Raw genomic sequence first — 72089 nt, 5'->3', positions numbered from 1 at the left:
GAGGATATGGGAATATTAGATAGACTTAAGATTGTAAAAGTCTCCTCTTGGTTAGAGAAAGGGAGACATTCCATTAAGGAAAGTATTTACATCATTGAACCAACTGGAAAACAAGGTGACTTTTAAAATATATGCTTCAGCCAGCAAACCTTTTGTGGGATAGCACAACATATGGCACAACTTTCCAAAGAAGACCACCTGCTAGCCAACAAAATATCTCCAAACTTTGTTCCAGCTCCTCTAGAGCTGTTGGGAGGATGGTGCAATGTTCCAAAGTCTGTCCTGATGATTGGCAAATCATGTCAGTATTGTGAGCCTTTGTTTCCCTGTCTGTATAATGGAGTCATTATTCTCTAGGATCTCTTCCAGGTCTATGATCATAGACTTAAAGTTGAAAGGACCTTAGAGATTATCTAGTCTAACCCTTTCATTTTACAGGTGAGGAAACTGAGCCCAGAGAAGTGAAGCAACTCACCTAAGTTCACCCAGGGAGTAAATGACTGGACCAGTATTCCAACTCAAGTGTTCTGACTTTGATTATACTACTTTTCCAATGTGCCCTGCTACTAATGAATCCCATTATCCATCTTATTATCCCATGAACATGCATTGATTCATTTAACAAATGTTTGTCATGTATCTACTATTCACAAGACTCTATGCCAGTTGCTGTCAGGGAAACAGAGATAAATAAGGAACCATAATAAATTATACCATTGCATCATGGTCCCTGGCCTCATGGATCTCAAGGAGAGATAGGGCACATCTCTCCTTGAGAAATAAGAGCCAGTCTGGAACCTATTCACATAGCAAAAGTGCCATGTTGAAGACTGGTTGGGATACTAGCCTTGGTGTTAATATAATAATAATAATTTGCATTTATCTAGCATAATAATGTCTGTAAAGTGCGTTATTTCATTTAAGCCTAATAACAAGGCCTATTATTCCAGGGAGCCTAGACCTTTGATGTCATCATTGGAGAGAGATCTCAGAAATTCCCTCCATTTATTCAGATCAACTGTATTACAACTTATAGTCTTACTGGAGCAAACCATAGACGCTACATCTGGAAGGGACCTCAGAGGCCATATGATCTGGGTTGTTCATTTGATAGATGAGGAAAATGAGGCACATGTTACTTGCTGAAGGTTACAATAGGTAGTAATTGTCAGAGGAGGGATTTGAACCCAAGTTCTCTCATTCCTAAGCAAGTGCTCATTCCACTCTATTAACCTATCTCCTCAAGTCATATTGCTGGTGTGTGTCAGAGGCAGGACTTGAACCTGGGTCATCCTGACTCCATAGCCAGCTCCCTATCTCTTATATCAGCACATCCCCCTATTTTACAGAGGATTCACTCCCTGGACTTCTTCTCCACGGACTACCCATCTCTTTGCCAGTTCCCTTCTCACACTGGAGAAACTTCTGCCCTGAGATCCTATGCTCTTGTTTGGAGACTCCCTACCTGGGCCTCCATGAAAGGAGAGGTTCCACCCACACTCACTTAATTCACACCCAGACTTTTCCAGCCCCTTGCCAGTGATCTCACTTTCATATAGGTTCCTTCTTCCCTCTCTAACTCCTCTTCAACTCTGCTTTCCAGGTCTTCTTTATCTATTGTTTTCCCCTATGAGAATGGATGCTCTTTCAGGATATGCACTATCTTTTTTCTGTTTATCTTTCTTTATATTTCCAATGCTTAGCACAGTGCCTGGCACACAGGAAGCATTTCATACAATGTTTTATCTGTCTACGAGGAAATAGCATCAGAAAAGTGAAGGGACTTTCCCAAAGTCACATAGAAAGTAAAGTCAGAGGCAGGATTTGGGATTGAAAGTTCAGTACATTTTCCATTATACCAACTACTGATTAGAAGGGACTAGATTTAAACACTACTCTTGATACTTATTAACTGTGTTACCGCGGGTAAGTCACTCAATGTCTCTAAGCCTCAGTTTATCTGCCTTATCTGCTAAGTTATAAAACATCTGGAATCTGTATCACTGGAGGGTGTTCTCACAAAGAGAAAATCAAAGATCCTTTAATTATTGACTCACCATTTAATATTACAAGGGCAAAAATATCTGCAGATTTTTGAACTATCCATAGTCAGTCAATAAAAATTTATTAAAAACTTACTATGTGCCAGGCACTATGGAAAACTCAAGGGATAATTTTTTAAAAAGACAGTCGTTGCCCTAGGAACTCATTTGGGAAGAGTCAAACAACTATGTACAAATTCAAATGACTGTACACAGGATAAACTAGAGATAACCAACAAAAGAAAAACACTAGAATTGAGGAGGATTTGGGAAAAGCTTTCTATAGAAGATAAAATTTTATTTGGGATTTGAAGGAAGTCAAGGAAATGAGGAGGCAGAGATAAGGAGGGAGTACATACCATGCATGAGGGAAAGCCAGCAAATATGCCCAGAGTCAAGAGATGGAGGGTCTTGTTCAAGGAACAGTAAGGCTTTTACTGTTACTGCTTTGCAGAATATGTGCGGGTGGAGACTGGAGACTGGAAAGGAAGAAAGTCATGGGTTACAAAGAGCTTTGAATGCCAGAGAATTTTATATTTGACCTTTAAGTGATAGGGTGCCACTCAAGATTTTGTGGGGTAAGGTGGACCAGGTAAGACCTGTAAGATCACTTTTAAAAGCTGAGTAGAGGATGGCCAGAAATTTGGAACACGTAGACTAACCAACAGGATATTGCTATAGTCCGGGCATGAGGTGGTGAGGGACTGCACCAGGGTAATAACAGTGTCAGAGAAAAGAAGGAGGTGTGTGAAAAAGACAGGCCTTGGCCTATTATCCAGATTGGTTGGGGAGGAAGTGGGGTAGTAAGAGAGAGTGTCAAGGATGACACTTTGGTTGTGAGTCTGGGTAACTAAAAGGATGGCGGTACCCTCAAAAATAATAGAGAACTTAAGAAGAGGGGAAGGTTTGAAGGGAAAGATAATGAGTTCAGTTTTAGACACGTTGAAGTTATGTCTATCCAACATCTAGTTCAAGATGTCTATTAAGAAGTGGATGTGAGGTCAGTAGAAAGGTTAAAGCTGGATAAGCTTATTTGAGAATAATCGACATAAAGACAATAATTGAATCCACAATAGAGCTTTGGGGGACACCCACAATTAGTGGGCAAAGCCTAAAGGAAGATTCATCAAAAGAAACTGAGAATTGGTCGGGAGGAAATCCAGAAGAGTAGTATAATGAAAACCTAGACAGTATAGCATCAAGGAAAAGAGGTGATCAGGATGGATGAGGATTGAAAAAAAAGAAGAGGCCATTAGATTTGGCAATTAAAACATCATTAGTAACTTTGGAGAGAGTAGTTTTGGTTGCATAGCAAGGTCAGAAGCCAAACTATGAAGAATTAAGAAGTGAATAAGAGGAAAGGAAGCAGAAAAATCTATTGTGGACAGACTTTTCTAGAAGTTTAGCCACAAAAGGAAAAAAGAGATATGGCATGATAGCTAGTGGGAATGGATGGATCAAATGAGAATTTTTTGAGGACAGGAAAGACACAGGCATGTTTGTAGGAAGTAAGGAAGAAGTCAGTAGACAGGGGAGACTGAAGATAAGTGAGATATTGGGGATGATAGAGAAGGTGCTCAAGAAGGCAGGATGGAATGGGATCTTTGTGCAGGTAGAGGTGTTTGCTTTGGCAAAGAGAAGGACCACCTCATTCTGTGAGACAGGGTGAGGTAAAATACAAACACATTATACAAATGTACCTCATCTAGGATCTCAGTTTCTCCTCTATATGCACACACCTAGCCTCCTACTGGCTATTTCACTGACTTTCCACCAGCAGATGAGGCAGGGAAAAGATTAGAAAAGAAATTACAATCATTTTCACACTACATTTCATTTTGAATCTGGACATAAGATAACTTAAAAAAATGATATCTTAAGAATCAAGGAATAATGGTTTAAAGCTAAATGAGACCTTAGAAATTAGATAGTCCAACCCTTTATTTTACAGAGAAGAAAATGGAAAACCAGATAGGGAAAGAGACTTACGTAAGTTGATCCAGTAAGTCAGTGGACACCATGGGAAAGCTAAGACTAAACCTGAGGTCGCCTAATTAGTAGTCCAGGGGTTCTTCTAGATTATCCATTCTATTGCAAAAAAAAAAAAAAAGGACTGTATGAACCACGAGAAGCTGAGAGTTGTTTGTACATTATTTTATTTTTCAAAATGAAAAAAGAACCCCCCTAAAGCAATTCTTCACAGGGACCTCATTGCTACCACAGCACTGGAAACACCCAGTTTCTGGAAGCCCCCCTCTACCATGAAAGGAATAAGACGTTGTAGCTTGAGGCTTTTCTAAACAAAGCTTGTCAAGTTTACATGATAAAATTCCTAGTGAGTCTGCTCCAACCCATAATTTTGGAGCCTATGTCTCTTATCCCAGAGAATTTAACATCTATTTGGCACAGACATGCCCAAGCAATAGCTGCACACCCCACTCTCAAGGGCTGACAGACCCAGAAAAGAAAGAGATTTGGGGTGACATGACTTGGGGCAGAAGCAGTGCACTCTGGGAAGAATGCCTCCTGCCACATCAATATTACCAGGTAGCCCCTGGGCCCAGTGAAAGAATGTGAAAACTCATCAGTTTGAGCAGCAGTAATGGCAGAAGACATTAAGCCTAATTAAAACAGTAATCTGCCTTAAGTCATTCACCTTCAACTTTTTTTTTTAAGTGCTGGAAAATCTGAGAGAAACTATATCAATGATGTTAGCTAGTGTGTCTGTGGTAGGGTAACTAAAACAGCCCAGTGACATCAGGCAACCATAGCTTACTCTGGCCTGGCTTTGTTGGATATAGTACCAGCTCTGGACTCCTCTCAACTCCAACTCAGATTAGCAAGTCAGGTCCCCAGAGCTCATCTACTTCTCCTCTTAGGATTCAAGGAATAACCTTGAGAGACTAGGGAATTTTCTAGTACTGTCACTTGCAATTAACATCTCCTCTGTAACAATTGGCCAGTTAGTTGCTCAGGCACCTAGATAACACGGTGGAAAGAGTGCTAGAATTGGAGTTGGGAAGATCTGAATTCAAATGTGACCTCAAAAACTTACTATCTGCATGATCCTGGGCAACTCACTAAACCTCTCAGTTTCCTCATCTGTAAAATTGTGATTTATAATATGACCTATCATCCAGAGTTGCTATGAGGATAAATAAGATAATATTTGTCAAGAGCTTTGTAAGCCTTAAAGCACTATAGAAATACTAACTATTATTATGATCAACATCAATTAGCTTTTACAAAGGGATGTTTACTGAGAAGGCATTGCAAAAACTGAAGTATGGGAAGCTGCCATACTGGGAGCATACTTTCCCCTCTAAACACCATTCAGCCCCAGGGGACAGTGGACCTAAACTGTATGTTGTTGCTACAAAACATTTCTCTCACTGAGTTTACTTCTGGGTGTGGAGGAGTCACTCCCTTACTTCCTGGACGTGGTTTTTCTGTTGCCAGGCCAATTTACCGCTGGGCTGAGTCAGGCAAGCCAGGCCATTCCTTAGGCTTAGCTCCCCCGCCCCCAAACTCAGCTACTGATGCTACTGGTTTCAGTTGCTAAGGGAATCTTTTTAGATGATTCTTCTGAGATTTTGAAGCACATAAGGTCATAATCTAAGATAAGGAAAGCAGAAACAGTGTTCACAACCACATGGCAGCCAGAAAGCCCATAGCAGTTCTTCTTCCTCCCATCACCAAAACCTCTAAGAAAGAGAAAGAGTGAGAGTTCATCTTCTGTATGCATATTCAGTACTAGTTTAACTTTTCCTCACTACCAAGAAGAAAAAGTTAGAGAATACCTATACATGCTCAGAATTAGGGAATCTGCAGTCATCTGTAGAAAGCTGGGCTAAGAGACTGGAAGACCTGGATTTGAGTCCTTCCTTTGACACATACTGGCTGTATAGCCATCTGACCTTTCAGTGTTCTAGAAACCTCCACATAGATTGGCAGTAGTTAGAGCATATTGCAGACACTCTAAGGAATGGATTTTCATTGAAACTTTGCTTCAATGTGACATAATGGAAATCGTTCAGTACAATGGAAAGGGCGCTGGATTTGACGTCAAAGTAAGGGTTTGCTATGTGCTCAAACCCTCATCTCTTCCACTTACTGTGTGATATGGAGCAAGTCATTTAACATCTGTAAGGTGAGGAGATTGGACTAGACTATTACACAGTAAATATCTGAGGAAGAATTTGAAACAAGGTTTCATTGTACAATATTCTTTCCTCTATGGAACACAGGTGCCCTAGAAAGGCAAAAAAAAAAAAAACCCTTTGGAGTTACATTAAGTCAAATCAACAATCATTTATTAAGTGCTTACTATGTGCAAGGCACTGTGCTGATGGTGATTCTTCTACTTTTCAAGGACAGAACTATAGCAAATTGAATATGGTCAGTGGAGAGAGGATCTATTTATGGGTCTACATCCATATTTATGAAGGACAAACATATACGTAATATCTATAATTATGTATTCACTGCTTATTTCTCTTCTATTTCTGGCCTCTGTTTCTCTTTTTCAAATATTTCTGCAAGTCTGGCTCAGGGATGGTGGTGTTTGGGTGCAATGTTTATCTATATGTCAAAATAACATCTCTATCCAGGCTGAGGAGCTGTCACTTAGCTCATGATGCTAAGGAGTCCAAAGCAATAGATGTCCTATGGGCCAGTTAGTACAGGCTCTAATTTCTCCACTGAGAAAGACAAAATTAAAAGATCTTTCACTGTACAAGCTGAATCTCTGCTCTCCAAGGAGGTATCACAAGAATACAGAATACTGGTTATTAAGAAGAATGAGTAAGAGGATATTAGTGACCCAGTACAAGTCTATCCTCCTTATTAGAAAAACCCACATATGTATTTCTATATTTGGTTCAGACCTGTGATTTCATCAGTGTAGGGAACCACCAATGAGGACATTATCTCTTTCAATGCAGGTTGGCAGCTAATCTGCCACGTAGAGTCAAGGGAGCTGCCTGGAGGCCTTGAGATGTCACGTGACTTGTTATGTAAGGGTCACACAACCAAGACGTATTCTAACTCATAGGCCAGCTCTCTAAGCACATTAACTGCCAGCCTTTCATATATGCATGTTTGTCTCATGTGTATGTGAATGAATGAAGAAAAAAACTTTATTAAGCACTTAACATGTGTAAGCTCTATGCTAAGCTATGGATATAGATAGAAAAACATGACAGTCACTGCTTTCAAGGAGCCTACATTATAATAGGGAAGAAAAAATATATATACGTATATATACATGTATATATATATGTTTTAGCTGCAAGTAAGCTGGAAAGGATGATCTTTAGGGTGCAGCAGAAAAGCAGATGGTAATATATAATTTTTTCTGAGCTTTAAACATAATATACACAAATAGGAGCATGTGGAGGATAGTAATCCATTAATATATTATACTAATATATTGTTAATTGATCAACATACGCTTTCCTAATTTGAGATCTCTTTATTATTATTATATGTTATATTATTGTACATTATAAGTAATGTTTATGTTAATATTGATGTTAATGCTATATAGTTACATATATTGTGTTGATTTAATTTGTATGAGTATATATTATATTTAAATAATATTACAATAAAGAGGAAAGCTGGAAAGAACATAAACTGCAACCTAAAATTAAGAAAGTTATTTAAAGAGTCATTTATGGAAAGCAGGCCTTGGAGACTGGAAGACCTGGATTCAAGTCCTACCTTTGACACATACTGGCTACATGGCCATGGGCAAGTAATTCAAACTTTTAGTGCTCTAGAAAATTCTCTAAGACCCTATGTTGCAGAGAAGGTGCCAATTTGGATTGAAGAGAGTTTCCTCATCATGGAGTTCCCAATATCAAAGACATCACAGGCCCTGTCCCTATTTCTATTCCTATAGAAGAAAGTATATAGTTTGTGTATGAGTTATTGATACCATATAATGTGCATGTCTGTGTTCAGGTGTGAAACTAACTGGTGGGTGCATCACATTTCTCTCTGAGAAGAACTCAAGTCACCTGTAGCACTATCTTTAAAGGTTACAGCTGTGTGAGTTATGAGATTTAAGAGTAAGATTTTCTTGCAGCATTTTTTAAAGAATGTGCAAGGTTGAGAACAAAATATTCCATTTTAATCCATTTAACAAATATTTATTGAGGATGTTTTCAGTTTGAATCCTGGATCTGCCACTTACTACCTGTGTGACTCTTGGTAAGTCATTTCATTGTTGGAGGCTTCCATTTCTTTGTGAAATAAGGAGTTTTGTCATTTGGGTCTTTAAGTTCCCTTATGCCCCTAAATCTATGATCCTACAACTCATATTCTCAGATTCTCACAATTCTCACACAGTCCTACTTCAAATATGTGTAAATCACTAAGAACAATCAATATTTTTGATATGTTCCATTTTGTATCAGCAATGGCCACATGTGTAAGCTTCTACTGACATTAGACTAACTTAGAACATCAGATTTTGAAGAAATAAAACCAGACTCACTTGGAGTTTTTTTTTTCATCTTATTTAATTCTCTATCAGTAGGGCACTAGATTTTGTACTATGCACACATATTTAATTTCTCTGTTGTTTGTGTTTTTAATTCTGTGGTTTTAAGAATAGATATTACTCCAAAGATAGTAGGCAAACATTGTAACTCTTAAACAGCACACTTCAGTGACTGTTAGAGATACTGTAGCTGATAGTTCAGTGGCACTAGTTTCATCGTTATTCCTTGCACACAATACTACATCTCCCAATTCCGTGCATTTTCATTGGCTGTCCCCCATGCCTGGAATTCTCTCCCTTCTCTGGAATTCTCTCCCTTCTTATCTCTTCCTCCTGGCTTCTATGGCTTCCCTCAGCTCTCAGATAAAATCTTACCTTCTGCAAGAAATCTTTCTCAGTTTCTTAATATGAATGTCTTTTCTGTGATTATCTCCAGTTTATCTTGAACATATCTTGTTTGTACAAAGTTGTTTGTATGCTTCCTACCCCCATTAGAATGTGAACTCCTTTTGTATTCTTAGCATTTAGCACTCTATTTGGCATACAGTAAGCACTTAATAAATTCTCCATGACTTGTAGTAGTTGTTGGTATAGGTAAGTCAAGCATTTCAATGACTATTCAACCCCACAATGAAATAGGATCAATTGTACCAAACTGAAAAGGAAAGTGTGATCAAAAATTAAAAACAAAGTCCAAAATTAACAAAACAATCTAATCAATCCTCAGAAAAATAAGCAAAGTTCTTCAGAGGTACCTGGGTAGGTGGAGAGATTGGTATTAATGCCTTTACAATGCTATGTAGGCTTCCTTCTAGAAGTTGAAGGAACAATAAAGAGATCAGCAAAAAAAAAAAATGCTAACCATTACAATGAAGAAAAATTCCTATCATGGACAAGACAGTACAAAGACAAGAGTCATGAAACTAGGAGTCATTTTTACGGATGAAACTCACTTTTTCATTAGAAATTATAACAAAAAAAAAGGTCCAAATGAGTTTGTAAGATCTGGACTTCTTCAAAGTCAAATATTCATCTAAAAAAAGTTTGGGGGATTTTTCACTTCCAGTAGGCTCAGAAATCTTCCTATTTTGATGTAGTTACAAACAGGATTGTTCCAAAATGTTAGAATTCCCACATGGAGATGGAATACTGCAACACAACCTTGTAGGATATACTCTATGTCACAAAAGGTTAATAAATGTATTCAAGATATTGAGATAATCCTCCTTTAATGGCCTAGGATCTCACATGTTTTAAACCCTAGTGTCTCATAATCAAGGCTACACTTGGGAAAATGGACGATTCATCAAAGGCATGCTTAATATTTAATTTAATAAAAGTGTAGTATCAAAAAGAATTAAAGAAGATGTCAAAAATCTTGTGAGCTCAATGCCAAATCATACAAAAATGATTGCAGCGAAAGAAGGAACTGCTGCAATATCAAAAGTTGTTTAAAGGTATGAAAAATTATAAGGTTTATTGTATGTCAGTAATTTAATTATTGTCCTGAGTAATTTGCACACCGCTCTATGGGTGACGTACTGGGTTAAGCAGTGGGCATACAAAGATAAATATGGGCAAATATTCTGAAAAGGGAGTAACTGAAAACAGGAAATGTAGTTTAATGACTAAGACAAATAGCTCCTGAGATGACCAAGTCAATCAAGGAGAGCAAACACAGTGATGGGAACAAACCTTTTATAAGTGTCTGGTGCAGTTGAGTACCTGCCTAGACGTACACAGTTTGGGAATATAATAGTAATAATAACAAACTTTTATTAAGTGTCTATCATGCACAGAGCACTTTGTTAGGTACTAGAAGAGATGCAAAGTTTCCATAAAACAAAAGTATTGTCCTCATAGAGCTTCCAGTTAATAAGGCGAAGTCACCTACATAGAAAATTATAATATGAAATGTTATGCAATATGTGTACTAGGCATAAAACAAAGGCCAAGTAAGGTTTGTGGGAAAGATTGGTACTGGCCAACAAGGCTCAAGAAAGTTTTTTCTGGAGAATGGCAGATAGTCACAGAAAAGATTCATGCCAGAAGGATTCAGGGGGCATCTTCCCTTCTCCTGTGTGAGGTAGAAGAAAGCCAAAGGCAGTGCACAATAGAAAGAAGATGGACCTTCTACATAGTCTGGACACATGGAACATAGAGCTAGCTAAAAAAAGTGACTATGTCTTCAGACAAATGCTAAGATCATTCCACAGGTGCTATACTACCCATGATGAAAGGAAGAACCCACTGCCTCCCCAGAAAGTCCCTTCACTCTTGGATAGCTCTAATTACTAGGAGGTTTCTTCCTGACATCAAGACTAAATTATTTTATTTTACTATGTTATGGAAATGCTTGTTTTATTCCATAAATTAAAAATTAAATAAACAAATAAAATTTTAATACTAAATTAACCTCTTTATAACTTCCACCGTTGTTTCTTGTTTTCAATCCTACCAGGGCCAAACAAAACAAGCCTAATCCGCTTTCTACATGACAGCCCTTCAAATACTCAAGTACACCTATCATGTTGCCTGAGTCTTCTTTCCTCCAAGCTAAATCTATTCTTTTGACCTATCCTTATATGGCATGGATTCAAGGCCCTTTGCCATCCTCATTACTATCCTCTGGATGCTCTCCAGCTTTTCTAAGACATTCTAAAATTTTGACTCCTAAAAGTAAATACAGTCTTCTATAAGAAGTTTCAATTTCCTCATATGGTAAATGCTCAAAGAGGTGTCATGACGTGTCCCTTGTCATGCAGTCACAGATTTAGAAAGGGAAGAAACTTTTAAACTATGATTCTTTACTTACTATGATTCTTTATTCGGTTCTATTTGACCTATTTTATAAGAGATTGTAACATGATATTTTAGTCACATTTTACTGTGCATTATGTTTTTTGTGTTCATTGTATATTCCTCTTAATAGATGTTAAGCTCCTTGAGGACAGAGATCATAATTTTTCATATTTGTATTTCCAATGTTCATCATATCACACATTTATCTTTACCTATGAATCCCTAATTTCCAAAGAATTCCTCATTTCCTTCAAGGATCAGCTCAAGCAAGCCTCCCACAAGAAAGCTTTCTTAATCCCCAGAGCCACTAGTGACTCCCTCTAAAATTATGATGTTATTTAATATTGTAGTACCTTGCATTATTAAAATGATTTTAAACAAATATGCATATGTAGATATGCATAACTACTCATATCTATACACATGAGTATATATGAATATGTACTTATATATACATATATTCTTAGATATTATACACATGTAGATATGTATATATGAACATATATTTAAGGATATTATGCATGCATAATTAAGTCTGTGGTTGTTCAGTTGTTTTTGGTCATAACCAGCTCATCATGACCCCATATGGGGTTTTCTTGGCAAATGTACTAGACTGGTTTGCCATTTCCTTCTCTGATATATACTTATACACAAGTATATATGCAGAGATATACATAAAATTAATAAGTATATAGGTATAGATGTATACCTATATATAAAAATACATGTTTATATATATAATGTGTATCTATGTGTGTGTATATATGTATATATACAAAATTAAATGAAAGTTATTTTAAGAGGAGTCACTATTAGCTGTGAAGACTAAGAAAGTCTTCTTTGAACATACATGCATACATATGTGTATGCATGTGAGAGTGATCTCCCTCAGTAGAATGTAAACTCTGTGAAGATAGGGATTGTTTAGTTTTTGTCATTGTATTCCCAGTCTCTGACACATGGTAAGCACTTAATAAATGCCATTGATTGATTGATTGATTGATTGATTAGATGTGATCTAATCCAACCCCATTATTTTACAGATGAAGAAACTGAGACCTAGAGATACAAAATGACTTGTCCAAGATTACCAAGGAAGTGAGTGGCAATCACACACACACCCAATAACTGATGGAATCTGGATTCAGATCTAGATCTCTTCAAATCCAGTATTCTTTCTCCTAACCCATTCTGACTCTAGCCTCTATTAGGAAGAGGTTAGGGAGGAAGCAGAAAGAGCAGAACTGTGATTTCATTGGCATAGGCCTAAAGATTTTCCTGGAGCATTGAAAGAGTGACTTTCCAAGGATCACATACACACACACACACACACACACACACACACACACCAAACTTGAACCCAAATTCTCTTGACTCCCACCTTTCTATCCCCAATGTCACACTGCCTTTCTATATTGACCTTTCCAGATGAACATTCAATGATTCTAGACTATAAGCTCCCTGACAATAGGGACCCCAACTTTGTCCCTGCTACACCAAGGTTACAAAACCAATCTGCGGCAAGCCAATTTTAAATCAAACTGAAGCTACTTCCCCTCACTATTGAATACAACATTTGGGGCTTGAAGGTTAAAATGTCCTTAGTGAATTACCATCTTCCCCTGTTGGGCCAATATCCCATTCTCAGCAAGCCACTCCCTTGGCCCATTAACCTCCAGAAAAAAAAAAATTAAAACTAAGGACTATCTATTCTCTACAATGTTCTTTCTGTGAGAGAACTCTTTTGGAAACATCTCAACTAATTACAACTTTGCCTCAGAGCTGTGATTCATGGAGGTATGTGAGCCTTGGAGGTAGCTGGTCTGTCTTGTTATTTTAACCTACTTTTAATCGATCAAAAACCCCACCCAAAGTCACAGCTGTCAGCATGAGAAGCTGTATCAATGCCAAAAAAAGGTATCCCTGACTACTCAAACAAAGCATAAATTACCAGTGATATATTGAGCCCCAGGGCCGGAGGAGAAGGGAGAGAAGGTGTTGGCCAATGGGGAACAAGATTATGTAGAAATACAAATTATTCGGGAAGAGATATGTTATGACAGAGAGCAGACAAGATGAGACTTATTTTCTCAAGGTCATTTTCATTCACAAAATCCCTCAAAGTTTCTTAAAAGTACATAACAATCTTCATCAGGGCATAGCCCCTATGGGAGTAGCATCAACATGGACATAAGACTGGTCTGGTATATGAATTGGCTAACTGCGAAGCTGTCATGCAACGAATGTTAACACTTCTAGGATCTTCACATACTTACCTTTCTCTGCCCTATTTCCCCAGTGCCTCACATCTGACTGACAGGAGTATGAGTCTATAGAGGGATCAGAGTTCTAAAGCAAAAAAAAGTTTTCCATGAATAATGTAAATACTATGGTTCCAATATCAATCCCTTAGCATAGACATAGCAGAAAACAACTCTCTATTATGTGTAGCTTCGTAGTACCAGATCTCAAGCTATATTGCTAAGCAATAACTCTAAAAATAATTTGGTACTGGTTAAAAAAATAGAAAGATTGATCAGTAGAACATGCAATGTACAGAAGCAAATGACCACAATACCCTAGAGTTCAATAAACCCAACAACTAATGGCAGAGCTAAGATGGCAGAATGATGGGAAACAGTGCAAAATTCCCCTCCACAAACTCATCCAATAAATCTGTAAAATGAACCAGACAAAATACTTATGAGGAAATCCAGAGCCATTTGCCCCACCCAAGTCAGCATAGGGAGACAGACGGGGACATCTATGAACACTGAGGATGTATAAGGCCAGGCACACTCTACATGCAAACCACTCTAGTACCCAGTGAGAGACTGTGCATCAGGGCAAGAGGAGGACTCAGACCTATGCAGGGACCACCAGACCCGTATCATTTCACTGCAATAGAGTCAAGATGAGAATTGACAGCTTTCCTGTCCACTACCCAGTTCCAGGTCACAGACCCAGAAGGGAACCTGCGGGGGGGGGGGGGTAGTATTCCCAAGTAGGGAGGCCCTGGGCTGAGGAGAGAGTTCAGAAGCCAAGAGCAGCAGTGGTATGTCCCAGGCCTCAACAGAAGAGCAATCTCCCTTCCAGCATCTAGCCCAGTCTGCAAAGGAATATCCAAGGAAGAAATCCCAGACCAAAGAAGAGATTAAAATTCTGCCACTGAACCAAGAGAGCTTTCCCACCAGCTAATAGGGATAGAATCCAGCTTCAGTCTACTTTTACACAAACACAAACACAAACCCAGATCAGCAACAAACCAGGGGGCTGCAATGAAATTTTGCCCTGGATCAGAGTACTTTAGGAATACTGAAAGCTTGCAAGTCCCTAGCCTGTCCCTGAGATCCTGGAATAACATAACATTCAATACCACCAAGAAAGCAGCAAAAATACCAGCCCAGACCTCTCCTCTCCAGAACAGGGCAAAGTCCAACCCTACCATCAAGTCTTAAGCCGGGAAGTAAAGAATGGGCAAACCAAAAAAGAACTCCACCTTAATAAGTTATTATGGTGGCAGGGATGCTCAGGACACAAATACAGAAAAAGAGAATAATTCCAACACATCTGTAAACAAAGCCTCAGAGGAAAACACAAGTCTATAACAAACTTAATTAGAATTTCTAGAAGAGATAAAACTAAAGTTTAAAAGAAAAGAGTTTTTTTTATAAAGGGAATAAAGTGCATAAGATAAAAAAATGGAAAAGAAATGAGAGCAATGGAAGAAAAATTTGGAAAGAGAACTAAAAGCTTGACATTGCCCAAGCAACAAACTCCCTGAAAATTAGAGTGGACCAAATAAAAGCTAGTGATTCCATGAAGCAATAAGAAATATTAAAGCAAAGTCAAAAGGCTGGGGGGAAATACATATCTATATATATATATATGTATATATATATATATGTTTTACATATATATAAAGGCCAAAGTAAATGACCTAAAAAACAAATTGTGGAGAAAAAAAATTTAATAATCATTGAATTCCATGAACAGAAAGAGCCTAGACATTCTATTTTTATAAATCTTAAATGAAAATGACTTAGATCTCTTAGGACCAAAGGACAAGGTGAAAGTAGATATGAAAGAGACCTCAGAATGAAAACTTCCAGGAATAGAATAGCCAGAATCCAGAACTTACAGGGCAAAGGAAAAGTACTGAAAACAGACAGAAAGAAAGAATTCAAGCACCAAGGAAAACACATGATGTAGCAGTCACCACGATGAAGAAACATAGAACTTGGAATATGTTATTCCAGAAGGTAAAGGATGTGAAGAATAACTTACTCCCAAAAAACTGTATATAACAGAGAGAAAATGGATCTTTAATGAAACAGAGAGCTTCCAAACAGTCTTTATGAAAAGATCAGAGCTGTGGAGAGACTTTGAAGCAAAAACACAGGAGTGAAGAGAAACAGTAATACGTGAAAAAGGTAACATAAATTAACAGCAATAAAGGACTAAACAAGGATAAACTGCTAACACTGAAAGATGGGGACATGAAATGGGTCCCCTCTGAATCCCATCATCGCCAGGATTCATAGGGCGAGTCCAATTATACAAGGCTTGGGAGTGGTTCTGTACTAATGATCTTAAGAATGGAAAGAGAGGGGAATACAATGGAGTGTCTTATGGGCAACTAGGTGGAGCAGTGGATAGAGTTCAGGCCTTGGAGTCAGTAGGACCTGAGTTCAAATCCAGCTTTAGACACTTGACAATTACTAGCTGTGTGGCCCTGGGCAAGTCACTTAACCCTGATTGCCTCACCAAAAAGCAAAAAAAAAAAAATTATCTTACATAATCAGGGTGTACAAGGAGAAGCAGGTGGGAAGAGTGGCTGACACTTGAACCTTATTCTCACTTGACCTGGTCAAAAGCAAGAAAATATGCACCCACAGTTGGATATAGAAATACATTTCACTCAACAAGGAGACAGGAAGGAAAGGCAAGAAGAGGGGAGAGGGAATTAGAGAGAGGTAAGGTTAAGGGAAGAATTAATCCTAAACAAAACAAATTCTAAGGATATACAAAAATATCAGTAGCTTTTTTTGACTTGGAAAAGAATGGGAATTTAAGAGGGTACCATCTGTAAAATGAGCTGATGAAGGAAATGGCAAACCACTCTAGTATCTTTGCCAAGAAAACCCCAAATGGGGTCATGAAGAGTCGAACAGGACTGAAAACAATTAAACAATAGATTTTTTTTTTAATGATGCACGCTGTCAATCTTTGAATAAGGGACATCATCAGCGTTAAATAGTGTTTACTATGTGCCAGGCACCATGCTAAGTGCTTTTAAAAATATTATTTCATTTGTTCTTTACAACAGCCCTGGAAAGTAGGTGCTATTATTATCCCCATTTACAAATTAATGAAACTGAGGCAAACAGATGCAAAGTGACTTGTCCAAGGACACAGCTAGTAAGTGTTTGAGGCTGGATTTGAACTCAGGTTTTCTGACTCCAGACCTACAATTCTATCCATTGTATCACCTAGAAGCTAACTGATCTACAATGGGTCACAGGAATTTTAATCTTTTGATATTAAATATACGATGTCTTCTGTTAAGAAAGGGGAGATCTGGGGCATCTAGGTGGCGAAGTAGAGCACTGGCCCTGGAATCAGGAGGACCTGAGTTCAAAGCTGGCCTCAGACACTTGGCACTTACTATCTGTGTGACTCTGGGCAAGTCACTTAACCCCATTGCCTAGCCAAAAAAAAAGGGGGAGAGGTGGGAGATCAAGCTTATGTCTTAGAGGAAGCTGGGGAAATGCCTAACTAGTAATTTATATGCCACTGTGAATCATCTGAGCCAATAACTGTGTACCTTATCCTGTCCCATTACTTTCTTGCTTTGTAGAGAAGCTAGAGTTTTAGTCATCTCCTTTGGCAAAATCATTCTATTGTTCACTATATTAGTAGACCAAAGCTTTCTGCTTCTCATTTAATCCAACTTTTCATTGTGTTGGATTTCTTAGGACTATAGAAATGACAAGAAAATTTCCACATCTTTCTTCTTCAAGCATTCACTCTAGACTTAGTTCCTTACTTCTTAACATTCTGTAGGCAAGTTTTCAGTTGATGTTGAATTGTTTATTTTGATCTTTGAGCTGCTTTGACTCCTTGTATTGCTTTAACCACTTGAATTTTGCTTTCAATTGATGAGTAATCAAGTCTCAAATTTCTTATATCTGATATTTCTGTTTTTGTCATTTTTAATTGAACAATGTAGAATTTAAGTTTCCAATTGTGCATACCAGCTAATACCGATGTAATCTTTTACTTCCTTTCTTCAGATTTTCCATAATTCTCTCATGCTGCTTCTGCCAGGCTCTGCTTCATCTTTCTTCCAATGGTTCTTTCCATAGCAATAGCTGCCAAATTCACTGCTGAGTGCAGGTCCTGAAATGTTTTTACAGTTTCTTATGAAAGAATGCATTCATTCATGTTGTATTGAAGATGCCAGGCTTTTTTAATTACTCTATTTCAATTATTCTAATTACTCTATTATATTTTATCTGGTCTGCTAGTTGAATTCATGCCATTAAAATCAAAGAGATTTTCAAAATTCTATCCAAGTCTGTTGATTTTTTTTCAAAATCATTTGAAACATCAAATATTTTTGTCATTCATTTTCCTATCAGATACAATTTTTGAAGTTTGCATTAAGTGCTGTTATTCAGTGACATCAGGTTCTCCAACTTTTTGTTCTTCAAAACTTTAGTAGCTCCTTGATTTCATCTCTTCTTTTGTCTAATCTAGGCTTATGAATTGAATGTGAGTGTGTGTGTGTGTGTGTGTGTGTGTGTGTGTGTGTGTGTGTGTGTGTTTTAGGCTTGCCTTGCATTGGTCAGCAATATTTTATTGTGTGATTTGGAGCTGACGGAACTGTTGATCAAAAATAGTATAAAGTCCTTACCTATAACTGTTGAAATCTGTTCCTAATTTTGTCATAATGGTGGCTTATAATGAAAGTATTCATGTCTTCATTGCCCTCTGCACTGAAGCATTTTCAGCAGCTGAAATATTAGAGTTTCTAATCTGTTCTGATGTATCCCACCTTCTTATGGTACCAGAAAATGAAAGAGCATCATTTGTCCTACCATCCTCCAGCCAAACTGATCATCACGATGGTTTCAAGTAAGACTGGCATACAATCCTATTCCTTCCTACCTTTTCTTTGGCACTTAGGAGTAGTTGCCATATACTGATCAGAGTGCTAATCCAATCAGTGTCATCTGTGAGCTCAATTCACTAGCATTTCAGAGCACCTGTTATACCATTTGAATGGTTTGGGAGGCATATAAAGTCCCTGTTATACATCATCCTGGTTGGCATTTACCTTTACTTCCCTTCACCTTAATGGAATGGATGAGTGGCTGGTTTTTGAGGAAGGTTTCAACATTAACAACTACAACAATAATACCAATATTATTTTGTCCACTGTCCCTTCAGCTCCATATGTCTGTGGACATTATTTCTCTCTCACTGCCCTTTGTTTCTGCTGTCAAGATTTTTCTTTAACCCTCATACTCATTCCTTTTAGGAGATTGTGGAAAAGCATTTATTTTTAACTCAATATTTGTAAGGCTATCTCTTCAGGTTGTTAGTGACCAAAACTTGGGGAAGAATAAGACAAGAGAAGGCCTAAGGCCTGGGATGAATGGTGTGATGGTCTCAGAAACAAAACACAACTGCTCATGCTTCATGCTTTGCTCTCTTACAGATTATAATGGGCAGAACAAATGAATTTCAGTGGCATTTGAAGCCCAAGAAAGATGAGAGAGATATTTCTCTCTATTGAGCTTGATTAACAATTTGTCTTAGTCACAAATAAAGAAGTCAGGTAGGGGATTGGACTACTGTAAAGTGACTCTAAATTCAAGATATCTGGGTAATAAAAGAACAAAGGAAGAAATTACTGTCCTGTAGAATTAAAACATCAACAACATTAACAACAACATTGTGCCATTGAGGTATTATAGGATGCTCTTAGAATTTAGAGCTAGAATTACCCATAGAAATCATCTAGTCAGCCTACACTATACAGAGGAGCAAAATGAGTTAATTTGAAGGCAATATTAATTGGGAGATAAAGGAATGAGTAGGAGAAGAAAAGAGAGGGGAGATTTTTCTTGCTTAGAACCTTTCACTCCTCTTTGTTTCCCTGCCCCTAAATGTGCTCACTGTAGTGCCTCACATCTCATGAAATGAGGTATTTTACCTTTATATTTACCCGTTGCAAATTACAGTTGTATTTAATTATCATCATACTTTATTCTGGGGGATTTCATTGCTATGGTTACCAGGCAAGTATAAACAATTATCACTTGTATCTTTTAAATAAAATATTCTAGAAAATAGTGCCCCACAGGCACTAGTGATGGAATTTAAACAGAGAATGTTCACACAACACATTCTTTTTAAAATTTGTCACATGAAACTACAGTATCTCCCCACTATCAAAAAATATAATAATTGGTAACAAATTATAAATAATCACAAAGGAATTCTAATTTTTTCTAGTGATGGCCTTCCATGAGACTGTCAGATATTTCTAGAGTCAGGATTTGATCTGGAGAGAAGTTGAGGGCATGTGAAAAAAAATGGTCATGGTATTAACTCTGAGCCCACTTGGTCTGTTGAGAGATTGAAGTCAGAAGACCTTGGTCCTTCTTTGAAGTTAAAATGCTTGATTAACTTAGCATAGTTAATTTACTTCCTCTCCTTTCACTGTCTTCTGAACTCACTGTAATCTGGCTTCTGGCCCCCCTCATTAAACTGAAAATTCCCTCTAAAAGTTACCACTGATCTTTTAATTGTCAAATCTAATGGTGTTGGGGCAGCTAGGTGGCGCAGTGGGTAGAGCGCCGGCCTTGGAGTCAGGAGGAACTGAGTCCAAATCTGACCTCAGATACTTGATACTTACTAGCTGTGTGACCCTGAGCAAGTCACTTAACCCCAATTGCCTAAAAAAAAAACAAAAAAACAGACAAATCTAATGGTGTTTTTGAAATTATAATCCTCCTTGACCACCAATACTGTTTCATACACATTCGATGCTGTTGACTGCCCTGTCCTTCTGGCACTCTCTACTCTCTGGGCTTTCATAACACTATTTTGTTTCTCCTACCCATCTGACTGCTCCTTCTCAGTCTTCTTTGCCAATCATTGATCCATGTCACACCCATTAACCATGAAAGTCCCCAAGGCTCTGTTATAGCCTTCTCTTCTTCCTCTATATTATTTTGCTAGGTGATTTCATCAGCTCCCAGGGATTCAATTATCCCTCATATCTACTTATCCAGCTCTAATTTATTCCCTGACCTCTTTTGGACACCTTGAAGTAGATATCCCATAATCATTTTGAACTCATCAAGTTCAAAACTGAACTCATTATCTTTTCCCCACCCCCCAGATCCTCCTCTCTTCCCAACTTCCCTATTATTGTCAAGAGCCCCAGAATCATCCTAATCCCCCAGGCTCAAAGTCTGAATGTTATCCTCACTTATTCCCTTGAATTCACTTCCCAAAGATTCAATCCGTTGTTAAGTCTTGTTGCTTCTACCTTCACAATATCTCTTTTATAATCACTCTTCTCTCTACTTACATAACCATAACCATAACTTAGACTCTCATCACATTTTCCTGGACTATTGCAATAACCTTCCAACTGGTCTCTGTTACCTGGCTCCTCTCTACCTTTCTAGTCTTCTTATAACTTATTTTTCTTGACATACTCTACACCTCAGAAACACTAACCTACCTGAAGTTTCTTAAACACAACGCAATCTCCTGACTCCATGTCTTTGCACTAGTTGCCCTGCATGCTTGCAATGACCTACTCCGTCACTTCTAACTTCTGAATTCCTTGACTTCTTTTATGCGACCCAGTTCAAATCCTATCTACTTCATGAGACCTTTCTACAGTCCCCATCCCCTAGCTGCTACTTAACCTTCCTCTACCAAAGTGGCTCCCATTCACTCATTATGTATCTTATACCTACATAGTTGTGTTTTGGTTCTCCCATTAGCATGCAAGCTCCTTGAGGAGAAGAGCTACCTTTTTGACTTTTTTTGTATTCCTTTCACTTAACAAAGTAAATGCTTAATCAATGCTTGCTCAAACCAGAACATTATACACAGTAACAGTAACATTGTATGCTGATCAACTATGTTTGACTTAGCTCTTCTCAATGCAATGATCCAAGACACCTCCAAAAGACTCATGACGGAAAATGCTATCCACATCCAAAGGAAGAACTATGGAGTCTGAATGTAGATCGAAGCACACTATTTTCACTTTGGGGGCATGGGGGTTGTGGGTTTTTTTTTCCTTTTGTTCTATTTCTCCTTTTATAACATGAATAATGTGGAAATATGTTTTACATGATGTTACATGTATAACCTATACCAGATTGCTCGCCATCTTGAGAAGGGGGAGGGAGAAAAATTTGGAACTCAAAATCTTTTAAAAAATGAATATTGAAAATTATCTTTACATGTAATTGGAAAAATAAAATACTATTAAATAGAAGTCAGTAAATGCTTTCTCTTTTGACTTGTCCATAAGCGGATTGACTTAATCGTCTTTGGCAACAACAATTTGCTCCACCGGATTCCCCAAGTCTTTTTCAAATAAACAATGTCTCTTAAACTTTACCTTAACCATGATTCAGCAAGACCAATGGATGGGACTTGCAGGGAGTATCCTCAAGATGAGGACTATCTAAAAACCATGGATATATGTAGGTCATCTCTATGCATGCATATTGTTGCATGAGAAAAGTTATAAAAGGCATATTTGAAGAGAAAAGGCTAGTCATGTAGGAACAATGAGGGATAACAGATGCTCATCCAAAGAATGAAAACTGATATCCATAAAATTTTTAAAGACCCAGAAGAGAGTGTGGAAGCATATTTTAAAATCTTTTTTAGTCCAACTAAAAATACCTCTAGATCCAATGGGGCTTAAAAGCATAACTTGCAAGTTCTCACGTGTAAATAACTATCTCTCTCCTTTTCAAACTGCCTTATTTATGTGCAAGGGTCAGTTGCAGTTCTCTCTCTCCTCCTCCTGACTTAGATTTCAAGATGATTTCAAGGAGACCTGAATCTTCCCATCATCCCTGAGGCCCAGTATTTGACTTTATGATCACTTTCTCTCCAATGTCAGTCTCTTCACTATGCCATTGATAACCAAGAGACTTCTGTCTCTAAAAGAAGATCTCATACAAACTTGAGAGTCTCTTTAATAAGCAGGCTACATCATTGACATGTTTTTGACACTTCCCCACAACAATAGAGAGTGGGGGTGAGGGGACAGGTTGGGAAGATCAAGAGATGGTTCATCTATGTTTCACTGAGGTCAAGACAGGTAACCTCACTTGACTCCATCAAGTTAGAGACCATTTCATTTTTTAAAAATAAATTTGGATGCTTTCGCTTTTACATCATAGTCTGGATATTATGCCCCAAATAAAGAATTTTAAAGAAGGGGACAGGGAACAATCATGGGATCATAGATTTGTAACTAAAGAGTACCTTAAAGGCAATCGAGTCCAACTACCTCTTTTTATGGATGAGAAAACTGGAGTTTACAGTGATGCAATGACTTCCCCAGCCAAGGGCAACAGCTAATAAGTCTCTAAGGCAGAATTTGAATTCAGATACTTCCTGACTCCAAGTCTAGCTCTCTATCTAATACACTATCTGTTCATTTAGCACAACTTCCTCTTTTTACAGACAAGGAAATTGAAGTCATTTAACTTGTGATCTCCTCAAGGTTCCACATACTAGAGCCAAAACTGAAAACCCAGGTCTTTCACTTCAAAATCCAGCATTCTTTCCATAGTACCATACTGCCTCAAGAGATCTAAAGTAAATGTGAATGTTCCCAATACTGAGGTCATGACTGGCCAGTCTGTTGTTTGGGTTTCACACCTCTCCCTAATTCCTTCACTAATAATGTCATCCAATTCATTCACCTATGCCTGTGAGTGGGGACTACCCATCTTTTAGAGGCTGTGATTTGGGACCAAAAGATTTGGGTTTGAGATCTTCAGCAATACTGCTTTCAAGCCTTGTGTATGGATAAGTCAACTCTCTGGGTATCATCTCTCTAAATGGGGTGATAATAGCTGACCTATCAAACTCCCTCTTCAGAGAGAAGAGCAAGGTCATTAGTCTAGGCTAACCCTAGGCAAGCGTAAGGAAAAAGCTTAGTAAAAAATTTAAGTGCTATTGAAAGATGTGTGTTACTATTAGAAGTATGTCCCCCATGCTTCTTATTTTCCTATTCTTTGCATGTTGAATTTTAATCAAAGCTAAGACAATGATGTTTCAGTTTTCATGAAATAACCAGACATTTTTCTCTCTAAGTGGTGATTTCACCAAGAGTTTCCTTGATTGAAGTCATTGTTTTTTCCAAAGGAAATGTAAATAAAAATTAGTCTTCCTCATTATATGCAAAGAGGAAAAAATCCTTGGAAATTAGTTCCCCTTGTACTTTTAATCACCAAGAGTAAAGGTGTCCAAAACTGTCTGAATAACAGGAGTTTCAAATATTTTCTTCAACAACTCTTTACAAAGCACCTCTATTTTTTCCTCTTCTTTTTTTTCACTTTTAATATAAAATTTTATTTTTCCCCAATTACATATTAAAACAATTTTTTAAAGTTTTGAGTTCCAAATTCTGTCGCTCCTCTCCCTCCCCTCTGCCTCCCTGAGATGGTAAGCAATCCAATATAGTTTATACACAACAAAGCACCTCAATTAAACATGAGAGAGGCAACATTTCTTAAAGGAATATCTGGTCTTCCCAGAAGTCAGGACAACCTTATTCAAGTCCTGTCTCTGATCAATACTGGCTGTGTGACTGAGGGCAAGTTACTTAATCTCTAGCTATCTCAGATAAATCTCTAAGATTATAGATTACAAATGAGTTGTGAATCCACATCAGTGAAGTAATTTTTGTGTAATACGTATGAATTAAAATATATTATTACAAATAAACATATACATTTATATATACATATTACAAATGAGAAAACTAAGGCACAGAGCAGAGAAAAGGCTTTACTGGTGTTAATCGGCAAGTTGCTAAAGTTCTAAGGAGGGGATTGCTGATAAATGTTTAACTCTGAAGGAGGAGGGGAAATATACATGAGACACTTGCCAATTTCCAAAATACAAATGCTCACACTAAAAATTTAACATTTGGCTCTCATGAGACTGTTTCAGCTGACTTCAACACATTCTTAGATCTAGGCCTCCATGATTCACCTCCATATTCATTCCGCATAATTGTGTTGTGTTACAGTTACACAGTCAGTCTTACAGCCAGAAGAGTCCTCAGAGATCATGGAGTCTAACCCAACAGATGAAGAAAGGCAGTGTGGTGTAGTAGGAAGAGGTCAGGTCTGGGATTCAAGAGAATTTGCTCTGGTCTGGGTTCTTCTAATCACTCCCTGTGTAATCTTGTGCAAATTACTCTCTGGACCTCAGTTTCTCCTCTCAGTTTCTGTAAAATGAGAAAATTGGATGTTGAAGTCTCTAGTCCTTTCTGGCTCTGATATGAGTCTGTGAGCAATAGAATTAAAGGGGCAGCGAGGTGGCTCAGTGGATAGAGCACCAGTCCTGAAGTCAGGAGGACCTGAGTTCAAATATGACCTCAAACCAAACACTTGGCACTTATTAGCTGTGTAAACTTGGGCAAACCACTTAACCTCAATTGCCAGATAGATAGATAGATACATAGATAGATAATAGAATTAGGGTTGAAGCAGAGTGCAACATCGGAGATCCTAAACATCCTCAGAGAAAAACAGGGAATTATGGAGAGCACAGGACAGGAGATTTCAGACCCATTCAAGTATCAGCACCTATTTGCAAATCACTTCACCTCTCTGGGCTTCAATTTCTTCATCTGTAAAATGAAAGTGTTGGACCAAATGGCCTCTAGGTTCCTTTCCAGCCCAAACCTATCATCCTGTAATCTTAAGTTTCTAAAGAACCATGTCCTTCATGTGAAAAGAAAAAAAAAGACAGGCTAGCACTCTGAAAGCAAAAATAATGAATGTGATGGAATATTACAGTGATGAAAGAAATAATAACTACAATTAATACAGAGAAGCAAGGCACAACATATATAAACTGATACAAGGTAAAGTACACAGAACCAGGAAAATGAAATGACTCCAACCCAACGAATTCATTGGTGTAAATGAACACCATTATCACCAACCACAGCAACAGCAAAAAAAAACCTTTTGCAATGAACAAGTTTGTCACTGTAGAGAAGATGAAAAAAATATACCTCCATTACCTTCTTCACAGAGGTAGGAACTATGGATATGGTAGGAGGAACCTATACCAGGGTAACCTGTCATGTATTTAGGCTAGGTTTATTCTTTTCCTCAAAAGATATTGAAACTGTCCTTGAGACCTAAGTGGCTAATGGCTTAGACCATTGACATAGTTTCCTGATAGCCTGAGCACAAAAAAAAAAAAAAAAAAGCCAAGACATGAGGAGTTCCAGCTGCTCCTTCAAATCTGATGAGCAAATCTGACCACCATGGGCAACAGAGAGAAAAGCAGCCTGTGTTCAGTTGAGTGAAGGCCATTATCTTCCTGGAATGTCCTTTCCCTGTTCTGAATGTTCTTCCCCTGCTATGACTAAGTAATCCTTTTATTAACTGTCAGATGTTCTATGAGTATCTCGTTTCTTTTATATCCCAAATCTGAGGTATCAGACAGGTGTGGGTCAAGCCTGCCTCCTACAATGTTTGTGAAACACTGAATGTACAAGGCAGATCCAACTGAAAAATTGGCTGGTTTCATTGAAGTTTTTAAAAAATACTTTATTCTTTGACATAAATTATGGCTTTCTATGAGAGAGAGAGAGAGAGAGAGATTGAGAAATATTTCTATGATCTATGGATATCCATTACATAGATACCAAAATATTCATAACAACACTTTTTGTGGTAGGAAAAAAACTGGAAACAAAATGGATGTCCATCAATTGAAGAATAGCTGAATAAACTGTGGTATATGAATGTAATGGAATATTATTGTTTCATAAAATATAATGAATATGAATAACACAGAGAAACATTGGGAAACTTGTAAGAAGTGATTCAGAGTGAATAAAACACAGGATCATAATAATGTAAAGGAAAATAACATTTTTAAAAGCCAGAATTCAGATTAACAGAATGACCAATCCTGATTTCAGAGGACTGGCATTGAGAAATATTTCTGGGAAGACACAGAAAAAAAGTTCTCACCACCAAAGTCTTTGGCACTGGCAAATGGCTCAACATTAGAAATGGATACGACTCTGTCAGTTAAAATGACATTAAATAATATTCAGTACTATTTGCTTTGCCACTGTATCCTAAGGATCATGGGACTTTTCCATCTGACTTGCAGCTAAAACCTCTTATAGATGTTGTTTCCCCCATTAGAGTGTGAGCTCCTTGAGAACAGGGAATCTAGCTTTCTTTTATTTGTTATCACCAGCACTTAGCACAGTGCTTAGTTTAATCAAAGACATGGTTATTGTTTTTTATTCATCTATTCACTCCTCCCAATAGAGAGGCAGTGGCCAACTGAATACTCTGTCAGACATGGTTTTGCTTAACTGTTCTCTTTGCTATCAAAGTGGGGCGGGGGTAAGGGAGTTATTTTTTTTAAGTATCATCACTTAACAATAGGCTCAGGATAGGAAAAGATAGCTCCCAAGGGGGTGGAGATGGGGCAGGATTTCTTGACTACACTATTATAACTGGCTTCTGACCCATCTTCCTGATTCCAGTCTCATCCCTTATATAATCCAGCCTCCACATTCCTACCCAAGTTCATCTTCCTAATTCACTCAAATTATGACTCATCTACCTGAAAACCTTTAGTGGCTTCCCTTTTTTTCACTAAGTAAAGTATAAACTCCTGCTGCTGGAATTCAAGACCCACACACTTAGGCTCCAACTTACGTATCCGCCTCATCTCATACTACTCCCCTTCATCTCCTTTATACATTGAACTCTTCTCCTTACCTCACTTTCACTCTGCCCTCTCCCAGCTCTGAGATTTTTCTAATTTCATCCTCTTTTCCCTGGAACTGATGCCTCCCAAGTTGCTGAAGTGCCTTCCTTCAAAGCCAAACTCAGCTGCTACCTCTACCATGAAGCCTTTCCCTCCCCAATCTGCAATTGAAAGTGTTTTCTCTCACTTCTCAAATGCCTCTTGCCACTTTGCCCCCTAGATCTTCACTTACAATATCATTCTCTCCCTTGTACCATTTTTATTTCTGCATTTTTCCTCTCCCACTCCCCTGCCCCATGACATTAGATTGTAAGTTTCTTGAAAGCAGAGTCCATATCACCATATCCTCAGTACTAAACTTTTTTTGGATCTTATCTACTTCATTGCTGTAGGGAACTCCCACATGGAAACCTTCCACCATCACCACCACCACCACTAAAGCAGATCACTAAACATTCTACATATTAGGAGCACTGAGAAGTTAAATGACTTACCTGGGAATCACCTAACCACTATGTGTCACAGGTGGAACTTGAACCCACAGGTCTTCCTTACTCTACTTTTCTATATTATCCATTATACTATGCTGCCTTATATATGGTAGATGTTTAGTATCTGTTGATTGAGTTGAACTGATCTTGGTTTAAATCCTAACTCTTTTATTATGTATATCACTTTGAACAAATCACTTCACAGCTCTGGACCTCAGTTTCCTCATTTGTAAAATGAAGATATGAACAAGAAGAAGCTCCATATCTATCCTAGCTCCATGTCTATGATCTTACAGCTTTATGAAATAAATTTCAGGGTGCTCCCCAAGAACCCTCCTCCACCAGTTGGGTGATTTTTCGAATTTCTTTCCTATGTTCAAGAACTTTTCATTCCACAGTTAACCAGAACAGATGGATACCAAGAAGCTAGCATAAAACCTGGCACATACCTTGCTGTAGATTCATCTAAATTGCATCAGAAGACTGACACCACTAAGCCACTGTGAGTAAAATACTTTCACTGAACAGCACTTTTCCAATAAAGAGGATGGGCATCCTCATTACCCTCCTTGAAGCACTGTTCCCTCAACACTCATGGCTCATTTCAGACTCCCCAACCCTTTTTTATACTGTTTCCAATCACACACACACACACACACACACACACACACACACAGCTCTTCTTGGTTCTCTTTGTCTCTAAATCCTAACCATCCTTCAAGACCTACCTTTGCCCTGAAGCCTTTTACACCCAGAATTCACCCATAGGATAACATAATTTCAAGTTCAATTGTTCTCGAGTCATTTTAACTGGCTGGTTGGTAGACTGTTGGTTGTGGTCCTTCATTCTAAAAGAGGACCAAAATGACATCACTATGCTAGGCACAAGCTCCAGTGTGTCCGACTGTGGCTGATAAGACCAATATGAGTTCAGAATGTAATCCCTTTAACTATATAAGTCTTGTCATACCCATTAGACCAGAGGCCCTTGAGGACAGGTCTTGTTTCTGCTCTTCATTCTGTTCATATGCGCCCCTACACAACCTAGTCATCTCCAGATGACTTATCTATTTTGACACTGTTGATCATGTTCTTCTCCTGAATAATTCTTTCCTACCACAGTTTTCTCCTCCTTACCTGTGTGATTGTTCCTTCTCAGTGTCTTTAAATGTACTACCCCTTAGGCATGTGTCCCCCAAGGTTCTCTCCTAAACCTTCTTCTCTCTCTGCAGCTTCTCTCAGTGATTTAATAAGTTCCTATGAATTCAGTGGACATTTCTATGTAAAAATATATTTAACCAGTCCTACTCTTTTTCTTGCAATCTAGTCCCACATCACCAATTCCTACTGGATATCTCCCCCTGGATGTCTCATTAGCATCTCAAGTAATATATCTAAAAGAGAACTCATTATTATCCCCCTTCAGTCAATCTTTCCTCCAAATTTTACCATTATCTCTTGTGGGTAGAAATTATCTTCTAATCACTGAGGTGATCGGACCTTAGAAGTAAACTTAAAGTCATTCTTAAGTCTTCACTCTCACCTAAGCCCTTTTGACTATCCAATCAGTTAGCAAGTTTTAACAATTCTTCCTCCAAAACATGTCATTTCTGCTCCTTCCTCCAAACTCATGCAGCCACCAACCTAGTTGAGACCCTTATCACCTCTCACCTGGACAATTAAATATAGCCCTAATTGACTTTCCTGCTTCCAGTCTCGCCCTTAAGTCAATATATCCTCCACAAAACTGCTAAAATAATCTTCCTAAAATGATAAATGTTGGATAAGATGTGGGAAAATTGAGACACTAATGCATTGTTGGTGGAGTTGTGAACTGATCCAACTATTCTGGACAACAATTTGGAACTATGTCCAAAGGGCAATCAAACTATGCATACCATTTGATCCAACAATACCACTACTAAGTCTATATCCCAAAGAGATTATAATAAAGGGAAAAGGACCTACTTATACAAAAATATCTATAGCAGCTCTTTTTGTGGTGGCAAAGAATTGGAAATTGAGGGGATGCCCATCAATTGGGAAATGGTTAAACAAGTTGTGGCATATGGATGTAATGGAATACTGTTGTGCTATTAAAAAAAAATGACAAGAAGACAGATTTCAGAATAACCTGGAAAGACTTACATGAACTGATACAAAGTGAAGTGAGCAGAACCAGGAGAACATTGTACACAGTAACAGCAACATTATTTAATGATCAACTATCATCGACTTAGGTCTTCTCAGCAATACAATAATCCAAGACAATTCCAAAAGACTCATGATAGAAAATGTTATCCATATCCAGAGAAAGAACTGATGGAGTCTGAATGCAGATTGAAGCATACTATTATCACTTTATTTTTTCATTTTTTATTTTGTTCTGTTTCTTCTTTCACAACATGACTAATATGGAAATATGTTTTACATGATTGCACATATATAATCTATATCAAATCGCTTACCATCTTAGGAAAGAGGCGAGAGAGGAAATTTGGAACACAAATTTTTTTTAATGGATGCTTAAAAATTGTCTTTACATGTAATTGGAAAAAATAAAATAGTATCAAAATAATTTTCCTAGGCCACAGAGCTGATCATGTCACTCACCTGCTCAAGAATCCTTTGTGGTTCTCTATTACCCATAAGATTCCTCAGACTGACATTTAAAGTCATAATCTGGCTGCCTTTTCAGACTATTTCACCCTACTTGAACTAAATATTCATAGTCATTTCAAATTTAGCATGGTTTGAACTCAAATCAAGGTTGGTGACTTTGTTGTCTTCTTTAATTTTTCACTGTCACCCCAAGTACATAATTCCATTGTCAAATCCTTCCATTTCTACTTTGACATCACTTGCATCCAGTCATGAAGGCACCACTCCAGTTCAGGCCTTTATCACCTCTTGCCTGGATTATTACAACTCTCCAAATTGGTTTTCTGTAATAGGAATAATAGCTTAATTCCATTCCTCCTATACAGATTAGGCCAGCTTTTCCTTAAAAGGTACTGAGATGTTCTTCTAGATTTGTGCGGCTCAGGGGACTAAGGGGTCAGACTGTTATAGTCACTCCCTTATCACCTAAGTACAAAGCAGCCATGAGAAACTGGAGGGGCTGTCAGACACTTGGGTTGGCGGATCTCTATTGGAGCCTTGCTCAATTGAATCAGTTCAAAGGGGTTTCCCATGCCTATCCTTATTCATATCCTTCTCATGCAATGGCTAAGTGAATCTCCTTTTGTTAGCTGTTGAATGACCTATGAATGTCTCATTTTGTTCCAATGTTAAGCACATACTACCAGAAAACTGGCCCAGGAGTGTGCTGGTAAACGTTTAACCAGCTATATGGGGTGGGCAGGGAGGAAATGCACACAGGATACAATTTCAGGTTTAATCTGAATAACTATCTACTTCTTTCTTAGATCTAGACAATCAACAAAATTAAAGAATGAAGTCCTGATTTGTAGTGTTTGCTGATTTCCAAGATGTAGATGCTTACGCTGGCTCTCAGAAGCCAGCTGGATTTGGTTTCAGCATAACTCTGGACTGGCCTGAGTCTGGCCTAGCCCCAACAGTCTCCTTGCCTCAAGTGTCAACCCATTCCAATCCATCCTCCTCACTGTTGTCAGAATGAGTTTCCTAAAACATAAGTCTGACAATATCACTCCCGTGCTCAGTAAATTCCTGTGGCTCTCTACTACCACTAGGATTGAAAATAAGTTCCTGTTTGACGTTCAGAACTCTTTAGAAGCTGTCCCCAACTTTCCAGCTTTGTTACAAAGAGCTCTCTTTCATGAATTCTATAGTCCAGTTATACTGGACTTACTTTTGTATCTACACAACACTACACTTCCCGGCTCTGGATATTAACTCCACCCCCCATGCCTGAAACATAATCCTTTCTCACCTTTCTTTCTCTTAGAATCCTCCAATTCCTCAAGACTCAGCACAAACACTACTCTCCTTTCTTGATCCCCCATATGCCAATAAATCTCTATCTCCACCCTATTACCTTATATCTATTTTGTTTCTATTTTGTATATTCTGTTGTTGTTAATTCAGTCATTTTGGTCATGCCTGACTGTTCGTGACCCAGTTTGGGGTTTTCTTGGCAAAAATACTGGAGTGATTTGCCATTTCCTTCTCCAGCCCATTTTCCAGATGATAAAACTGAGACAAACAGGATTAAGAGACTTGCCTAGGGTCACTTCGTGTCTGAGACCAGATCTGCACTTGGGAAGATGAATCTTCCTGACTCTGGGCCTGGCACTCTATCCCCTGAGACATGTAACTGCCACACATTTTGTATATATCTATATTTATATCTTTTCTCCCTCCATAGAATGTAAGTTCCTTGAGGGCAAGGATTGCTTCTCTCTTTTCTTTGTATCCCCAATGCATAACATAGGCACATAGTAGGCACTTTAAATATTTGTTGATTGGATAATTGGCACTTATCTTCACACATTCTTTGTTTCAGCCTACTTGCTAGTCACTGAATTTGCCTTTCTATTTCCTTCCTCCATGCTTTTACAAAGGCTGTACTCCATGCCTGGAATACTCTCCCTAATCATCTGAATCTTTCACCTCCTTAGTGGTTTAGCTTAAGCAAATCCTACTATAAAAAGCCTTTCCTTATTCTCCTAATTAGTAGTGCTCTCTCCTCAAATTACTCACCTGTTTGCATATTGGATCCCCCAGTAAAATATAAGCTCCTTGAGGGCAAGAACTATTTTCCATTTTTGTCCCTATATCCCCAAGCACTTAGCAGCATGGACTTAATAAAAGTCTATTGAATGTAATTAAATTATGAGATCAACCAGACAGTGAGCCCCTTGAGTGAAGGGCTTATGTTTTCTCCCGCTTTTGTCCCTATATTCTATTCCTGTGTTGTTATGAGGACCAAATCACCTATGTGAAGTGTTTTCTAAACCAAAAAAACAGTTATTGTTTTTATCAAGGACAGATATTGAAGGTAGGAAAGTCAAAGTTCAAATTCTAAATCTGACACATACTAGCAGTATGATTGTGGGCAAGTCATTTAATCTCTTAGTGCCATCAGACAATATTCTAAGAATATAAATTACAATTTGACCTACATTAGTGGAGAAAGTTTCCAAAATGAGAGTTCACAACAGTGATGGAATCAGACTCAAATTCAATCAAACTAAAATTAACTTCTACATGATACGTATGAGCACAGCATGTGGCATAGTGGCTACAGAACCAGCCTCTGAGTTAAGAAGCCCTGTGCCCAAATCTTACCACTGACACACAATAGCTATGACCATGGGGAAGTAACTTAACCTCCCAGTGTCCTCAGGGAAAAAACACCTAAAAATTGTAGATGAGTTGCTAAATCTGCATCAATGAAGGAAGTTTCCTACACTTGTGAAATCATAGGTCCCAATCCAAAATTACTGTTGTTGTTGTTGTTATTGGCACAGTGGACAGAGAGCCAGCTTCCAAGCTAGGAAGACATGAGTTCAAGTCCTGTCTCCAAGATATACTGGCTGTGTGATCCTAGTAAGTGACTTAGTGTTATAGGAAACAGAGTCTCTAAGACTTAAGAGTCTTAAGTTGCAGAGAAAGTGCTGACCCGTATCACTAAAAAGAATTTCCTCACCTGGCAATTCCTTGTACCAATGAAATTGCAGGTCCAGTCCCTATTCCTCTTATTATTTTAATAATATGCATCTACTATTTGCTATATGCAAGGACAGCCACCAGGTGATGAGTTTGAGGGGCAGAACAACTCATGAAGCCTAACTCTAAAAGTCTAGTGTAGTTTTAGAGTGCATTGGTTAGAGAAATACCCACTACCAAGATATGAAAGATCCCAGATGTTTCTGCAAGGCCCTGGGTATAGGTTGACTCCCCAGGAATTGACATCATATTTGTATTTGAAAAAGTTATTCATTCAGGGGCTCTTGTCATTGGGAACTATTTCAGAAAAGGAAAAAGCTGGTCTTTTCCAAGAGAAAAAGATTTATGTCTTTAAAATGTACTTAATCCTTTTTCATGACTTTTTCATGGCCTATTGCATTTCCAACACAGGGCTTTCCAAAGCACTAACAAACTTCGTGGGGCAAGACCCAGGTTCAACAGATGAGAAAGAAGACTCCATACCTAGAGAAGTAGGCCAGTCAACTTTTGGACAGCTCTCATTGTTAGGAGAGTTTGGCTGACACAAAACCCAGAAAAACTTGAGTTTTATGTTTCTTTCCCTGAAGGGGTCTCAGCCATCCCCCATTTTGCTTAGCTAACCTGATCCTTTGAGAAGGGCTGAGGATTAAGAAACCAGGTGCCTTAATAAAATAAAAATAATAATAGGCAGTTTTGCAAGAAACTCCAAGATAGCTCCCCTTCTTAGTGGCACCTGGTCTACTCCTCAGTCATCAGTGCACCTTAAAAGTGCCCAAGCCCAGAGCAAATTCTAAAGTGAGGTGCTAGCACTTAATAGGCTCCTTGGCTCTTCTGGATCCAGACTCTCAAAGTCACAGAATGTTGGAACTGAAAAAAGACTTTAGCCAGCCTCTTTCTGTATCTTCCTTATTCGTTTTCCTTTCCTCCAAATGGAGATGGAACTATTCCTAAATTGACCTCACAGCAAGGCTCTCCTAAAAGAACCCATAGGACTCTACTTACCAGAAAATCACAGATCCAAAGAGTATCAGCACTGAAAGGGACCTCAGATGTCATCTAAGATGTTCCCCTTGCAACACGTTAGAGAGGGGAAAACAGAATGTAAAGGATCTGGGTTCAAATCTCAGCTCAGCCACTTATGTCCTGTTTTACTATTGGCAAGTTTGAGCCTCAGTTTTGTCATCTGTAAAATGAGGGTGTGGACTAATAGGGTCTGACATTTATATAGCGCTTTAAGATTGACATGTTTGTGTATTTTCTATATGCTATATATATTGTACTATATAGTATGTGTACATATATTTACATATACATATGTGAAGTATGAATATTTGTCTTTTTCTATATACATCATATTATACTTTATGTATGTATACATATACATATACATATACATATACATATACATATGCATATACATATACATATACATATACATATGCATATGCATATACATATACAAAGTATGGAGACTCCAGTACTCCAAAAGATCCCTTCTTCAACAATCCAAATTCCAACCCACCCATTACTCAACTCTTATGGGTGTCCTCCCACAAGTCACCACAGAGGGTTATCCAACATCCCCACAGTCTTCCTTTTTATTCTCTTCATATTGCTGAAGTGCCAGTGGAGCACACAGGCTATCTGTCAGTTGTCTCTAGCTCTTTCTATGTGACTGACCCATATTTCTTTTCCATAATACATTTTTTCTAATGACATTCCTCACACCATTTGTAATGCTTTTATTTTATATTTTGCAGCCTTTTCACTCCCACTGTGGTCCTCTACATTGCCCTTTGGATTGTTCTCAACTTCAATTCAAATATATGTATGTATAAATGTATATATGTATGTGTATATATATATGCAGTTATATATAACTAACTATATACATGTAATAAGTGTGTAAACTATCTCATTTTATCTTTACAAATTCATAAGGTAAGTGTAACAAGTACATCCATTTTACAGAGGAGGAAATTGTCTAAACAACTTCTAAGTTTTCTTAATTCTGAATCCTAGCATTATAAATTAACAGCCAGTAAGTTTCAGAGCAGAGAGTCAAATTCCAAATGACATCCTCTTTCCACTGCACCAGACTGCCCTCTAGATGAAAGCCATAGACATATGAAAGAAAAGGGCCTCATTCTGACTGACCAGAGACAAGGTAGACAAAGACAGAGTTGCTGAAAGGTTTGGTTTATATGGAGGGCAGCGATGACAATAATCTTGCCCAAACCTGCAAACAGAGAAAATTGGGGGGTATTGGGCCATTCCTAGGTAGTGAAGTCAAAACCAAACATCCTACATCCTCCTTCCCCTCTCCCTTTTCAGAGAACAGCGAACTCTAAAGCCAGATCTCAGAGCTCATTTGCCTGACCATAAAAAGAGGCATTTCTTACTGATGAAGTATCTTTTCATCAAGCTGCCTAGCTACGTCTTTGGATCCAAACAAGAGGGCTTCCTTGAGATGCAAGGCATTTTCATTTTTTTAATAGCTGGAAGGCCCCTTATGGATCATAGTACCTTGGTTTATATCCAGCCACATTTACTATGTCTGTGATCTTAAGCAAGTCACTTTACCTCTGGAGCTCAATTTCCTCATCTATAAAATAATGGGATTCCATTAAGTGACCCCTAAGGTCCCTTCCATCTCCAAAAACATGAGCCTGAGATCTAGCCCAACTTCTTCATCTTACAAGTGGAGAAACTAAGGCCTAAAGAGCAGGACATGTTCAAGGTCAGAGTGAGTTAGTAGTGGAGACACAATCAGAACCCAGGCTTCCTGCTTCCCAGTCCTGTGACCTTCCCACCAACTATGCTATTCTCTGAGAAAGGAGTTAAGTAAGTGCAATGGGATTTCTGACCTTTGGCATTCGGAGTATTTTTAAGCATCCCTTCTTTTGTGTTTCTCATCTCACTCTGTCACTCTACCTTCTAGGAAAGCTCAGCATCAACATCTGGTTTTCCCTTCAGTACAGTTTTCACAATGGATACATTTCGCAATTCATGGATTTATTGTTCCTATAGCTCCTCCTTGCTTTTGATATTATTTCATTATGTACTTAAAGCCTGGACACTGTTCCCCAACTCTGGGGAGCTGTTTATAACTATTCTTTTACAGCTTTAAATCATTCACCACTGAGGATTTGGTTATTCTGAGAAACAATGGCTGGTCACTGAGTCAGGGTGTTGTAGATTCTGATGTTGGAAAAACTTTCCTTCATATCTAATTTTGATTGGTTTATTCTGGTAGGTAGAATGAGCTATAAAAAAATAGTTTCAAAAGAATCTCCTCCTTTAGGGAAAAAAATGTGTATTATATACATATATATAGTTTGATTCCCACAACAATTCTGTGACATGGGTACTATTATTATCTTTCCCATTTTACAGATGAGGAAACTGAGGCTGAGAAGAGCCAAGTAACTTGCCCAGGGTCTCACAGCTAATGAGTATCTGAGGCATTATTCAGAATCAAGTCTTGCTCACTCCAAAACCAACACTTGGTCCACTTGGTCCACCTAACCTTTCCTCATTGAATAGTGAAAATGACTCCTCAATAGGGCTTGTTAATTGAAAATTTGGCTTCCTTGGGTAGGCACTTTATGTGAAGGAATTTCCTACATAGTAAGATTAGAGTCACCTCAGTAAGTCCTCAGTCTCCCCCCCCCACACCAATCCTGGCTCAGGGTTTAAAATACCATCATTAGAAAGTAATTACTATGAGTTAACACATTGACTGCCTATCCTAGGTATTCTTGTAAAAAATGCAGCTACTAGTACTAGTAACATCTACTCAGAATTAGAGTTTCAGAATGTTAGGTTTCCAGAGTAATATCAAGGGGCTGCCTCCAAGGAGTCTCAGAAACAGAATAGATGGGAAAAGAACTTCCGCATCTTGCTCTGCCTTTCTACATTCTATCTAGCCTTCAAGGCCCAGCTCCATCCCTGTCTTCTCCAGAAAGCATTCTGGGAACACCTTTCTCAAATCCTACAGGCCATACAGCCAACAGCTCTAGAATGCAATTTATAGCGACATATTGAATTATCTTTCCCAGCATATAAATTTCATCTCCCCTACTATACTATAAGCTTCTTAAGGACAGAGATCATACCTTCTGGCATCTTACAGTGCCTAGAACAGGGTCCCACATATAACAAGTACTTAATAAGTAACTGGATTATGATTTAAAAGTCATTTTCTAGGGGCAACTAGATGGCACAGTGGATAGAGCACTAGCCCTGAAGTCAGGAGAACCTGAGTTCAAATCTGGCCTCAGACCAAACACTTGACACTTACTAGCTGTGTGACCCTGGGCAAATCACTTAACCCCAATTGCCTAAAAAAAAAAGTCATTTTCTCTCGTTCTGATCTCATGAAATACAGAGAAGAGTCATCATCATCTGCCTGAGAGCCTCCAGTATATCATAGAATCCTTAGCTAAACTATCCTTGGAAACCAGGATGCAACGTGGGGTTGATTCTGAGTTCTGTAACAAACTTGCTTTGAGACCTAAGTTCACACAAGGTCTTCAAACTTTATCTGTGATCCCTTCTCTTTATTACAAATGTAGAATATAGAGATTCTGGAGGATATTTATCCCAACTCTCACCCACACTGAAAGGGCAAGACTGGCTACATCTTCCTTAAAGGTTGTAGGGGTACCCAAATCACTCTGGCTCTCGTTGATTGACCAGCAGAGGTTGTTGCTGTTATTTACCCTTGGTTCTCAAAAATAACCATGACATCAAGAAGGTGATCCCTTGGCATGCAAGTGAATTGAATTTAAGTGAGGGAGGGCTGTGCAGAGTCACCAGCCTCACTTTCTCCTCCAGAGAGAGACATCTGGGTCCAGTAGGAAGATATAGATCAAGATAACTGGAGATGGTCCCTCTTGGCCAACAGTAGGTCTCAGGTCAAGCTCCACTTGGTCATTGTTTGGGCCCTGATTGACTCAGAGTGAATGTAAATAACAATTATTTCTGTTTTGGCCAGAAGTCCTAAGGGTCTTCCCCTCCCCAATGATTTTTTTTTCTTTTTCTTAACTAGGTAAAGAGACCATGCTCTGCCTCATTTCTTACCTACCTTTAATCACTGAATAGGTGTTGCCTCAACCAAATTGAGACCCATTAAAGACTTCAGCTTAAAAAGGCCAAGATCCCCCAGTATATCCAAGGCCTTCTCCAGTAGTCCTGATCCATATCTTGCCACTGGACCCAGATGGCTCCTGAAGAGAAAGTGAGACTGGTGACTTTGCACAGCACTTCTTCACTTAAATCCAATTCATTTTCATGTAATGGCATCACCTCCCTGATGTCATGGTCTTCTTCAAGAATGAAGGACAAACAACAACAACAACCTCCGGTAGCTCTAAAACTGAAAATGATATTAAAAGGAATCAGAAAAAAGAAAATTGCCTGGCCATATTAGAACAAGAGGGAAACACGAAAATACTAAGAATCTACTGATCACTTCCTGGAACTCCCAGGAATGTCATAGCTGAAAATCTAGAATTTCCAGGTCAAAGAAAAAAGAATTTGGTAAGCAACCAAAAAGAAAGAAATAAAATACCAATGAACCACAGTCAGGATCACACAAGATTTATAAGCTACCACTCTAAAGAAATGAAGAACATGGAATACAATATTCCAAAAGACAAATTATATAGGCTTACAATCAAGAATAACTTACACAGTGAAACTGAATCTAATATTCCAGAAGCAAAAATGGATTTATGATGAAATAGAAGACTTCCAAGAAATCCTGATGAAAAGAAAAGGACTAAGTAGAAACCTTAAAATACAAAATGGGAGAGGGGATAAATATGAAAAGATAAATAAATAAAGTGAGTAATTAGGAAGAACTTTATCAGGATGAAACATTTGCCTTTTAAAGGGAAGGGAATGACATATGTCCCTCAAAACTTTAATTTCATAGGAATCAAACAAGACAAAGGCCTTGGAATGGTTTTCTTATGTTTCAATGATCCTAAAAGAAGGACAGAAAGGGAGGGGAGAGGAAGATACACTAGAGAAGACAAAGGGAGGAAGGACAAGGGAATTTATTGTCACACTTAATCAGTATACCCAAATGGAATCAAATGAGGAAGGGATAGGGGAAGCAAACTTAGCTTGAACCACACTTTCATTTGAATTAGACAAAGCATACACTCACACAAACACACAGAAAGGTGTGGTATAGAAATATATTCAAATCAAAAGGAGGGAGCAAGAGTAGGGAAAAGGGGAGTAGGTCCAGGAAGGGATTAGTCATAAACAAAACAAACCCTAAACTCAGATAAAGAGATCAATAAAAATGAACATACAAGGTAAGAAATAAAGGGAAAGAGCCATGATTAAGAGGGGTTAGAGAAGAGAGGAAAAAGAATGAGAGTAAGGCTAGAGGGAATTACAGAATTGATGATCATAAATGATAATGTGAATGAAATTTATCCAACCTTAAAATAGAAGACCAAAGAATGTATTAGAAAATAGAATATGTTGTCTACAAAAAACACTCTTGAAATATAGAGACTCATATAGAGTTAAAATAAAAGGCTGGAGCAAAATCTATTAAGGGTCTTTGTTGTTGTTGTTCAGTCATTTTTCAGTCATTTCCAACTCTTCCTGACCCCATTTGAAGTTTTCTTGGTTGTAGTGGTTTGTCATTTCCTTCTCCAGCTCATTTTACAGATGAGGAAACTGATGCAGACAGGGTTAAGTTACTTGCCCAGGCCAAACAGTTAATAAGTGTCAGTGGCCAGATTTGAACTCAAGAAGATATGTCTTCCTGACTTTAGGCCCAGTACTCCATCCACTTCCCCACTTAGCAGCAGTAAGCTTCAGCTGAACTCAAAAAAGGAATCATAATATCATATATGGCAAGAGTAATAGAGTTAATTTTTTTAAAAAAGAAGCATTTTGTTGAAACATGCCATAGACAATAAATTAATATCAATACTTCACATATATACACTAAATGGTATAGCTTCTAAATACTTGAGAGAAAAATTGAGTTAAAGGAAGAAATAAATAGTAAAACTACAATAATGTGGGACTTCAGTATAATCCTTTCAAATTTAGACATATCTAAACAAAAATAAACAATAAAGAAGTTAAGGACCTGGAGAGAATCTTAGGTAAATTAGATATGCTAAGTCTCTAATGATTAATGAATAGGAAAAGAATAAAGTATGCATATTTCAGCTGTAAATGACACCTTTACAAAAATTGATCATGTACTTGGGCATAAAAACTTTACAAACAAATGCAAAAAAAAAGCTATAATATTAAATACATTCTTTACTGGCCACGATGTGATAAAAATTCTCTTTTCTAAAGGGCTATTGAAAAAAGATTTAAAAAATGACTGTGAACTAAATAACTTAATCCTAAAGAATTGGTAGATGGGAGAATGAAATACAATAACTATAGATAATTTCATTAAAGATAATAATAGCAATAAGGATAACATACCAAAATTTGTGAGATACAGTCAAAGGGGTCTTTAAGGGAAATTTTATTTCTCTAAACACTTTCATTTAGAAAAGAAAGATGAGTTTAACAAGCTTAACAAGTAATAAAAAAAAAACCTAGAAAACAAACAAGTAAAAACTCAAATTAAATACCAAAATAAAAATCCTAAAACTCAAAGGAAAAATTAACAAAATTAAAAGCAAAAAAAAAAGAACTAATGAATAAAACTAGGAGCTGAGGCCTTTAAAAACAAAACAACAAAATAGATAACACATTAGATGATTTGATTTTTTTAAGAGAAAGGAAAATCAAATTACCAGGATCAAAAAAATGAAAAAATAATTCACAATAAATGAAGAAATAAGGGCCTTTATTTGAAACTATTTTGTTCAACTATATGCCAATAAAACCAACAACTTGAATAAAATTAATGTTTATACAAATATAAAATACTCAAATTAAAAGAATAAGAAATAGATAACTCATAAACCCAGTTTCAGAAAAATAAATCTAAAAACCCATAAATAAATTTGCAAAGGAAAAAACAATCCAGAACCAGATGGAATCACAACTGAATTCTATCAAAATTCAAAGAAAAATTAATTCAGATATTAACAAAAAAGTCACAAAAATAACAAATGAAAGAAACTTACCAAATTCCTTCTATGACACAAAAATAGTCTTCATATCTAAATATAGGAAATACAAAACAAAGAGAGGAAATTAAACACAAATATCTCTAATAAATAGTGATGTAAAAAATTAGATATAATATTAGCAAAAAGGTTACAGTAATATATCACGAAGATGGGGCAGCTAGGTGGCACAATGGATAGAGCACCGGCCCTGAAGTTAGGAGGACCGAAGTCCAAATCTGGCCTCAGACCAAACACCTGACACTTACTAGCTGTGTGACCCTGGGCAAGTCACTTAACCCCAATTGCCAAAATATATATATGTATATCACGAAGATATATCACTATGAGCCTGCTGGTTTTATATCAGGAATGCAGCATCCATATTAATAAAAAAACAACAGAGTTCCTATTATTACATCAATAGATGCAGAAAAAGCTTTTGATGAAATACAACACCCATTTCTGTTTAAAAAAAAACACTAAAGACAGGAATAAATGTGGTAAATTAGTATGCAACTAAAACCAACAGCCAAAACTATACATAATGGGAATAAAATAGAGTCCTTTTAACAAAATCAGAAATAAAGCACTTGCCCATTGTCCTGCCTTAGAGGCAGCTGACACAATGGATCCTGAAATCAGGAAGACTTGAGTTAAAATCAGTCTCAGACACTTATTGTGTGGCCTTAGGTAAGTCATTTTAACCTCTCTTTGCTTCATCTTTCTCAACTGTAAAATGAGGGTAATAATAGCACCTACCTCCCATAGGGTTGTTGTATGGATCAAATGAGATATTTGTAAAAAGCACTTAGTACAATGCTTGGCACATAGTAGGTGAGACAGATAGATAGATAGATAAACAGATATGCTTACCCCCTTCCCTTCCCATTGTCAACACTACTATTTGATATAGTGCTAGAAATGTTAGCTGAGGCAATAAGACAAGAAAAAGAAACTGATGCACAGATAAACAATATTATTACTTTTGGCTGATGACATGACATACTTAGAAAACCCTAGAGAGTCAATTAAAAAATAATTGAAACAATAAATTCATCGAACTTCAAAGACATAAAATAAATAATCAGCATTGTTTTATATTACTAACAAAACACAGCAGGAAAGGATAGAAAAAATCCATTCAAAATAACAACAAAATATTTGAGACTCCACTTACCATGACACACTCAGGAAATATATAAATCCAAATAGAAAACACTCTGCAGAAATAAAAACAGACCCAAATAATTGGAGAAATATTCATCGCCCATGGGTAGATAGAGCCAAGATAATAAAAATAAAATGACAATGCCACATAAATAAATTTACTTATTCAGTGCCATAACATTACCAATGGAATATTTCATAGATCTAGAAAAAATAATAATGAAATTCATATGGAAGAACAAAAGGTTGAGAATCTCAAGGGTAATACTGTAAAAAGGTGGGAAGGAAGAGGGTCTATCAGTACCAGATCTCAAACTGTACTAAAATGTACTCGAAATGTAATCATTAAAACAATGTGGCATTGTTGGAAGCGGAGGATGGGAGAAGTGAGAAAGGAGAGAGAGAGAGAGAGAGAGAGAGATTGACTGAGATTAAGTTAATGCAAAGGAAAACTCACTATTTGACAAAAACAACTAGAAAAACTGAAAAGCAAGCAGTCTGGAAAAAATCAGGTATAAACCAATACCTCACTCTAGATACCATGATCAAATGATACATGACCTAGATACAAAAGGCCACATAGTAAATAAATTATAGGAGCAAGGAAGGAATTACCTTTCAGATATATAGATATGGAAAGAGTTTATGACTGAACAAGCAATTCAGAGGATCGCATAAAATAAAATGAATAATTTTGATTATATAAAATGACACTATCTTCCTTACTGTTCCTCTGAGAAGATGTTCTGTCTCTGAGCATTTTTACTGTCATACATAAAATAAATACATACATAAAATGCTCTCCCTCTCTTGTCTCCATCTCCTGGCTTACCTGACTTCCTTCAAGTCCAGCTAAAATCCCACCTTTTACAAGAAGCCTTCCTGATCCCTCCTAATTCTAGCAGAATTATTTCCTCCAATGTGCTGATCACCTATGCCCCACTTAATGCAGCTTAGATGGCATTAACGATTCTGATTCCTAGAGAGAGGCTGTGCTGCACAGTAGATAGAACAGGAGGCACAGAATCAGGGAAGCTTGATTTAAATCCTTCAGCACTTTGTAGTTGTTCCAGTAGGGGTAAGTCATTTAACTTCCCAGAACTTCTATTTCCTCTTCTGTAAAATGAAGATAAAAATATCTGCACTATCAACTTCACAGGGTTATTGGAAAGAAAGTGCTACTAGAGGATCCTAGACTAAGAGCTAGTGTGGTCATTTAGTCCAACCCCATCACTTTACAAATGAGGAAACTGAGGTCCAGAGAGGGTAACTGACTTGCCTAAGACCACACTACTAATAAGTAGCATAGGTAGGATTAAAACTTACATCCCACCAGATCAGGTTCAGGAAGAATATTTGGAATTATTTCCATTCTTTTGAGAGGCAGCCAGGTAGTGAAGTGTGTGGAGCCCTATACCTGGAGTCAGAAAGACCTCAGACACTGAGCTGTTTCATTTAAGTTGCCTGACTCAGTTTCCTCAACTGTAAAATAGGGATAATGATAGCACCTACCTCAAAAGAATATTTGTAAAGTGCTTAGCATAGTGCTGGGGACATAATAGGAACATAATAAATGTTTGTTTCCTTCCTACTATACCTTACTATCTCCTAATTATATTGTAATAATGACTCAACAAGTTTGCACCATAAGACCATAAGTCTTTGTAGTCATGCCCACCCACCTTGTCTTTTTTTTTTTTTGCTTTTTGATGAGTCAATAGCGGTTAAGTGACTTACCCAGGGTCACACAGCTAGTAACTGTCAAGTGTCTGAGGCCAGATTTGAACTCAGGTCCTCCTGACTCCAAGGCCAGAGCTCCATCCACTTCACCACTTAGCTGCCTTCTCACCTGGTCTTTAAAAAAAAAAAAAAGATATTTTTATTTTGCTCCCTGATATAGACCTTTCATTTAATATTGATAAATTGTATTTTATTAGATTTAATCTACCATTCTAGCTTTTTAAAATTTTATACGATCCAGACACTGACATCTAATATATGTGGCTATCACTAACAGATTCATAGAACCCTCCATAAACTTGACTTTATCCAAGTCACTGATAAAAAATGTTAATCATCTCAGGCTCATCATAATAACCAAACCCATACTCCAGCTCACTCCTGCTTTTTGAGATGCCTCTCCCCAGCAGGGGTGCAGGGAATAGCAGCACACCTGGCTGGGAGCTGAAGCCTTGTTTCTAATCCTGGCTCTGAACCTAATTTGCTGTGCAACTTTTGGCAAGCTCTTTCCCCTCTTTGTGAGTCAGTTTCCTCCTCTGTAAAATGGGGATATTGGCCTAAATAAGCTCAAAGGTCCTTTGCAGCATTAATGTTCTATATGTCCCTTCCAATTTCAGTGGATACAGTGCTAGATTTGGAACCAAAGGACTTTGGTTTCAATCTCTGCTTTGCTACTCACTAACTTATGTTATCTGTACAAGTCGGTTAATTCCTTTAGCTAAATTGTAAAATGATGGAATTGAACCAGATGGCCTCCAAGGTCCCTTTTTGAAATTTAAATCTATGATCCTACAATTTCATGCAGCAAACTCAATGAGCTTTTTCCTCAAGAATCTAGTCAGCAAGTAGTCTTGAATACCCTCTGCCTAAGCTAGTACCTAGTCTTAATACTTTTATTACATGCTCCTGCTTAGACCGCCTGGGGAGAGATGAGCGTAGTGCCTCAGGTTTAGAGGGAGCAACAATAACGGTCAATTCTTCTAGACTTCCACTTGTCTGTCTCTGAGCCTTCAGGGGCCCAAATTCTCCTCTCTCACCCCCTCTCCACAGGACTAAATTGCATTCAGCTCCTGGGTCCCTTCTTCCAACAAAGTAGTCCAAGATCACCACTCCTCCGGGAGAGAGGAAAAAGGCAAAGGAGGTGTTCTCAGAACCCTCAAATTCATGGAACATGCAACTGAACTACTAAATCCAAGAAAACAAATTTAAAACCCACTGATAATTAAAGGAGTTTTCTCTACAGAAAAGTAAATTGGCCAGAAAGTCAATCGTCGATTTAAAAAAAAAAAAAGTCAAGCACAAGCTTGTTTACTGCTGGAAGAGACCTTAAGGGTCACTAAGTCTAAACTTTCCCTTTCATAGATGAGGTACTAAGACACAGAGAAATGAAGTGACTTGCTTAATATATCACACAGGTAGAAAGAGGCAGAGAGAGGATTTGAAGGCAGCTCCTGAGACCAGGTCCATAACTGTTCCTTCCCGCTGTACCACGCTAGCTTTCCACTCTTTACAGCCTGTAGCCAAATCTCTATTTTGAGGGATCATTCCCTCATTCACCCCTAGATTGACTAAGCACTTGACTCATAGCCTGGGTCAACTGGAGTTCAGTATTTTTAAAGTCCCAGTCATTTCCCAACAGGTGAAACCTCACCTCTTCCCCGGGTCAGGCTTGGATTGCTCACACCACCAGGACAGGCTACATTTGTCCCCCCTTCAAGCTTCCCATTGTGGAAAGCAGCCCAGCTCAGTACATTGACCCCTGGAACCCTCACAGACAGACCCACTTCGGAGTCTTGTGAAGAAGTGATTATGTATAAACAGCCTCCAGCACGGACAGCGTAAGAAGCCCCAGTTCAGCACTCACTTTGACACATGTCCAAAGAACGGCAAAGTTAAGCCTCCATCCCCAGGCTGTGATCTCCCTCTCCCCCCAGCGCCGCCCTCCTCCCCCAAAAAAGGAAGAAGGTGATTGAGAAATGATACGATTCGGGGTCTGTTTGTGTTCTGGACCCAAACAGTGTGTGTGATCAGACGGGACTGCGAAGGTCTCCTCCCTCCTCTTCACCCCCCTCCCCAACTATGTTGAGAAATTGCAGTGAGTCAGAGTTGTTTTGCATATTAATGAGTTCGTTGTGAGGGCAGCGGGAACTGTTTTAAAAGAGGAGGAGATCCGAGATCTGGAGAACTGAGAGCAAGCGAGAGCTCACGGAGCAGATACTCAGGAGCTGAAACTGACCAGGGCGCAGGAGCACAAGGGACCTGCAACTCGCTCCAAACCTGACGACTGCCCGAGCGCTCCGGAAAAAGCGGCTACCGAGAAGCCAAGCGGGCAACGAGATTTTCCCAGCTCTCTAAAGACACCTGAGCTCTGGTCATGAAGCTCTTCACAGGACTGCTGCTCCTGCTGCTCCTTGTGTTGTGCTGCGTCGGGGTGGAGGGTAAGTCCTGCGAGCGAGCCAAAAGCCCCCCAGTTTGGGCTACACACATACACAAATCACACCACATCATATACACACGTACATCCTGGCTGGCCCTCTCTCAGCTTTGCAGAGAGTGACAGTTTGTGTCTACTGGAAGACACCGGGTTTGAGAGAGGGAGGGGGATGGGGAAGACGGACATTCGGTGTGCCCTAATGGACTCCCCCGCTTACTCTGCCTTCATTCTTGGGTTTAAATAAACATGGAAACTTAATGAAAATGTGAATTTCAGGTTATTTAAATGTTGGCTTCCGAAGGGTGACTTTGGCCACGTTTTGTACCTTAATTTCTCCCGAGCTCCAGAGACAATCTCTGGACTGTGAGTCTGGGGGAAGAAAGGGAAAGAAAAAGGGGGAGGAGGAGCGAGGTGGACTAATCTATGTTCATCCTTTTCCTTGCAAACTTGAACTTCGTGATTTGATGGAGCTGCCTGCTCTATATAAGAGCCTGCAGGTAAGGAACTCCGTACTTATCAGACAATCTCCTTCAGGGTCAAAATGCAAATGCTCAAGGAAAGGACCAAAGATAAGATACAGTGATGTCAAGAAGCTGGAAATGAAACCAAAGTACCCGCACTGTGAAGAGAAGATGGTTATGTGAGTCTCACCTTTGCAACTTTATCTTGTCCTCATTTCTGTCTAACCCAATGCCCAGTTCTATGTGTGTCTGGAATCGCTGTAAGAGCATGTTTCATGCCTTTTCATTCTTGTCCAAGCACAAACTGTAGGCGAGTGTGTTAAGCACCAGCATTTCAAACGAGCTACAATACCAGGCTAAAAGAAACTGCATTTTCTAAGGGACCTACAATCATGACAATATTTCCGGAGATGGGATGGGGCCCTTGAAAAAGTTAAAATATTTGATCCTTAAGCAGAGAATCACACATACACATTTCCAATAAAAAGACTAACAAGTTTATTTTTCTTGAAGCCAAAAGTAGGTTCTGTGTTTGAACCTAATGGAATGAGAATTAAAAGAAAATACGAAAATTCATTCTTAGGCTCTTGTTTCCTTTATGCAGATATTTAAAAAATATTAATATTCTTGTCTTTATATCACTTTATTGCCAAATATATCATTTTCCCTCCCCTCCCCAGAGCATGATTTTTTTTTAACAAAGAATGAGAGAGAGAGACAGAGAAAGAGAGAGAAGGAAAGAGAGGGAGCAAAGGAAAGAGAGAGCTAGAAGTTTAGCAAAACTAACCAACCCATTAATGGAATCTGACAGTTTATTCAATGTTACCTAGCCTTAGTCCCCCAACTCTACAAGAAAAAAAAGTTCAAGGAAGAAAGGAAATGTATATTATTCCCCTACCCCCTACCCCCCCCCAAAAGCACTTTCTTCTTTGGTATCAAGCTTGATTTTTAGAATTGCATAACATTTAGTTTCATGGGATACTTTTTATTCTTATTTCCTCCACCACCACCCATTTCCATTGTTATAACCATTGTGTATATTGTTTTCCTGGTTCTGCTTACTTCACTTTGCATTTAATCCTGTAAGTCTTCCCATGCTTCACAGAGACTTTTCTAATATCAGAAAATGTCTTCTACAACTTATTCAAATTTACTTTTAGAATAGTTCCTACTAATCAGCTGCAAAATATGTACTTCCCTAAGGAATGCATCTGTAGCTCCTGTGGCAAAATCCCTTGCTCAGGATAACATTCGATAGAGCTGTCTCCGTGCATGTTGAGAATGCTGAAAATATTTTAAAAACTGGGGCAGACTGAAAGAACACAAAGTTTTCTTGCTCTTCTCTTTCAAATTAACCACTTGGGGCCAAAACAACTATTTCCCCATTAGTCAACTCTTGGCCAAGAAGGGAGTCCTTGGCAAAGTAGAACTCAAATATTTGCCACTGATCAGTCACCCCTTCTTTCATCCCAGAAACAGGTCTTATTTTATTCCCTGTCTGGATAGGCACTGTCCAGCTCAGCCAGGTCCTTAATGGGCCCCAAAGGGCTTCTGAGATCATTACAGCCAACATTCACAACCTGGGACTTGAAATGTCTTAGTGAGTTTGGGGAAAACTCAAAAAATCGCCCTGCTTAGGCTGTTTCTCCCCACCCCCACCCCTCTTCTCTTTACTCCTATACCAGCCCAAAGAAGATGCCCAGAAAGCTTCTAACTGGGCTTTGTCTTGAGACTGAAGAACTAAATAGCTTGGAGAGAAAGAGGAATGGACACAAGACTTTCCTTTCTTCAAATCTGGTAGCATAAAATTAAAAACCAAGGATTCGACTTAAGGTGGAGTCTTGTAAGTGCTACTACCTTTACAATGGAAATGTTAGTTTACTTGATTCTCAGAGTGATCACTTTCCAAAGACCATAATTCCTATTTTCACTTATACTTCAGAAGTCAAAAGTTGGGGCATTAGATGCAATAGAATCTCAGTATAAAAGAACCCTCAATGAACAATGTCTTGTTCAGAGTAGTCCTTAAATAAATGTTTGATGAATGAATGAAGAAATGAGTGAATGAGCTGGGTTCTAGAGGGAGATGAGATGATTCCAGGTCATTTTGTTTTGTTTTGCTGTACTGTCCTTTTAACTGATAATTATGACATAAGATCATATTAAGGAATTAACATTTAAAAAAATCAAATTTCTAGTGATAACCTTGACAGAAATCATTGCTGATCAGAATAATAGCCCAGCAGCCCAGAAAAAAAAAAAGCTGCAATCCTAAACAAAGAATCATGTTAAATAGAATTTACTTATGTAGACAAGAAAGAGATCTAATAAATTCTAGAGATATTTTCTTTATTATTATTTTTTATTCATTAATTTATTTTTAGTTTTCAACATTCACTTCCATAAGCTTTTGAGTTTTAAATTTTCTTCCCCTCCCTCCCTGCTTCCCTCCCCCAAACAATGTGCAATCAGATATAGGTCTAGAGATATTTCAATGCAAAGAAGTTTCCTGGCTAAGCCTGAGTGAATCAAAAAATTTAAGTAACCAGTTTCCACTCTCACACCACTCTCACACGAGTTAATTAGTTTGGGTGGCAGCAAGCTGACTTTCATGTACTTCATTGTACCTCGAAGAGATTCAGGGAGGGAGATGAACGAAGTGCACTTCACATCAGAGTGGAGTCAAGGGTGTTGTAGTATGATTGATAATAAGTTGTGGCCTCTTAAAACAGAACCCTCCAGGAAAGGCTACGAAAACCAAGTGCAAGTCTAGTTATGCCTTTCCAGGTCACTCTTGGGGCTATTTCCCCAAATCTGAAAGGGAATAAGTAGTTTACAAAAACATTTCTTTTAAGGAGAATTGAATTCTTACAAACCTGATTTCAAATCTCAGGCCTGTGAAGGTCTCTAATGCTCAGGATGAAAGTCTTCCTTTGATTCTTCCTGGAGGTAACCCTGGGTCCTCCAAGGTTATACAGGTACAGCTCCAGCTCCAGCATGTCCTGCCATGCTGGAAAGGTTTTTTGTTTTTTTTTTTCCTTTTCCCCCATTTTTTTTTTTGGTGAGGTAATTGGGGTTAAGTGACTTGCCCAGAGTCACACAGCTAGTGATGTTATGTGTCTGAGGCCGGATTTGAACTCAGGTCCTCCTGAATCCAGGGCTGTTGAGCTACCCTCTGTGCCACCTAGCTGCCCCTGGAAAGGTTTCAAGTATAGGCCAGTAATGAGTTGACTGTGGGTCTGTCATCCAAGGACCAGACTAAGTCTAGGAAGACTCATCATGTGACCACCTTTAGGATAATGGATTGTTTGGCAACAGCCTCTCTTAAAGGCTAATCACAAAGTCATAGAGGTCATGATCAAAGGCACCAACAGTTCCTTGAAGTTGAAAGCTTCCTCACAACAAGTCCTCTGATGAGAATAGCACAAATTTTGTTATAGTTGCAGATGAGGAAACTGAGTCTCAGAGGAGTAAAGTATAACTGAGCCAGTATTCAAATCTAGATCTTCTAACTCCAGATTCCAATCTGCTATGCTACTTCTCCAGCTAAAACTTGGAAAGAGACAGCAAGGATATAGAAATCCTTCCATTCCTAGGATTATGGGCCAAGAAAGAAATGCGACAGGTATTTATTTCTGGGTACCTGATACTGCACTAGACACTTGAATGGTAAAAGAAATTACAGGATTGCAGAATGCCAGAGTCTAGAGATCATCGTATCCAACCCCCTCATTTTACAGATGACTCTTAGAGAGCCAAAGAAAATTGCCCCAGAGTCACACAGCTGGCAGAGCTAGGACAGCATGCTGGAGTGCAAAGATTTCTAGATGTGGAGTCACGGGACCTTGTCTGAATCCAGCTCTGCTACTAACTAGCTGAGTGACCTTGGGCAAATCAGTCTCCATGACTCAGTTTCCTCATGAGGAAAATGAAGGATATGAACTAGGTGATCTCTAAGGCTCCATCCTGTTCTAAATCCTGTCCAGCTCTATTCCTTACTTAAACCCGGGTTTTCTAGCCTAAAGTCCTGTACTCATGGTCCCTGCCCACAAGAAATTAGAGGAGAGATAAAGCTTACTCAGATGAAAGAAAGAGTAGTTCCTTTTCCGAGTCTTCTTATATCGTTCCCTACACTTGATTTCGTTAGCTACCAAAATACATAGTACCTAAAAGGAGTAAGAGTGAAAGTCCAGGTCCCTGCCCCCAGAGTGTGAGCTTTGGATGGGGATACAAGAGAAACACAGAAGAAACAACTAGAGAATATAAAAACACTAACAAGGAAGAAAGCAATTTGCTCATGAGTACTGAAACTCTCAACAGAATAGATGAAACTATCCAGAATAGCTTTCATTTCATAACAAGACTCATTATTTATTCATAGTATTTGTGTCTATGCAAGTTGTTGGGGTCTGTCCCTTTGGTCCCACTACTATAATCTGGTCCTCCACCTACTGAACCAACTTTGTCTCCTGACATTCCTTTTCACAGCTGGCATGGTCTGATCACTGTCCCCTAAACAAAACTTGTGGGGCAGCTAGGTGGCGCGGTGGATAGAGCACCAGCCCTGGAGTCAGGAGGACCTGAGTTCAGATTCGACCTCAGACACATAACACTTACTAGCTGTGTGACTCTGGACAAGTCACTTAACCCCAATTGCCTAAAAACAACAACAACAACAACAACAACAACACAAAACCTTGTGCTTACTTACTCTCTTTGTTCATGTTGTTTCCACTTGCCTGGAATACTCTCCCCACCTGCACAAATTTTTAAGATCATTGAATTTAGAACTGGACTTTTGTTGTTATTGTTGTTGTTGTTTAGTTACTTCAGTTGTGTCCTATTCTTCGTGGCCCCATTTGAGATTTTCTTGACACATGTACTAGAGTGGTTTACTATTTCCTTCTCCAGTTCATTTTACAGATCAGGAAACTGAGGCAAACAGAGTTAAGTGACTTAGCTACTAAGCGTTCAATGATGGATTTGAACTCAGGTCTTCCTGACCCCAGGCCTGCCACCCTAGGCCTGCCACTGCTCCACCTAGCTGCCACCTTAAACCTTAGCAATCCTTTACTTCACAGAAGGGGAATCTGAGGCCAAGGGAGAGGATGAGGCTTGCCCAGGATCATATAGTGACTAAGTGTAAGAGCTAGGATTCAAGTTCAGGTCTCCTGATTCCAAATCGAGCCAAGATTTTCCTGACCTCCACAGCTTGCCCCTACAGCACTTGCTGTCTCGACAGCACCATTTACCATGTTCTCCCTTGCATCCCATTGCTTATTCATGTAAGATAGTCTTGCTGCCCCAAGCTGTGAGCTTGCTAATGGCAGATGCCTTCCATTGTATTTCTCTCTGTGCCCTAAGTTCTGAGCACAGTGTGGAGCACTCAGCAGATGTTCAATAAATATTTAATTGATTGACGTGAAGGCAGAGAGCCTGTGGCAGTGTGTCTAATTCTTATTTCCCTACCACTACGTTGGAATGGTTGAGATCTTAGAACACCTTATTTTGTGTTTCAGGATCCTAATTCATTCAGATGAGTTCCCAGGTCAGTGGGAATTAGTTTAGGCAACAACTTGGGGCTGAGGCTCTGCAAGTATAGACAAAAAATTATCTCTATGGTATAATAAAAGGAGCACCACATTTGAGTCAGAGAACATGGATTCAAATCCTAGCTCTGCTGTATGCTAACTTGGTAACTTAGAGAAAGTCACTCTACTTCTCTAGACCTCAATCTTCTCGTCTGTAAAATTAGGGAGTTGGAGTGGATGATATCTAAGGTCTTGTCTAGCTCTGTCATCATCATATAAGCCTATGATCTCTATCTGTTGCTCATTTCCTCCCACTAACCCCGGCCTAAGGCAGATAATCTTTGAGCTCCCTGCACATTGGACATAGCCAACCCAAAGAATAATGCATGAATTCCGAATAAGAACAAGGGACGGTTTTCTAACTGCTGAAATCTTTTTCATTTTAATCGAATTAAACAATCATACATCAGATTTGTACTAAATACCAAATACTGTCCTAGATACTGGGAATACAAAGACAAAAAAAAAAAAACAATCCCTGTCCTCAAGGAGCTTAGGCACTAGAATTGAGTTTCCCTGCCAGAGAACACTCCCAGAATCCACCAAAACAAATTTCATTCCATGTAAAACATTCTGGGAAATACACTCATTTACTGTATGACCTTTGCATTGGCTTTTAGAACACCCAGTCTTAGATGGCAAAATATAACTTTAGTACAGGGTGATAATGTGAATATAGAAAAAGCAATGCCTCATGTTTATAATCTATTGAAATATTAAGAAAAATAATCACAGCTGACATTTTTATCATGCTTTACAGTCTACAAAGCATGCATGCATGCATGTCTGCATACACATTTGCATATATGTGTGTATATATAAAATCAGGATAGTGCCTAGACCTGTCATTTCACTGATATGAGCAAACTCTTTCTACAAACATAGGTTGGCACCTTCTCAGCAATCCATTGTCTTAGAGAGATATTTAGAGCACTGAGAATTTCAGTAACTTGCCCAGGGTCACACAGATAGTATGTTTCTGAGGTGGTACTTGGACACAAGTCTTCCTGGCTCCCAGGCCAGCTTTCTATCCACTATAGATAGATTTGCTACCTCTTATATTAAACATATAATATGCACATACATATATATCATATACATATAGGTATCTATGTATATACCTACATAGTTACGCCTATACATATACATGCATATGCACTTATATGTCTACCAAAACATGTGTATATACATGTGTATATGTATATGTGTATTCCTATATGTATGTATATACATGTGTGTATAATTTTATCCTAGTAAATGAAAACCTAGTAAGATAGATATTATAGTCGCTAATTTTATCCCTATTTTACTGATGCAGAAACTGAAGTAAAGTAAGGCCACTTAACGAGTAGGTGTACAAGTTGCAGTGCCAGTCCAAACCTCCAGACTTGGTATGGACCCCCTAAGCCTGTGTTAGCTATGCAGCACAATGGATAGAAGGCTAAGCTTGGAGTCTGGACAACTTCAGTAAAATCCTGTCTCAGATACTTTTTTTCTATCTGACCTTGGGCAGGAAACTTAGTCACTTTTAGCCTCAGTTTCCTCAGCTGTAAAAGGAAGAAGTTAGACCTAATGGCCTCTAAGATCCTTTTTAGATCTAAATCTATAATCCTGTTAAAGCTCCTCAGAAGTCAGACAGAACTAACTGAATGCCTCTTCCCAGGAGGAAGCGATGATCACTTTGAAACAACTGCTCCTTCTTCTCTGTTAGCAGGTGGAGAGTTTGAAATGTAATCAAATATGTCACCTCTGCTTATCCTCAAACACTGTAGAATGTCACTGCTGACACTAGGCCAAATATAAACTCCAAGAACTTCTCAGAGAATACAGTTTGGAAGATCTGAGCTTCAAATACAAAAGTCTAAAGCAGTTATCACCACAATTCTAGACATTGGTGTTTTGGACCCTGGTCACAAATCCAACATTTGAAGGAACCTCCCTTCAGGGCCCCCAGCTGAAGCAGAATCTTGGGCAAGATAGCCCATAGGACTTATTTTATGAAGCTAATGATTTCTGCTGCATTGATACCTCCTAATGCAGACATTTCTCCATTTCAGCAAAAGAGTCAGCACTGAAAAAATATGGTCAAATTGATTTCTATAAATTGAGCCCTATCTTAAATATTTCAGGGTGCTCCTTGCTTAATGAACCCTAGGGTTCTCAGTAGGAACCTTCTGGAGGAGCAAAAAGTCATTTTTAATGTGCATAATTTCTCAGTCCTTTCTCTTCTACCAGACTGAATTTTCATAAACACTACTGGATTTCCTTGAAGTTCATCCCACCTGTGTATGGCCAGCTCTTTGCGGCTTATCACTGCCAAGGACAGAGATTCCCCTTAGGACCTAGAACCATGGAATGTTACAGCTTTACTGGGTGACTGGTCAAACCTCGTCCAGTTAGAGATGAATAATCTGGGGTCCTGCAAAAATTCCCACCCAGCCTCAGCATTACTTAGCTTTTATGGCTTCCCTAAGCCTTTCACTAGGGTACCAAGTAAGGCATTGTAGAGGTTAAGAGGAAAAGAATGAGGATAGGAGTTCAGAATGGGGTTAGGTAGAGAGTATGAGGGAGAAGACCACAAGGAGTCATCTTGGACTAGATGGTCTATTAGGTCCTTTCCACTATTTTGGCTGAAGACTTTCCTGCAAAATAGTATATTCACATTTATGGACTTGCCACAAGCAAAAGGCTTCTGGAGAGGAAAGCATAAAGGAAATGGGGGAGAAAAGTCCTCCAATCAGGTTCAGGGCTTGCTTACATTACAGGCTGATTCTACTGAGACTTGTAAAGTTTACAAGTTATAGCTGAACCCTTGCTGCCACAAAGCTCTTCAGAAAGCCAGTTCATCCAGTAATAGACTATTCCACATTAAAAAGTTCATCTACTATATACTCTCTGCAAGGTGAAATAAAAATTCTACAGTCAAAATGGCTCACAGAACAATTTCAGACTTCACTGAAACTTTTTAAAGTCTCAGAGATGCAGAGCCGAACTTTCCCCTCCACATGTATTTGCTGTTCTCACAATGCCCGTCACTGTACTAGAAGGGAGAGCTTGGATCTACCCTGCCTGCCTGCCTGACTGCCTGCCTGCCTCCTGCCCACTGCAAAGCTTTGCCTATTTCCTCTCCTGCTCCACTAAAAGCAGGACAATAGCTGGTAGCCGGCTCACACATTCTAATGAATGAACTCTCATTATGCAGCATTCCCCAGAGGCTGACCTCACCCGCCTCAGGCAGGTGCTGAGGGGGAGTGGAAAGGAGTAAACCTCTCACACAGGCTGCTTTTCCAAACTCTATTTCAGCATCACTACCAAGAGCATGTCACGGTACCGAGGACAAGAACATTGCCTACATCCCAAACTCCAGAGCACAAAGAGATTCATCAAGTGGTACAATGCGTGGAATGAGAAACGCAGGTGAGTTTCAAGTAGGAGCCCTGTGTAGGGGAAAGAGTAGTTTTGCATTTAAAGAGCTCAGAGATCCTGGGTGAATCTTGGCCTCAGTTTTCACTTCTGTAAAATAAGGGAATTGGACTAGATGATTCATTCACTCAGTAGAATTTTTTTAAACACGAACTAGGCTAGATTCTGGAAAGATATAAAATTTAAATTAAATGGAGTCTGCTTTCCTGGAGGTCACAGGCTAGTAGAATAAGACTCAAAAAGTAAAATTACCTACATAAGTGCATTAGAAAGTTGCAGGACAAAGCGCTATGTAAAACCTTCACTAGAGAAAGGTCTTCACTAGAGGAGGCAGCATCTGAGTTGGTCTTTAAGTGATTCGTAGGAAATAACAATTGCTTGAATTTATAGAGTACTTTAGCCTCAGCAATGTATTTTAAATACATTATTACATTTGATCCCCACAGCAACTCTGAGAGGTGTGAGCTATGCTTTCCCCCATTTATTGATGAGAAAACTGAGATTCATAGCAGTTAAGTGACTTAATTCAGGTCTGAAGTAGTATTCAACAGACAAAAAAGGAACAGGACATTCAGGTATAAGAAACAGAATGAACAAGTGCACAGAGGCTGGAAAATGAAGACAGCGATCCAGTTGGACTGGAGCAGAAAGTGTGTAGATAAGAATAATATGAAATAAGACTGAAAAGATTAGGTGATGCTAGGTAACAGAGAACCTTCAATGCCAGGGGAAAGTATTTGAACTTTACTCAGTAGATAGTAGATTCCTTCTAATTCTGACAATCCATTATTCTGTGATCTGTAAAGCTGGAATTTTGGAAATCAGGAGAAGTGACAATAATGCTGTTGTTCATGGTGGTAGTAGGTAACTGACATGTATGTAGCACTTTAAGGATTACATAGAACTTTATATACATTGCTCCATTTGAGACTCACAGCAACCCTGTGAAGTATATGTAACAAGTATTAGTATTCCCATTTTGCAAATGAGGAAACTAAGACAGAAGGGTTAAGTGCCTTTCCAGCACTTAACCACAAGCCATCCCACATGCGTCTGCTTCATCTATGGCAGAGACCAGTCCGGAGCTGAGAAGCAGAAAAGAGGGAAGAAGGGGGTGTGCTAGACATATGTGGAACAAATGTTCCTTTGCACATTGGAGCCGTTTATACTCGGCCACCTGCATGAAACTGCCCCAGTGGAATATTAGATGCTCAACTATGCCCCCACCTGCAATAGGGGTCCAGAGGCCTGAGGCTTATTCCTCAGAACAAATTCTAAGGGATTGACTGCCCAAGTACTCCCATTATACACAGAAGGTCATTCACAAAGACAGAGCCTTGAGCACGGTGCCAATACCTGGGCCTACTTAATTCTCCCTAAAAACTGCCCCGTCTGCATTAGCTCAAAATAGAAAATAATGACAGTAAGACTTTATTTTCTGGAAAGCTGATGGGAATAAAGCTTTCTTTTCTGAGCTTTTCCTTACCTAGGCCAGTAAAAGTCTTGAAAGTGGTTTGTACTCCTCTCAATTCTCACATCCAAAATAAAAAAGCGCAGCCTCTTTGTCACCTGTATTGCTTTTGAAGCCCTCAATAAAGGTTCCCCTCATTTTCCTCCCTCCCTAAATCATCTAGGCCAAAGATTTCATTAGGGGAAGGGAGGGTAACCCAGACTTGTGATATCATTGATGAAGGTAACTTTTGGTGAGGAAACTCTCCATGCATGGCAGCAACTTAGAGAGTGAGAAGGTCACCTGGGGAAATTGAGAGGTGCAGTGATTCACCCAAGATCACACAACCAGTATTTATCAGAATATATTACTTGAACTCAGGTCTTTCTGATTCTGATGGCCAACTAGACCATGCAGGCTCTCAAAGATCTCATTAATTCAATTCAATTCATTTGTTAAATTACCTCCGGTGTGCAGACCATTCATTTGAGTCTCTTATTTTATAAATGAGGAAGCTAGTTGACAGAAGGAATTAGAACCCAGGTTTGTCAACCTTCAGTTTAGGACCTTCTGCACAGCATTGTGCTACCTCTAATCTTGTGATATGTCAACTGGGACCAAAAGAGTAAAAGGAGAAGAAGATGGTGCTCCTAGCCCTGTGGCAGGCACACAGAAATATTCAAGAACTACTGATTGGCTGATGACCAAGAATCCTTAAAAAATTAATACATTAAAGTAGAACTTAATAGCTATTCACCAAGATAAGAATTCAATATTTAAAGCAATTAGTCATTTTCTTTATACAATGTTGTACCATTGAATGGCTATTGGACTCAAAGTCAGAGGGCCTTGGTTCAAATCTCAATCCTGCCACTTATTGCCTGTGTAACCATGGGCAAGTCTCCTATAACCTCTTTGGACCTCAGTTTCCTCAGCCATAAAATGGGAGAGTTGGACTATGATTCTTTCCAGCTTTAAGTATATAATCAATGCAATCACGTGATCCTATGAGCAGGTCGATAAGGATAGGAATTGTGTGTATACATGTAAATACATGTGTACATATGTGTGGTATATGCACACATATAAATGCAGATATGTGTATATGTACACCTGTATATATGTATATTGTATACATGCATATACATATGTTATAAATAGAGATTTGTATGTATACACATACATACATAGTTTTGAGGAAACAGAGACATGAATGTATGGTCAGGAAGACCTGAGTTCAAATCCAGGCTCAGATACTTACTAGCTGCATGACCCTTGATAAGTTCACTTAACCTCTTTGTCAGTTTCCTCTACTGCAAAATGAGAATAATATAACGGGCATCTCTCAGTGTGGTAGAGAGGATCAAATGAGATAATAGTTGTGAAAGTGTTTAGCATAGTGACTAGCACATAATAGATGCTTAATAAATGTTGGGGTTTTTTTTTCCTTCCTCCATAAAGAAAAACAACTGAAACCTAGAACTTCCAAAATACTACCAAAGAGTATTTGCTGTATCTTCTCTCTCTCCTCTCTATTTTCTCTCAGTCTCTCTCTCTCTCTCTCTCTCTCTCTCCATTAAGCAGGACACTTCATTAGAAGGAAAAGGCAGTCAGATTTTTCAAAATATTCCAAGATAGAACAACAAAGCTTTCCAGACAAATGATTTGAATATTAAAATTATTTTCTTACTTACATATTTTCTTGCCATCAAACCCACTTCGTTATAATTTTTTACCAATTTCTAAAAGTTGTAGCTTTTTGTTTTTTGTTTTTTGTTTTTTGTTTTGTTCTGTTTTTTTCAGAAGAACTCTCAGGGATGAGAGCACTTTTCTTCTCCATCCCTATAGGTGATACCCTTCTACACCACTAGCAATTCTGGGGTTTCTGTAAATTCTACATTTCATTTTGCCTCCATTGCGACAATTATTTAGGGCTATGGAAGAAGTCCCATCTTGAGATCTGACTCTGAAATCATATGACTGAATCTCTAACAAACAGACCAGAACCCAGCCCTCCACATGAGTGCTGTCATCTTCAGAGCCATCTCCATGGAAGACTGTAGTCTTATTCATGTGGTATTATCACTGTGGTATTATGCACATACTAAATCCCGTTTGGAATCTGGCCTCTAGAGCCTATTTATTGTCTTCATACCATATGGGCTTCTATGTAGGCCCACTAACAGCTATAACTAGCGATTCTGATCCTGAGAGCAATTCTGAGCAAGCAGAATTCCAGAATCAAACAGTAATTAAGATAAATTCAGTTGAGTGGGAGAAGATAGTTAATATAGTGGCCTCACAGATGGTCATTACTAAAATGCCTACCTGTTATGGGAGCTCCTATTTGAATGAATTATTCTTGCTAACTAGATGTTAAATTCAGTAGTTTCTAAAACAATGCATGTGTTAAAATTTTACTCCCTTTATATTGTGAGGTCCTGGGGCACAACCCCAATTGCACTGCCTTAATAATGGAGCTAGACCCACCTCATTTGTGATTCAAACCATGATCCTAGGTTCCTCACACATCTTATTCATGCAACTTGTCTCCTTCCAATAATCCAATTTACTCTCAAAGGAGGAAGATTTACCCTATTAATGCAATTCAAAAAAAAAGTGTCACCAGGTATGATGGCTGTTTGAGCGTTGAGCCTGAGCAGTTTGCTGCAGCACCATTAAAATATGTGTCTAGGTTCTCAAGGGAACTACTTTGAAAAGGACAGCATTGATTTAGACCTCAGCTTCCTGTTCTGTAAAATGGGAGGTGGGGGCAGTTGGACTGGATAACCTATAAGGCTAACTAATTAATCGATCATCTAGCAAGCATTTATTAAGTGCCTACTTGTGCTAAGACTATGCTAGATACTTAGGCTTCAAAGGTCCCTTTCAGATCAAAGTTCTAGCATGTTTGTTAAAACAGCAATCCCTTACAGCCATACCTCATGCATTAGCAAGAAGACTAGGCTACTTGAACACTAGAAATAAGAGAAAGAACCCACTCCTGAAACTGCATCTGTCACTGTCCTGTAATAGAAACCACCCCTTGAGGACTCATGGGGCTTTGCCATACTCCATCTAATGGTCAAAATCAGTGCATTGAGAGACCAATACCTGTTTTTCCTTTCCAGAGTCTATGAAGAATAAGACAAGAAAATCCTAATGAAAAAGTTTTTGGAAGACTTGAACAAAGGACTCTGCAGAAAAACCTTTCTTTCTCACAGACATAAGACACAAATTATATATTGTTACAAAAAGCACTTTTTACCAAGGGTCAGTTTTTACATTTTATAGCTATTTGCAAAAGGCTTCCGAGTGTCGTAACTGTCTCTTGCATTTCATAGCTCACAATTGTCTGCTTTTTACTGAATTTGGGAAAATCCATGCCTTTCATGTTTTAAAAATGTTTTTTTGTATTCATTCATCCATCACCATGATTGCAACTGAGCTTTATAAGCTCATTAGCTGAACAAATAATCTATGTGGTGGTATTCCATAGTAGTGCTCTGTTATTTGTAGCCCTAGGAAGATTTCCACTTCTGATTTCATAGTGACTTTCCACAGAGGGGAGAAGGCACACAGCTTACAAAGTGCCCTGCCATAATAATGTGTTGTGTGTCTGTGCAATATGGGCCCACACAGCTGGCAGAACTGAATGAGCATCATTCTTGCATATGTTCTTTGCTGAAATAAAAGCTGATTGCCAGGGAAATGTGCTTAATACCCCCAGTTAATTTTTACGTATATTAAAGTGGGGAATAATCCCAAACTAAATTCATATCTAAGGAGGATGCTGGATTCTTCTTCCATCATGAGGTGATATGAAAGGTACACTGCTCCGATCTCAAGTACTTTATACTTCAAGAACAATAGGTTTGCTTGCTTTTTTAGTAAAAATCCTTCAAGGAAACGTTATATACATATATATATAATATATATATATATGCTCATGAGCACAGGCACACAAATACATATACATACAAAGAATGTGACCCCCTCCACCAAAAATATACACACAATCTCTGTCATTGTGAATGTAATGCTTCCATGGTTAATAGTATGGTTCTCTCTTTTTTTAAAATAAAGTAACAAAACTACCTTTCCCTCTGTAAATATACTCTAGGCAAACTGTGTATCATGTTCTTCCAGTATCATGTATTACATCATGAAGTTATCATATGCTATTTAAATGTCTGAAAAAATTAGAGTTGCATGCAGTTTTCATATTCTTTCTAAGACAAAAGGAAAAGTAATTAAAAAACATATTTAAAACATATCCCAATTGTGGAACAGTGAGGTTTTGTTTGCTTTTGTTTTTCTTTGAGCTATATTGGATATATTGAGGTTTATTGGATAGTATACTGGGCTTAAAGTCAGGAAGACGAGTTCAAATCCCACCTCTGAGACTTGCTATCTGTGTGACCCTGGCAAATTAATTAACCTCTATGTGCCTCAATCAACTCCATAATAAATCTGCTAAGTCATGGACAGGTCATAATCTGTTGATGGAGGAAGTTCCCAGTCAAGGAGTTACCTGTACGCACAAAAATTATAGATCTTTTGCATATTCACACATGTAATAATGACAAAACATTTACCATAGTTTGAATGCTTGAGTATCTGAGAGGAAGTTATATTAAGAGAGTAAAGCTGGAGTTCTCCAATGCAACACTAAAATTTCATCTATAGATTAATTGAAAACATCATTAAAAGCAAAATTCTTACTGGTAGGAATTTTGGACCTAGGTTCAAATCCAAACCCTAGGTACTTACTCCCTGTGTGACCTTAGGACAGTCACTTCCTCTCTGTAGACATCAGTTTCCTCTTTCAAAATTAGAGTTTGGGGTCAAGAGTATGGACTTGTTGATCTCTAAGGGCCTATTATGTTTAAATGCTCAGACCTTACATTTCCAACTTTCACATTTAAAGCAGTTAAAACTGGTTCATTTTGAACCATGCTAAAATATGATGGTAATGTTTCAGCAAAGGATTGAAAAGAAGATAGACACTGGAACCCAGATGAGGGGTACAGAAAGCCAAGCCATTCCTCAGAGCTTCATGTTGCTATTGCACCTCACAAAAGGAATGCCAATAGTAGACAAGGGTAGTTTCTTTGAATGATTCTAAAAGAAGCTCAGATCTCATCTGATCTCTAAAGTCACTCCAGTGTGAAATGCTATGAATCTGTGATTCTCTCCAAGGCTTCTCTTATGCTCATCATAACCTGGTCTCACCTGGATCAAAATGTTAGAGTGTGGTTTATTCCTAAACTGAACATTCCTAGCTGAGAACAACCCTGGGTCCTCTACTTCTTAAGGAAGATTCTGGATCATGTGGTCCCCTGGGATCATCCGTAGGTCCCTTGCTCCCCTGCTTCACTCTTTAATCCTTAGTTCTTCAAGTGAAAGTATTACATTCTTTATTCCCCTAGGGAGATCCCTAGATCTGGGTCCCTTACTACCTCAGTGAGTTTCTGGTAGCAGAATCCTAGACTCCAAAAGCTAGAAGGCACCTTACAGTGAGAGATATAGTTCAATTTACTAGCAAGATGCATACAACAGTGGATGTGGAGGGACATATATCAAGAAATGACTTGAATGGAGATTTAAAGGGGGGGGGGCAGTTGAGCTACCCATCCACACAGGAAAAATTAAGTAAACAAGCCAAGTCAACAAGCATTTATAAGCACTTGCTATGTGTAAGAACTACTTCAAGCACTGAGAATACAAAGAAAGGTTAAAAACTGCTCTCCAGGAGTTTGTAGTTGAATGGAGGAGAAAACATGAAAACAACTATGTACAAATGAAATATATGCAGAATAAAGTATATGTAATTATAGTGATGTGGCATTCTCATTGTGAAGGGGAATCTGGGGAAAGATTTTAGCTGAGGCTTGAAGGAAGTCAAGGAAGACAGGAGGCAGAGATGAGAAGGGAAAGCTTTCCAGGCATGAAGGTCAGTCAGTGAAAATGCACAGAGTCCATCACTGGGCTTAAACTCCAAAAAAATCCATCAATAAGAAGAAAGCCCTCATATAAACCAAAATATTTATAGTAACATTTTTTGTTACAGCAAAGAATTGGAAACAAAATAGATGTCCATTGATTGGGGAATGGCAAAACAAATTGTGGTACATGAAAGTAATGGAATATTAAGAGTGTTATAAGAAGTGATGTTGAGATGAATACTTTTTTATTATACTACGTTACGGAAATACTTGTTTTCTTCCATACATTAAAAATGAAATAAATAAATTTTTTTAAAAAAATGCATGGAGTCCAGAGATGGAGTATCTTGTTTAAGACATTAAGGAGACCAGTGTCACTGAATCAAAGAGTACATGGAAGGGAGTAAGAAGTAAGAACCCTGGAAGGGTAGGAGGAGTCTAGGTTATGAAGGGTTTAAAAAGACAAACAGAATTTTATATGTAATCCTGGAGTGATAGGGAGCCCCTGGAGTTTATTGAATGGGGAGGGGGATGATCGAACATGATCTTAAGCAAGATCACTTTTGATAGCTGACTGGAAGATGGTTTGAAGTAGGGAGAGACTTGAGGCTAGGGACACTGATTCAGGCTATTGCAATAGTCCAAGTATGAGTTGACAATGGCTTTGTACCAAGGTTATGGCAGTGTCGGAGGAGAGAAGGGGCATATACTTGAAATGTTGTGAAGGTGGAAGCGACAGGAGGTGGCAACATATTGTATATAGGCATAGGGACAAGGATGAGAGGGAGTAAGGAACCAAGAATGAGTCTAGCTTACCAGTCTGGATGACTGAGAGGAAGGTGTTTCCCTTGAAAGAAAAAAGGAATTAGGAAACAGGAAGTGTTTGGGTGGGGAGAGAGAATAAATTCAGTTTGGGATATGTTAAATTTAAGATGCCAATGGGACATGCAGTTTGAGATATCAGTAGGCAGTTGGAGATGTGAGACTGAAGTTTAGGAGAGAAATCAGGGCTGGATAAATAGCTCTGGGAATCATCAACATGGAAATGATCATTGAATCCACAGGAGTTAATGAGAAGCTTCCTCCATCAACTTGATTAGCTTATACAGCTAGGGCTTTTGGAAGCAACTAAAGGCCATCTCCTTAGGAAATATGGGCACGTCTACTGGTACTTTGCTAAGAGAATATAGGGAACTCAAGTTGATTGGTTGGCTGAGACCAAGAGGAACAGTCTCTTATCAGAGGAACAGTCCCACCTCATGATTTATTAAAAAAAAAGAGCTATGAGACAAGTTTTCTTGTTTTTTCTTGTTCCTCTTCTCCCTATATTCTTGTTCCTATAGTACCCCTTCAGTTCCCCAAGTCATACTAGCACTGACAGATTTGGTCCCTAGAGAGGTACCTATGAACTCTGGTTGTGGATGACTGTCCCTAACACTATAGCTCATAGACCAATCCCACACTGGTGTACTTCCCATTAAAATTCTACTATTAGCTCTAGAGAAAAGACATTTACTCGAATGATCTAGGTAGTTACAAAGCACTGTCTTCTCCACACCACCCCCCTCCACAAGCCTGGGGTATATTCTTACACAAATCCTTGAAGAATCCATGATGAAGGAGGGGAGTAGAGGACATAAACTCAAGTGAGTTAACTACAATGATAGTCAGGCAATGCATAGGAAACACAAGTGACCAAGGCAACTCACAACCCCAGAACTACAGGATCTCAGCATCTTTTCTCTCTTGAGAAAATCCTCCCAAAGTTCACTTTAGGGTGTGGCTTAACTGATAAGTGAGTCATTCTGCTCCTTCTCTGGACTGACTTCCAGTCAGTCATAGCATCTTACTTGGACCACTGGCTTAACTAGGCTTTTCACAGGGCCCAGCATCTCTCCTAGATCCTCTGCCAGGAAGAGTCACTCACTGATGGGACTGGCTCCTCACAGGGCATGCATGTTGTCAGGATGGATTAGGCTGGCTTCTCACAGAAGGCAGTGTCTAGTCCAGATGGGTTAGTTCACTAACTCCCTGAGCTAACTCTCTGACGGGCAGCTGTAGGATCCACTAGCTCAAGCTACGGGTTTAGCAGGGGTATTACTAGACTGTTTAGCTGAAGAGCTGTGCTAATTTTAATGGAGTGCTTCTTCGATCTTCAGAAAGGGCAGAGGTTCTTAGCCTAGCAGAAGCTTCACTAGTTCTACTCCGTCAGAGCCTCAAATCTGAGATTTGTCATCCCCCAGGAAAGTGGTGAGGGAGATGTAGACTCTCTGATTTGACAATTCTTCAAGATTTAGATTGGGTTCCCTTAGTGAGGGCCCTCATCCTCACTTATGGTGACTATTTTCCGCATTTCCAAAATTTTTATTGTACTGTGCAAATAAGTTGTTGGTGGAAAAAGAGATGAGGTAGGTTGTGTCCAGGGAGCAAGTTCATCATCTCTACCGATGTTTTCTTATGTAATTGAGCTTATGTTGTTGTTGTTGTTGTTGTGTCCTTCATTCTCAAAGAGGACCATGACATCAGGGAGATGACATGACTTGCAATTGACTTTGTTTTGAGAGAGGGAGGGCTGTGCAAGGTCACCAGCCTCACTTTCTCCTCCAGAGCCATCTGGGTCCAGTGACCAGATATTCATCAGGACAACTGGAGATAGCTCAGGATGCAATGGGAGACCCTGGCTCTTTTAAGCCAAGATCTTTTCAGGTTCTCACTTTGAGTGAGGCAACACCCACTCAGTGAATAGGCCTCAAGCATCAAATACTTACAAGGTAAAAATGCTTGAAGGGTCTCTTTTTATTTGCCCTCTTATGACCTTCAACTTTGCTATAGTATAAATGGGGTACACCCTTATATATTCTGTTCTGCAATACCACAAGGAGGGAGGGGGGACATTTTCCCCTTCCCATCCCTCCACAGGAACTTAGATAAAGAGCTACTCCAATCAGAAGCACATAATGAGCTGCAGTATCTGCTTCCCCAAGTAGATCCTGGATCTCAATTTCCCAGCTTCCTTCTGCCTTCCTGTTTTTTTTTCTGAGAACAAGAATTTTTCTGACCTTTTTCAGAGGTCAGAGACCTGATAGGGAACTTCTCCAGCCCAAGATGTGGTAGAAACTGGGACAAATCAAGAGTTTCTGCAGAAGCACATATCAGAGACAGATGTATACACACTTCCTTCATTCGCAGGGTAGTTCTTGGGAAATATTTATGGACCCCCAACTCTTGAGTGGAGGAGGGAGATTTTGAACTCCCCAAGAAGCATAATTCTAATATCTGGCCTTCAAGTCAGAGAAAGAAGATTTTCTGAACCAATGTTCAGAGTTGTTTCAAGGCAAGAATTTCCAAGTTTGAAAGTCCAGAGGCTCATCCTCTAGAAAAAGCATGTTTCCTGAAACAGTGTGCCCTTGGAGAAAGAAAAGTGTAGTTTACAGGGTTTCTGCACAGCTCCCTTCCTTAGAGAATAAAGTCACTGAGTTATTCAATGAATAAATATTCAATGAAAGTTCAATGGGAAGGGGCTTTCTTGGTCAGCAGCCCCTAAAACTATATCTACTTTCCAAGGGAAGGATAAACCACAAAGTGACACTAAGTCTGGAAAGGACAGTTTATGTATGATCTTGTGGGAGAGAAGGATTTCACCAAATTATCAAGGAGAATTGATGTTTATCTGAGTGCTTTTATATAGCCAAGAGTCAGATTGGCATTGGGGACAGAGAGCCAACTTGGGACTCATGAAGATCTCAGTTCAAGCATCACCTCTGATACATACTGGCTGTGTGACACTGGGCAAATCACTTATCCCCTCTGTGCATGAGGCAGCTTTCTATGACCTAAAAATCTCAGAGAAGATGCTAGAAAGATTTATAAGGGGAGTTCCTCACCTTGGAGTTCCCTCAGATGGTGAGATCACAGGCTCAGTAACTATCCTTACATGTATGTTTGTGCGACAGATCACGACATCATTTTTAGCTTAAATGTGGAATAATGGGTTAGGGGGTTATATTATATGTGTTATGTTAGGCAACAATCACAGAAAAATATACCCTTGACTCTTTAACTCATTAATTTTCCTTCCAGGTTACAAGGCAACCAATAATTAATAGAAAATCACAATCTTTCTCTGTGTGTCTCTCTCCCTCCTTTCTATCTCTGTCTGTCTCTGTCTCTTTCTCTCTAACTTAGTCTCATAGGCTTAAATGAACATAAATGTTACTGGCTATGCAATTTATTAACAATAACAAACAATTGTTACAACAAACAATGCATTTAAATCTTTCAACAATACTGAGAAACAACCAACAACAAACTTTGAACAACAACACTGAGAAAGATCAAAGAATCACCTCTAACAATCAACCACAATTGTTAACTTCTCCACAGACCATAGTCCAACAATTCAACTCTATCAGGATGTTATTTAAAGTCTCTTCTCAAGAATTCTCTTAAAATGATTTTTTTTGCAAGAGTTAATTCACTCAGACTCATAAGAAAAAAGTTCCATTGGTCCTTTCTCTGAGCACCTCACACAATCTCAGGATTCTTTGTCCTTTATCTTGGTACTCAAAAAGTCTCTCCATCCACGAGAGTTAACAGTCTCCCAAATGACAGTTAAACTCTCAGTCTTTTCACAGACTCCTCACAGATGACAGCTAAGCTGTAACTCCCCAAGATTCCATTCCCTCTTAAAGATATAATAACAGAATACATAGTCTCTATGGGATAGGTTATTGAATCTGGGGTTACATGTGTTTTCTGCATCTATCTGTTTATGGGCACCTGTGACTCCTTTGCATTTTCTGCATTTTTTGCAGGGTAAAATAAAGACTCTCCTGTGCCTGGTATGCATTTAGTACCTTGAGTGCTTTATGATAACTGGGAAACTTTTAACCACATTTGGGGAAACATTTGCCCTGAGTGAATCAGGATATTTTCCTAGAGAAATTTCAATTAGAGGCAATAAACCAAAGGGAAAAGAATTAACCCTCTTTGGGTTAGAGCCCAGGATCAAATCTAGTTCTTATGACACCAGAGTTTTTGGAAACTCCAGGATATGCGATATACAAGTAAGTTCCTTTGGACTTCTGAGTGAGTATAAATGGGGTAAAGAAAAGAAAGGGGTTAAGAAAGAATGCCTGGGTTAAAGGTGGTACAATTTAAGGTTCACAAAATTGTGACTACAATGCCAAGTTGATATTAGCATTCCAAGGTTTTAGGGACTAGTGATTTGTTGATTGGAAAAATTGTATTAATATTGGTATCACTTGAACAAGTTGTATGTTGTGCCCCTCTTCATTGGGTAAGAAAGGAGATGATAATGTAGACCAGGATGTCCTCAGATATTAGGAGGAAAATTCATTACAAAAAAGCACTTAGCAGAGTGTCTGGCACATAGTATCATAGGCACTTAATAAATGCTAATTGACTGACAGACCACCTGACTGAGTCACATCCCAAAAGATAGGAATTAGAAGCACTCAAAATAAATAAAAGCAAAATAAATATTCAAACTACCAATAGAGAAAGACAGAAAAACTTTGTTATGCCTAAAGATATCAGAGACAATGAACTAATCAATTCTAAATCAATCATTACTAAATTTGTTCTAAACCCTCTACAACCTTAAAATTGCCCACATCAAATTTACCAATGATCTCTTAATTGACAAATATTTTTTTCTTCATCCTCATCCTTCTTGACCTCTTTGCAGCCTTTCACATTACTGACCAACCTGTCCTCCTAGACCTAGACTAGGTTTTTGTGACTATACTGATTCTTGGTTCTCCTCTTACCTGACTGTTCTATTTCAGTCTCGTCCACTATATCATCATCCACAGCACACCCACTAACTGTGGATACAATCCAAGGTTCTAAAAGTCCTCTTCATTCACCATACTCTCTCATTTGGTTACTTCATCAGCTCCCATACATTTAGTTATCATCTCTATAACAATAATGATTCCCAAAATCTTTCATATCAAGCACATCATTAATTGCCTATTGGACCTTTCAAATCAAATAGCTCCTTAGGTAAGTCAAAATCTACATGTCTTAAAAAGAACTCCCCAAATCCACCTTTCATTCAAACTTCTTTGTTACTGTAAAAGAAACCACCACCCTTCAAGTAACCTAAATTTAAAACACTGAAGTCATGCATGACTCCTCACTCTTGCTCAGTTCACATACCAATCAATTGCCAAATCTTGTCATTTCTATCTGCATACTATCACTTTCATCTCTGCCCTTCTCTCCATGCATACAGTCACCACCTTCAAATCCTGTTGCCTGGTTTATGGCAATATCATCCTATTCAATCTTCCTCCCTCAAGTCTATCCTCATTCCAATCCATTCCCCACATAGCCAATAAAGTCATTTTCTTAAATTACCCATTTGACCACATTATACCCATAATCAATAAACTCCAGTGGCTTTCTATTTCCTCTAGTATCAAATATAATGTTCTGTGTTTGGCATTTAAAGCTCTTTGAAACCTGTTTCCTTCCTCCTTCCAAGCACCCCTCAGTCTAGAAAAACTAACTTAGTCGTTGTTTCTTACAAATGACATTTCATCTTCCATCTCCAGGCTTTTGCACTGGCTTTACCCCATCACTGTAATGCTTTACTTCTGTGATTCCACCATTCAGAATCCCTTATCATTCTAGAGAAAGTCTTTCCTGGCATGACAAACTGTTAGTGCCTTCCTACCCAAGGTTATCTTGTATATATGCTTTGTATATGTATTGTACATGCCTATAAATGTACATCATCTCCATTACAATGTGTTTTCTTTTCTTTTTATCCCCAGCACTTAGCACAATGCCTGGCATGTAGTAAGCGCTTAATAAACACTTCTTAATTGACTGATGAATTAAATGTAAAAACATCAAGTAAATTCATAGAGGAAATGTTAAATGATTTGAAAAATGATAATATTAATTCAATAATCCTAGATTTTAATTTTCCTTTCCCAGGGCTGGACAAAACTAACAAAAAAAATAAGCAAAAATGAATAAAAATTGAATAAACTTGTGGACAACTGAGAGCTGAATGACTTGTGCTGCCTTCTGAATAAGAACAATAAAGAGTATAAATACTTTTCATGTGATGCCTTTATATCTATATACAATATGCTAGGGCATATTTATACAACAAAAATAGTAATTTAAGGAACACAAGAAAAAGATACTGACTTAAATGAAGATGAAATAATGATATGCTGAATAAGCTTTTAATATTTCACTTTGCTCTATACTATCAAAAAAAATTTCTTCAGTTCTACATCTTCTTGTTTAAAATTTATTTTATTTTTAATTTATGGAATAAAATAAGCATTTCTATAACAGAATATAATAAAAAGAGGATTTCATATGAAATTACACATCTATTATATATAAAACCTGCTATTCATTTTAAATATATAACAGTTGTCATATAATTTATTTTCCTTTTTTTTCCTTCCCTAGAGATAGCTACCATTAGACACAAATAGGTTATTTATATATGTATATATATACACACACATATATACACATATATACACACACATAAATACACATATATATACACATGTGTGTATGTAAAATTATTCTATACATAGTTCTACTTATCAGTTCTTTCTCTAGATACAGATAGCATCTTTCTTCATATACCCTTTATTTTGAATTTGTTTATTTACAATAGTCAAAATTACTTAGTTGCTCGAAAGCATTCTTAAAACAATATTGCTGTTACTGTATACGATGTTCTCTTGGTTCTGCTCACTTCACTCTTCATTATTCTATTCAAGCCTTTCCATGCCTTTCTAAGATCATTGAGTTCATCATTTCTTACAGCACAGTAGTATTCTATCACAACCATACACCACAACTTGTTCAGACATTCCCCAATTGATGGGTATTCCTGAAATTTCCAGTTCTTTGACACCACAAAGAGAGCTGCCATAAACATCCCACTCACATTCAAAGTTATAATTACTATTTGTGAATTTCAGTCCACTTTTTACTCATTTTTCCTTCTCAGCCTATCTCTCTCTCTCTCTCTCTCTCTCTCTCTCTCTCTCTCTCTCTCTCTCTTTCTTAGGCAATTGGGGTTAAGTGATTTGCCCAGGGTCACACAGCTAGTAAGTGTCAAGTGTTTGGTCTGAGGCCGGATTTCAACCCAGGTCCTCCTGACTTCAGGACCAGTGCTCTATCCACTGCACCACCTAGTTGCCCCC

General features: G+C 38.5%; 1 protein-coding gene across 1 annotated transcript; it reads left to right on the top strand.

Annotated features, from left to right (window-relative positions):
• The first annotated feature begins 46644 nt into the window (after window positions 1-46644).
• CXCL14 (C-X-C motif chemokine ligand 14) lies at window positions 46645-63986 on the top strand. Its single transcript, XM_027849333.1, has 4 exons — window positions 46645-47004; window positions 47535-47640; window positions 56356-56469; window positions 61057-63986. The coding sequence occupies exons 1-4, from the start codon at window positions 46941-46943 to the stop codon at window positions 61070-61072; spliced, it is 300 nt and encodes a 99-aa protein (XP_027705134.1). The 5' UTR covers window positions 46645-46940; the 3' UTR covers window positions 61073-63986.
• Window positions 63987-72089: the final 8103 nt, after the last annotated feature.

This window comes from Vombatus ursinus, unplaced genomic scaffold (assembly GCF_900497805.2).
Source record: "Vombatus ursinus unplaced genomic scaffold, bare-nosed wombat genome assembly UNPS02007284.1, whole genome shotgun sequence".
Taxonomy (NCBI): domain Eukaryota; kingdom Metazoa; phylum Chordata; class Mammalia; order Diprotodontia; family Vombatidae; genus Vombatus; species Vombatus ursinus.
This window is presented reverse-complemented; position numbering and strand designations above follow the sequence as displayed.

What these genes read in the sequence shown, in the direction of transcription:
- CXCL14 (XM_027849333.1), top strand. Translation starts at nt 46,941, where the DNA reads ATGAAGCTCTTCACAGGACTGCTGCTCCTGCTGCTCCTTGTGTTGTGC. An exon ending in GTGCTGCGTCGGGGTGGAGG is followed by an intron (nt 47,005 to 47,534) that starts GTAAGTCCTGCG and finishes AATCTCCTTCAG; the next exon opens with GGTCAAAATGCAAATGCTCA. An exon ending in TGTGAAGAGAAGATGGTTAT is followed by an intron (nt 47,641 to 56,355) that starts GTGAGTCTCACC and finishes ACTCTATTTCAG; the next exon opens with CATCACTACCAAGAGCATGT.